Here is a 62,465-nt window from a genome sequence, read left to right on the forward strand (position 1 = left end):
GAAAAAATTCTCTAAATTTTTTTTGGGGGGTAACAATTTTTTTGGGGAGGGGGGTGGGAAATCACTTAAAACATGTGGAAATGCAAAAAAAAAAATCTCCATTTTTCATTTTCGGGGGGGGTAAAAAAAAATTTTGGGGGGGGGGGTTGGAAATCACTTAAAACATGTACAAATGCAAAAAAAAAAAAATTTTTTTTTCTCGAACAATTTTTTTTGGGGGGGGGGGACCAAGTCCAAAATTTAATGGCCATGATCCTTGGACCATACCTAACCCCCCCCCTACCAAGTTTCGTCGAAATCCGTCGAGGAGTTTTTCTGTAATACTGTTCACAAACAAACAAACAAACAAACAAACAGAAAGAAAGGGGTGAAAACAGTAACCTCCATCCATCTTCGAAGATGGCGGAGGTTAATAATCTGCAAGCAGTGATCAAATGGGAAACAAGAGAGATGAAAAGGAAATTAGCACAATCGTCATCCTTTGTGTGGTACCTGTTCATGCTGGTGCTCTATGTTCCGGAATACAGAATCGAAGCTCGTGGAAAAGAAAAGTGATGCGGCGTTAAAAAGGTAACGTAGCAACAGCGGGGCCACAGTTAGATACAACGAGCAAGGGAAATAGGCAGTAACAACAAAAACAAAAAAAACAAGGGAGTCTCGATGGCAGGAAACACAGGAGCTTGCAAGTGAGAGGGTTGGGAGAGGCTGGGTTAATGGGGGGTAGAAAACATCCAGGGTAGGGATGGGAGACTACGTGATGGCAGCGCAGCTCTGGGGGAACAACAATAAATAAATGAATAAATAAAAAGTGCGAGTTCACAGTCTCGAGAGTGTGGGGTCACAAAACAGGAGAAGAAGGGATCAAACTATTATGGCACTCTGGAGAGCGCATCCCTCCACGAGGCTGAACAGCTTACAGTTTGTATCGCAATGATAGGCCGGACAGATCGAGATCAGGACCTAACCAAAATCTAATCGGCTTCTTCTCGTCACTGAACCAACTCATCCTCCGAAGTCTTGTCATAATCCATCCACAACTTTTCGAGATATCCTGCTCACAGACAAACAGACGTACAGACAGGGAGTGAAAACAGAACCTCTGTCCGCCTTCAGTGGCCAAGGTAAAGACCAAAGACCAGAGGTGTGCGGTAAATGGTTTGTTGGAGTTTTAACAGCGGGAGAACTCATGCACCCTTGTGAAGCTGGGGATGTCGGCAGACCGAGAGAGCAGAGAAAGCTGGAGCGGACGAGAGCCAAAAACAGTGGGGCCACCGACAGAAGATGTAATGTGCTGGTGAAGAGACGTGTACAAAGGTCGAACAATTAACAGACCGCTGCAATGACCCATAATCATCTCCACAGAAGATTTTGACAGAGAGGGTTACCCCACGTCAACTTTTCGCCAACGTTTCACACCAAATTGCTTCCGCACAAAAATGTCTCCATTTCGTGGAGCTTTGTCTCGTGCTCTGTTTAAAACAAAGTTCAAACCACCACTGAAACTCTCAGTGGTGTAATGCACAGCTGCAGAAACATTCTTGTAACAGCAGAGAGGTGAAACGTCATCATTAGGTCGACATGCAAAACCCCATACGTCAACTTTTTGTGACCACCATTTGGCAACTACCTGAAATTCTCACATATTGTTTGAAAATATAATAAAGCTTATACCTTAAACACGACAAGCTTAAAAGTTGCGCATTTTTTAGAAAAGTGAGAAAATGTGCGAAAAATGATACACTTTATGTATCTCCGGTTGTGGAAGGTATTCATTGGGTAGTGGGTAGTGGGTTATCCACACATTGGGTAGTGTGTGGATTGTAGATGGGATGGCCATGCTCCAAGAAATTCCCCAAAAGGCTGTGCCTGATACTTTTGGTGAACTTTCAGAATATGTAGTGAAACAGCTTATTCACCTTGCTCATAATACCCATAGTGATACTATCCACTTTGTGGTAGACACATACCGATCAGTGAGTATCAAGGGAGCAGAAAGAGGAAGACGAGCTGCAAGTGGAAGCCAACTCACCAAGATCTATGGTCCAGAGCAAAAAGTGCCTAATCAGTGGAAAAAGTTTTTGTCGTGCAGTCAAAACAAAGAAGCTCTAATTCGGTTCTTCTTCAAGATGTGGCAAGATCACCCAACTTTGTTTCATGATGTCAAACTAATCATGGCCCATGATGAAGAATGTCATTTATTACAAAATGTAGATGGCACAGTCGAGATGAAAGCTATCAAGGAACTTGAATGCAACCATGAAGAAGCAGACACCAGGCTATTCTTGCATTGTCAATATGCTGCTGCATCTCTTCCTTCGTCTTCCAGCAGTACACCAGCAATCATCATAAAGAGCCCAGACACTGATGTTTTTGTTATTGGTGTAGCCAAGGCTCATCAAATTCAGGCCCACTTACTCTTTCACACTGGTAGAGGTAACAACAAGTGCACACTTGATATACGAACTGTAACTGCTATACGAACTCATCTCGGTGACAGTGTTGCGGATGCCCTCATTGGCCTGCATTGCTTTACAGGATGTGATTCAACAAGCTGTTTCTATGGGCAGTCTAAGAAGAAAGCCTTGAAACTCATGACCGAATCTGTTGATTTCCAAGCAGTCTTTCAACAGTTTGGTGCAACATTCACCGTAGAAGATGGTCTGGTACAGTCAGTAGAGAAATTTGTTTGCAAACTGTATGATCAGGATTGTTCAAGTGTCAATAAAGCACGGTATAACAAGTTTTTGATGGGCACTAAAGCAGAGATGAACATGCCTCCTACACATGATGCCATGGTGAAACATCTGATGAGGGCAAACTACCAAGCAGGAGTACATACCAGATGTTTTGAACAGTTTCCCAGTATCCCCAGCCCACACAGTCACGGATGGAAAGTAACAGATGACATTATAGAGGTAGTCTGGGGTGATCTTCCACCTGCGCCCAGTACTCTGCTTGAACTTACTCATTGCAGTTGCAAGAAGACTAGCTGTGAGGAACCCAGAGGTGAAGGAAAAGGTCGGTGCTCGTGTCGACAGCACAATGTAAACTGCACAGATCTATGTAGATGCCTCAATTGCCAAAATTTAGCTGAAGGCGGGAATGATGTGGAAGGTGATGATGATACTGACAATGAAGAAGACTAGAGGCTTGAGAGCTCACCGAATGAGAGCATGGACTTGGCATGTCATATTCCTCCTCCCAATTCAACTGTAATTTATTACTTGTGAGCACTTTTTGTCAATTCTCCAGTCACCTATAGGCTCTGCTTTTCAACTGCATTAGGTGAAAATGTATACAGTAATCAACATTCACTTTAAAGAGATGAACAGTTGTACATGCATGTATACAGGCGTAACAGCAATTTGTCATGTGATTCCTGGACAATGCAACCTTGTGACTTTTGAAATTAACATAGATATTATGCAAAGATATATTATATTACAGTACTGTAGTATTCTTTGTGATGAGATTTCCTTGTGTATGACATTTGTGATGACAGCTCATATTGCAATGATTCGACATGACTTATTCCACCTTTTTCTGGTGGCTCTTCAGTGTTTTCTCCACAATTTGTTTGCTTTTATCTTCTGAACGAATGATCAAAAAAGTGTTCAACATTAAGGGGTTTAAAGAAGATGAGCACGGCTGTTCCATGGCTACGGGTCTATCTTTAAATTTTGACTTTTTGTAAAATAAAATTCAGGGTGCTCTTTCAATTGGTGGCATCTGCAAGCTTCAATAAGACTTTGTGTTTGAAATATTTCTGACCCTTTTTTCTTTTAAAACATAAATATGTAAAACTTTTTTCTCGGAATAAGGGTTTTTCAAAGTACCCTTTTCCATGTAACGGCCAAGCTGAAAATACTTATGTAACATGGTGCATTATGTGTCAGTGCATAGTACATTGTGACACTTGTTATGACTTACATGTATTCATGGCCGTTAATTAGTTTTGACAAGAAGATGAGTGGGACTAAAATTATTGTGTGATTTCTTTAACTTATTCCATATGTAACTCATCACATCTGACTATCATATCAAACATTAAAACCACAGTATAGTGTTGGTAAATGGTGTAAAAAATGAAATTCTCTAATATTGTTTTTAGGTAGCCCTATTTGATCTACCAATGCGCTGAAAATTGTTCGCACTAAAACTCTTCCATTTTTTAGAAACTACTCAAGATGTAAAATGTTGAGGAACGCCAACATTTTCCATGCAGGTAATGTACATACCGCAACATGTTCTCTCAATTAAATGTCACAATGCGTCCCTGTAAACAATATTCACTGGGTCTAATGTTGTTTATGATGTCTGAGGTGACAATAGAATACTTTCTGATCGACTAAAACTCTACTTGGGCTTTAACAGATACTGATTTTTTAATGTCTTTCAAACTAGAGAAATATTCACAATAATAAATTATAAATGTACTGTACATTATTTGTTGCAGTGATAGTTCAACATCAGCTAGTGGTCATATTGACATATTTTTTTTTGTACATTATTATGTTTGGTTGTTTTTTGATAATTTAATCATTACATGTATGTTAAGCATGTTGTGTGGGTCATGTATACGAGTGAACTTGCATATATTGTTCAGCAAAAGAAGCATGGTTATATCTTGAATAATTAGTACCAATGAATGTTTTTAATATTTAGGGTCTTGATGTGACGTGTTATTGTATTAGTACGATTTCTTTGTCATTCTTTGTGGCATGGTATTATATAGTGTGCTTGTATGTTTCGATCTATACTTTATGGCTTTATCTGAATAACCATTAATGTCACTTTTATTCAATTTAACTTGATGATATGCAGCTGTCTTGCCATTGTATGTGAGTTCATTTTCTTTTTAAGCTCCGACACGATTCAATTTATGCAGTCATTAACAAGAATAACTTAAGACAAGCTGCAAATGGATTTTGAACCATTTATGAAGTCACTTGTAGATCATGTGTACAAGTTACATATAAAGATTTGTGTTCTGTCATACAAATAAAATACCATGATCACAACCTTATTTACATGTGTGGATACATATTATTTTGTCAAAATGGATGTACTGTAATCCTACTGAAGTGTGGAATGGTGTCTGTATGTGTGTTTGTATGTGTATGTGTGTGTCTGTGCGTGCGTGTGGTGTGCGTGCGTGTGTGTGTGTGCATGTGTGTCTGTGTCTGTGCCTGTGAGGTATGATGGGCACGAGAGAGGAATGTGGAGGGGCAGATGAATAAAGCTAAGATGAGGGAGATATGAAAAATCAAGTCTCTTTGGTCGTATAAATTAAAGTTTAATAATAAAAATACAGATATGATAATCTATATAATCTATATAATTTATATTATATTAATCATTAAAGTATCACAAATGCCATACATATACCCTTTCCTATCATTTAACATGCTTCAAGTTCAGGCAACATCTATTCTTCATAACGCCACACCACCCTTCCCTATGTAGTTTGCAAAAGTGTTTGTGTAAGTGGAAATATTTCAAGTAAAACAAAGAAAACGCTCTTAAAAGGTGTAAATTTAAGTTCACTGTCTTGTTATTTTCAATTAAGATTAGTTTCATCATTCTGTAAATCAAATTCCTTCCTTCATAATGAATGAGAAGTCTGAATACACATAGACTTAAGCATTGTTTCCAAGATTAGACTCAAGAGGGCGACATACAGAATTATGAAATATTAAAAGCATAATAACACATTAATGTGCAATTTTCAGGCTTGACGATTTTGGATGGTGGTTATCCATATTTTTCTCTACCTTTGTTCCAACTTTCAGGTAGTTGCCAGGTGGTGGTCACAAAAATCAAAAAATAAAGCCATTTCGGTTGTATGCATCCCTGCCTACATCGCACGGACGATCGTTATCACAATGAGCATCACCAGAAGAAAGACGTAATTCCAGCAAATGACAAGGAGAGAAAAGATGAAGTTCAAAATGATGTAAACAACGGTGTGTGTGTGTGTGTGTGTGTGTGTGTGTGTGTGTGTGTGTGTGTGTGTGTGTGTGTGTGTGTGTGTGTGTGTGTGTGTGTGTGTGTGTGTGTGTGTGTGTGTGTGTGTGTGTGTGTGTCGTACATTGTTGAGTGAACAGCTTGTGAGAACACCACCATAGTGCGACATACATTAACATGTACACCTCTCTTCATCTCCTCGACGGCATAAACGTACATTTGGTGGTATACACATAAAGAATATACCAATATGCGTACAGGTACAGGACCAGCCAGCACGCGTACAGGCACGGGTACAGGACCAGGTAGTAAGTGTACAGGTACAAGACTCACTGGCACACATACGGGTACACCACCAGCAAGCACATGTACAGATACAAGACCCGCTCGTAAGCATACGAGTACAAGAGCAGCTGAAACACCATCAGCAAACTACATTTGCTCAACAGATAAACTTGTTGGACAAAGTGCATTTCTCTCACTGTGTTTACACATAAGTGATTATAAAATATTGACAACCACCTTTAATGGATTTAAAATAAACAAACAAATAAATAAATAAATAAATAATGGTTTCCACTCACCAGACCATGTTCACCATCATGTAGTAACTCGGACTATGACGAGGTGAAATAAGCCTGCCTTTTATAACACTCGAACCCACCTTTAACACCTCAACCTGCGTGTTTTAAGGTCGCGCTGCACGTTCCCACTCAGAGTGAGTGAAAAATAAAAACAACTCTCCTCCACAATGCTTTCATCGAGAAGACCACGAGCAAACCGACGTGGACAACAAACAAACAAACAAACATCGGTGTTTCGTTCAAAAGTCTCAGCAGCGTTCGCGAGTCACAAATGTTCGATCGACGATCCACAACTGACATTCCCAAGGAAATGGAACTCAGGTCTCCGTCGCTCAGGCTCGCACGCCTCGGTTCCGGACTCTCGCGTGCAATCGTGTGCTCACCTGCGTACACTTGCCATAAACGTCGACCACGGCCCACGCGCGGGATGGAAGCCCACTCGCAGCCGACCCGAGGTCACGACCATTCAACCAAATATGCATCGCCCCTCCACTCCCCGTATCGACGGCGTCGCAGACGCAGCACTCGCCATCGTGTCCCACTTTGTTGTCGATGTTTTTCCCAACCAAATTTTCAAGATGTTCCGTATTTTGTGCGTTCGTGGTTTCCCCCGAACACGCTTGACCGGCATTAAAGGATAGCTCACGTTCGTGCCAACAGTCATCTTCGAGTCTTCCCGAACCATCTTCCGCAGCACGACTTTGTTTCGCTTCGCATGCGGCACACACCACAGCAAACCCATCACAAGTGCAGCGAGGTTCGTTCACATCGAGTGCCACGTGCACATTCTCCTGTCCCGTCGGTCTCAACTCCACCCCGATGATGTCACCAATGGAAAGGCAGTCGAGCGCTGCTGGAGGCCCTGCAACATTGTGGAAGGGAACAGGTGGGAGAAAGGACACGCACGCACGCACACCCATTACCAGGGATGCAAGTTACCACTCCCTTCTCTTCAGATGAAAAGTACAAGATCACAGACAACTCATCGACCAATCAAACAGCCTCAAGCAGCTGTTTGCGATGCAAGCAGGAAAGCCAATGGGCAATGATGCAAAATAAATATCAACAAATATAAACTGAATATGGTCGAGGAGGAAAGGATTCAATAATCTTGCACCTTGGCACACATAAAGGTGTGAGGTGGAACATATTTATATTGTTACGGTGCGGTGCGTCGGCCGCTTTGACGGAGCCGCAAGTCGAGTCGGCCCGACCGATCGCCCGTAATATAGATCGCCGCCCGGATAAGTCCGAGTCGACGGGTCCTTGTACAAGAACCGAAATACGCCAATGGGCAGACCACGTGGGGTAGGGTCGATTGCCAATCTTCAATTTACCTAAATACCCAAGTGATCCAACTACCGGGGTATTCCACCCTCGACGGAACTCGTACGGAACAAGCCGCCGAGGCGAGGCTGTCCCGTGCGCGATTCTAGCGGCTTAAGCGCCAAGAACCGTCGGTCCAAATGTCCCCCTTTTACGGCAAATCAACGGCTTTCGAACTACCAACACACGAAATGCTCAGTCAATGAAAGAATCAACATGACGAGCTGAAAACATTTAACAATTGGGGTATTTATTAATAATGATGGGGAACTAGGGAAGCACGTAAGAGCAGAACTATTCCGACTATACGAAATGCAATGTAAACATTTACAGCACACAAAGCACTTAACAATTTCCTACTTATTAGACGGGCCCACGGACACACATATACACACACACACACACACACACACACACACACACACACACACACACACACACACACACACACACACACACACACACACACACACACACACACACACACACACACACACACACACACACACACACACACACACACACACACACACACACACACACACACGAAATGGTGGCTGAGGCCTTTAATAACGAGCTCCAGCTCAGAGGACAGGTGAGCTGAAACCCAGGACCTATCTCGAACCTCTCCACCTCGTGTGGTCTTCAAGTTGTACAGACCCGGGCTCCAGCGAGAGCGATCTGGATCCAATCGCCGTGAGCTGCGATCCTTGCCGAGCTCCAGCGAATCCTCCCGTGCTTCTCAAGACGTGCTGGTGAGACGAGGCACCGATCCTTCCCGTCGATGCGCCACTTCCCCGAGGAACCACCTCCAAGATGAGGCCGATGAGTCGCACCAAGCCGGGAACAAAAACGGAGAACAAAGAGCTCCACGAAACAAGAAGAAGAACCACCACCAGCAGCTCGAGCCGAGCAACGGCTCAACTCTTCCAAACAAAGCAGCTCTCCTAAAAGTCTCTACCCGAGCCAAGCCGAAGCTCCCTGAGCCACCAACCCACTCAAACCAAGCAGGACCCGAACGCCTGCTGAACAACCACAGCAGAAAGCCTTCACAAAGCCTCCTCCCTAACCCAAGCCAAAGCAGAAGCCAAAGCAAAAAGCTTACTAAAAGCCTCAAGCCGAAGCTCACTGAACAAAGCCCGCCTGAACAAAGCAGAGCATCTCTTCTTTATTCTCCTCCGCCCCCTCCCCCGCTCCCGGCGTGACTCATGCCCTCGTGATCCATCCCCCGCTCAATCACGGGTGGGAGGGAGTTGTTGACGTCATGAATCACGGGACGGGAGGGCTCTTCTTCCTCTTCGCAGAAGAGGGGGAGGGGCATCTCCATTGTGTTATGATCGCTCCCTAACTATTAAATTGAATCGCGCAGCGCACTTAATCGATTTCTGCCCATTAAACAATGGAAGGTGAACTATCTAGGGAACAAGCACTTATCAACATAACTGACTAAAGGAACCTGAATGTTGTGTGCAATCGAATTCCCAAATTCGTAACAATATACACAATTAAAAACACCTCACCCCACTGCCTCACCCCACTGCCTCACCTTTGGCTGCAAGGCACCATCATCTCTCCCCCCCCCACCCACCTCGGCTACGGCTCCAGGACATCACCATGTCACCGGCCTCGGCACCAGGGCACTGCCACCCCTGCCCCCCACTCGGCTTCAGCACCAGGACACCACCACCCTCTCCCCCCCCTCGGCTACGGCTCCAGGGAATCACCATCTCACCGGCCTCGGGACCAGGGCACTGCCACCCCTCCCCCATTGGCTACGGCTCGAGGGCATCACTATCTCACCGGCCTCGGCACCAGGACACCGCTACCTCTCTCCCCCCTCGGCTATGGCTCCAAGGCATCACCACCCCACCAACCTCGGTACCAGGGCACTGCCACCCTCCCTCCCCCAGCCTCCTTAACAGGCCAGTGCCACCTCCCCAGCCCTTGCTCCAGGGTACAGCCGCCAGCCCTAACCCCCTCCCCCCAGCCAGCAGACGTACGGGCACGGGTACAGGACCCCTTTCCCCTCTTGGCCTTGGCTCCAGGTCATCATAGGCTCCAAAGCACTGCAAACCCCCTCCTCACACCCCCACCACCAGATTGCAAGCATGAATATGAAAGCCCAAGTCCCCCTACGCTTGTCCCTTCCCAACAATAAAGAGACAGCACCGATACCTTCATGTTTAAGGCAACTCCAAGATCATAATCATCACAGGGTAGTACGGGTTAAAGAAAGAAACCAATTTTAGTTAAAATGAGCTTCAGAATCATACCGAAAGTTTCTGTGATGACGACGCCGTTACGAAACACCGTAGAACCAGAAAGCACCCAGGATCTCTGAAGGGATGTGGCGATGGCTGGGATATCGACGAGGTCCGTGGGATTGACAGCCGTGAGTCCGATAGCCAGGGAACCAGTCCACGAACCAACCTGAAATAATTAAACAAACAACATCCGACTATATTAAATAAGGTGTGCGTGTGTGCGTGTGTGCGTGTGTGCGTGTGTGCGTGTGTGCGTGTGTGCGTGTGTGCGTGTGTGTATGCGTGTGTGCATCCGAAAAATCTGAAATAAATAAATAATTCATGAACTAATCTGACTCGTCAATTTGGCCCAAGAACACGAGTTGCCCAAACATCCCCGCAGGGTGCAAGTGTTTCCTCGTGAATCAAATCCAACAACATATTCATACAATTCACCACTCTCGATCAAATTGTGGGCACACTCGAACACCACAACCAAGTGTGTCGTCATCACGACTTGTACCCATTGGCAAAATGTGTCAGGTAAACACAATTATTAATATTAACCGATTATTGTTGACTAAGTGAACGAACTGGAAACCCTGTCGAACGCAGTCGGGCTCGAATCAGATGGTGACATTTTTCACCGACACTTCCTGCCCATGTTCACGTGTGTGTGTGTGTGTGTGTGTGTGTGTGTGTGTGTGTGTGTGTGTGTGTGTGTGTGTGTGTGTGTGTGTGTGTGTGTGTGTGTGTGTGTGTGTGTGTGTGTTCCAACCAGCCGTGACCTCACATTTTAAATAGGTCATCGCAAGGTCAACGACAACTTCGACAGCCATCCACGTCTTATGGATATCAAAATGTGTGCCATATTCACGCACGTCATAGAAATGGTGCCGAAGCTTTGCGGTTCCACCGCAATTGGTGAACACTTGTGAGCACAACAAAAACACCACCACCGGTCTGAGGGGTCGGACCAACAGACCCATCGCTTTGACCGGAGACAACGTTCTCACTCATTGGAAAACATGTCTGTGAAGAAGAGCTGCGGAAAGTCCATCGGCGGAATACATACAATCCTCATAGAGGATCCACCAGGTCATGCAAGAGGAGTGCGGCTAATTGTACACAGATGGTGCGTCCCTCAGGTGAGCCGATCACTCATAGAGGATCCACCAGGTCATCCGAGAGGTGTGCGGCCAATCGTACACAGATGGTGCGTCCCTCGGGTGAGCCGATCTCTCATAGAGGATCCACCAGGTCATCCAAAAGGTGTGCGGTTAATTGTACACCGATGGTGCGTCCCTCGGGTGAGCCGATCTCTCATAGAGGATCCACCAGGTCATCCAAAAGGTGTGCGGCCAATTGTACACCGATGGTGTGTCCCTTGGGTGACCTTGTGGAAAAAGAAGACCTCAGGTCCTCGTTGAGCGTGGCAGAGCACCCTGTGGGTGCGGCAGCGAGACCGAGCCAGAGCCAGAAGACCGTGCGTGGTATGGCACGAACACAGATGGAATAACTACTTCAAACAACACCATGTCGTCGTGGACCAAGGTCGACAGACAGAGTCTTCATACAACAAGACTTTCCTCAAAAAACAAACATGAACAAACGTCCAAACAAGCGAGTCCGAGCACTCTCGACCTTTCAGCCCTTATCAGGTCAAACCCCAAGGCACTCTGTGCACTCCGAGCCCCCAGAAACTCCGTGCACTCCGAGCCCCCAGACACGCCGTACACGCCGAGCCCCCAGACATGCCGTGCACTCCGAGCCCCCACACACTCCGAAGCCCCAGACACGCCGTGCACTCCGAGCCCACAGACACGCCGTGCACTCCGAGCCCCCAGACACGCCGTGCACTCCGAGCCCCCAGACACGCCGTGCACTCCGAGCCCCCAGACACGCCGTGCACTCCGAGCCCCCAGACACGCCGTGCACTCCGAGCCCCCAGACACGCCGTGCACTCCGAGCCCCCAGACACGCCGTGCACTCCGAGCCCCCAGACACGCCGTGCACTCCGAGCCCCCAGACACGCCGTGCACTCCGAGCCCCCAGACACGCCGTGCACTCCGAGCCCCCAGACACGCCGTGCACTCCGAGCCCCCAGACACGCCGTGCACTCCGAGCCCCCAGACACGCCGTGCACTCCGAGCCCCCAGACACGCCGTGCACTCCGAGCCCCCAGACACGCCGTGCACTCCGAGCCTCCAGACACGCCGTGCACTCCGAGCCCCAACACACACACAGTCCGAGCCCCCACACACACACAGTCCGAGCCCCCACACACACACAGTCCGAGCCCCCACACACACACTCCGAGCCCCCACACACACACACAAACACACTCCGAGCCCCCACACACACACACACACACACACACTCCGAGCCCACACACACACACACACACACACACACACACACACACACACACACACACACACACACACACACACACACACACACACACACACACACTCCGAGCCCCCACACACACACACTCCGAGCCCCCACACACACACACTCCGAGCCCCCACACACACACACTCCGAGCCCCCACACACACACACTCCGAGCCCCCACACACACACACTCCGAGCCCCCACACACACACACTCCGAGCCCCCACACACACACACTCCGAGCCCCCACACACACACTCCGAGCCCCCACACACACACTCCGAGCCCCCACACACACACTCCGATCCCCCCACACACACTCCGAGCCCCCACACACACACTCCGAGCCCCCACACACACACTCCGAGCCCCCACACACACACTCCGAGCCCCCACACACACACTCCGAGCCCCCACACACACACACTCCGAGCCCCCACACACACACACTCCGAGCCCCCACACACACACACTCCGAGCCCCCACACACACACACTCCGAGCCCCCACACACACACACTCCGAGCCCCCACACACACACTCCGAGCCCCCACACACACACTCCGAGCCCCCCACACACACTCCGAGCCCCCACACACACACTCCGAGCCCCCACACACACACTCCGAGCCCCCACACACACACTCCGAGCCCCCACACACACACTCCGAGCCCCCACACACACACTCCGAGCCCCCACACACACACTCCGAGCCCCCACACACACACTCCGAGCCCCCCCACACACACCTGAGCCCCCACACACACACTCCGAGCCCCCACACACACACTCCGAGCCCCCACACACACACACTCCGAGCCCCCACACACACACTCCGAGCCCCCACACACACACACTCCGAGCCCCCACACACACACACTCCGAGCCCCCACACACACACACTCCGAGCCCCCACACACACACTCCGAGCCCCCACACACACACACTCCGAGCCCCCACACACACACACTCCGAGCCCCCACACACACACACTCCGAGCCCCCACACACACTCCGAGCCCCCACACACACTCCGAGCCGTGCATGTGAGGACGCCCACCTGCGCTTCGATCCGCACCACGAAGGGTCGACACGGACGCACGGGTCTCTCCCCGAAGGCGACGCCCTGGTCGCACCGGCGGAGAGGAAACACCCTGCAGGCCGAGAGTCGGGACGGGTCCACGAGGAGGCACTGTCCACCCCGCACGTGGAAACCATGGCGGGACATGACGTCCAAACACCGGGACAACCCGACAACGACCACGTCGCTCCTCGTCCCCCTCAGTGTTCTTCAGGTCTCTCTTCGCACCACGGACCCGCAGCTGCCCACACCCCCGATGGCGAACGGTAAACGAGGCTCGTGTCCCTGCGGCGAATTGTGGGTCGTCCCTGAACACCCCGACACTCCGCCATCCCCGTCAGGAGGATCTCCGATCGTTAACATCCACGACCCGCGGCCTCCTCCGGACTCATGATCGCCCATACAAAGGGATCGAGGTGTCTGAGGAGAAAACAACCGGTTCACGGATCGTTTAACAACCCAAACGGACTCTGCGTGAAGAAAAGCTCGAAGATGGACGGTGAAGGGGACAAGAGAAGTTTAAAAACAATATGTGTGGAAACCCCATTGGAGCCGAGCGACCCGGAACCGGCAGGTTCACGTGGCGGGCGGACGGATCTCGGGCGGCGCGTTGGATGGAAAATATATTTAATTCTTTCAAACTTGATACTCGTTTTACTCACCTGTAATACACACCTGTACTCACCTTTCTGCGGATCAGACATTCCCTTATTAGTGGACAGGAAGGTTGTTTTGGCGGCTTGCTGCGACGCGCGCTCGAAACCTCCTCCCTGGTAAAGTGCAGGCCGACTTCCATTCTGGATAACAAGCCGCTTGCTATAGCTTGCAAAGCCAGCCGTTCCGTTACATCAGCCTCGCAAGACGCTCACCGAGACGCTCGGCAAATGGACACTCATTACGACAACCACAACCACAACCATTCCTGCGAGACCATGTTGTGTCACGTCCACCGAGACCGTCGTGAGAATGAGAGGGAAAAGGAGGTTCCTCAAAAATTCATGATATGAGAACACAGGATCAGGAAAATAGATTTTACTTCTCATTTAATATCTTCAATGTGTTCACTGTGAGACGCGGGCGGCAGTTGTACCACACAGGCATGAAATAAACCACAAAAATAAACCATAAAAATAAACCATGAAAATAAGCCATGAAATAAACCAGGAAATAAACCATGAAAATAAACCATGAAATAAACCATAAAAATAAACCATGAAAACAAACCATGAAATAAACCATGAAATAAACCATGAAATAAACCATGAAAATAAGCCATGAAATAAGCCATAAAAATAAACCACGAAATAAACCATGAAATAAACCATTAAATAAACAATGAATATAAACCATAAAAATAAACCATGAAAATAAACCATAAAAATAAGCCATGAAAATAAACCATGAAATAAACCAGGAAATAAACCATAAATAAACAATGAAAATAAGCCATGAAATGAACCATAAAAATAAACCATGAAAATAAACCATGAAAATAAGCCATGAAATAAACCAGGAAATAAACAATGAAAATAAACCATAAAAATAAACCATGAAATAAACCATGAAATAAACAATGAAATAAACCATGAAAATAAGCCATGAAATGAACCATAAAAATAAACCATGAAAATAAACCATGAAAATAAGCCATGAAATAAACCAGGAAATAAACCATGAAATAAATCATAAAATTAACCATGAAAATAAACCATAAAATAAACCATGAAAATAAGCCATAAAATAAACCAGGTAATAAAGCATTAAAATAAACCATAAAAATAAATCATGAAATAAACCAGGCAATAAATCATAAAAATATACCATGAAAATAAACCATGAAATAAACAATGAAAATAAGCCACGAAATGAACCATAAAAATAAACCATGAAAATAAACCATGAAAATAAGCCATGAAATAAACCAGGAAATAAACAATGAAAATAAACCATAAAAATAAACCATGAAATAAACCATGAAATAAACAATGAAATAAACCATGAAAATAAGCCATGAAATGAACCATAAAAATAAACCATGAAAATAAACCATGAAAATAAGCCATGAAATAAACCAGGAAATAAACCATGAAATAAATCATAAAATTAACCATGAAAATAAACCATAAAATAAACCATGAAAATAAGCCATAAAATAAACCAGGTGATAAAGCATTAAAATAAACCATAAAAATAAATCATGAAATAAACCAGGCAATAAATCATAAAAATATACCATGAAAATAAACCATGAAATAAACAATGAAAATAAGCCATGAAATAAACCAGGAAATAAACAATGAAAATAAACCATAAAAATAAACCATGAAATAAACCATGAAATAAACAATGAAATAAACCATGAAAATAAGCCATGAAATGAACCATAAAAATAAACCATGAAAATAAACCATGAAAATAAGCCATGAAATAAACCAGGAAATAAACCATGAAATAAATCATAAAATTAACCATGAAAATAAACCATAAAATAAACCATGAAAATAAGCCATAAAATAAACCAGGTAATAAAGCATTAAAATAAACCATAAAAATAAATCATGAAATAAACCAGGCAATAAATCATAAAAATATACCATGAAAATAAACCATGAAATAAACAATGAAAATAAGCCATGAAATGAACCATAAAAATAAACCATGAAAATAAACCATGAAAATAAGCCATGAAATAAACCAGGAAATAAACAATGAAAATAAACCATAAAAATAAACCATGAAATAAACCATGAAATAAACAATGAAATAAACCATGAAAATAAGCCATGAAATGAACCATAAAAATAAACCATGAAAATAAACCATGAAAATAAGCCATGAAATAAACCAGGAAATAAACCATGAAATAAATCATAAAATTAACCATGAAAATAAACCATAAAATAAACCATGAAAATAAGCCATAAAATAAACCAGGTAATAAAGCATTAAAATAAACCATAAAAATAAATCATGAAATAAACCAGGCAATAAATCATAAAAATATACCATGAAAATAAACCATGAAATAAACCATGAAAATAAACCATGAAAATAAACCATGAAATAAACCAGGAAAATAAACCATGAAATAAGCCATAAAAATAAACCATGAAATAAACCAGGAAATAGACCATGAAATAAACCATTAAATAAACAATGAATATAAACCATAAAAATAAACCATGAAAATAAACCATAAAAATAAGCCATGAAAATAAACCATGAAATAAACCAGGAAATAAACCATAAAAATAAACCATGAAAACAAACCATGAAAATAAACCATGAAATAAGCCATAAAATAAACCATGAAAACAAACCATGAAAATAAACCATGAAATAAGCCATAAAATAAACCATGAAAATAAGCCATGAAATGAACCAGGAAAATATACCATGAAATGAACCATGAAAATAAACAATGAAATAAACCATGAAAATAAACCATAAAAATTAACCATGAAAATAAACCATAAAAATAAACCATGAAATAAACCAGGAAAATATACCATGAAATGAACCATGAAAATAAACAATGAAATAAACCATGAAAATAAACCATAAAAATAAACCATGAAAATAAACCATGAAATAAACCAGGAAATAAACCATGAAAATAAACCATGAAATAAACCATGAAATAAAGCATAAAAATTAACCATGAAAATAAACCATAAAAATAAACCATGAAAATAAACCATGAAAATAATCCATGAAATAAACCATGAAAATAAACCATGAAATAAACCATGAAAATAAACCATGAAATAAATCATGAAAATAAACCATGAAATAAACCATGAAAATAAACCAGGAAATAAACCATGAAATAAGCCATAAAATAAACCTTGGAAATAAACCATGGAAATAAACCATGAAAATAAACCATGAAATAAACCATGAAAATAAACCATGAAATAAACCATGAAAATAAACCAGGAAATAAACCATGAAATAAGCCATAAAATAAACCATGGAAATAAACCGTGGAAATAAACCATGAAAATAAACCAGGAAATAAACCATAAAAATAAACCATGAAATAAACCATGAAATAAACCATGAAATAAACCATGAAAATAAGCCATGAAATGAACCATAAAAATAAACCATGAAAATAAACCATGAAAATAAGCCATGAAATAAACCAGGACATAAACCATGAAATAAATCATAAAATTAACCATGAAAATAAACCATAAAATAAACCATGAAAATAAGCCATAAAATAAACCAGGTAATAAAGCATTAAAATAAACCATAAAAATAAATCATGAAATAAACCAGGCAATAAATCATAAAAATATACCATGAAAATAAACCATGAAATAAACCATGAAAATAAACCATGAAAATAAACCATGAAATAAACCAGGAAAATAAACCATGAAATAAGCCATAAAAATAAACCATGAAATAAACCAGGAAATAGACCATGAAATAAACCATTAAATAAACAATGAATATAAACCATAAAAATAAACCATGAAAATAAACCATAAAAATAAGCCATGAAAATAAACCATGAAATAAACCAGGAAATAAACCATAAAAATAAACCATGAAAACAAACCATGAAAATAAACCATGAAATAAGCCATAAAATAAACCATGAAAATAAGCCATGAAATGAACCATAAAAATAAACCATGAAAATAAACCATGAAAATAAGCCATGAAATAAACCATGAAAATAAACCATGAAATACACCAAGAAATAATCCATGAAATAAACCATAAAAATAAACCATGAAATAAACCATGAAAATAAACCATGAAAATAAACCATGAAATAAACCAGGAAAATATACCATGAAATGAACCATGAAAATAAACAATGAAATAAACCATGAAAATAAACCATAAAAATAAACCATGAAAATAAACCATGAAATAAACCAGGAAATAAACCATGAAAATAAACCATGAAATAAACCATGAAATAAAGCATAAAAATTAACCATGAAAATAAACCATAAAAATAAACCATGAAAATAAACCATGAAAATAATCCATGAAATAAACCATGAAAATAAACCATGAAATAAACCATGAAAATAAACCATGAAATAAATCATGAAAATAAACCATGAAATAAACCATGAAAATAAACCAGGAAATAAACCATGAAATAAGCCATAAAATAAACCTTGGAAATAAACCATGGAAATAAACCATGAAAATAAACCATGAAATAAACCATGAAAATAAACCATGAAATAAACCATGAAAATAAACCAGGAAATAAACCATGAAATAAGCCATAAAATAAACCATGGAAATAAACCATGGAAATAAACCATGAAAATAAACCAGGAAATAAACCATAAAAATAAACCATGAAATAAACCATGAAATAAACCATGAAATAAATCACAAAAATAAACCATAAAATAAACCATGAAAATAAGCCATGAAATAAACCAGGAAATAAACCATGAAAATAAACCATAAAAATAAACCATGAAATAAACCATAAAAATAAACCATGAAATAAACCATGAAAATAATCCATGAAATAAACCATGAAAATAAACCAGGAAATAAACCAGGAAATAAACCATTAAATAAGCCATAAAAATAAACCATGAAATAAACCAGGAAATAAACCAAAAATAAACCATGAAAATAAACCATAAAAATAAACCCTGAAAATAAACCATGAAAATAAACCATGAAATAAACCAGGAAATAAACCATGAAAATAAACCATGAAATAAACCATGAAAATAAACCATAAAAATAAACCATGAAAATAAACAATGGAAATAAAGCATAAAAATTAACCATGAAAATAAACCATAAAAATAAACCATGAAAATAAACCGTGAAATAAACCATGAAAATAATCCATGAAATAAACCATGAAAATAAGCCATGAAAATAAACCACAAAAATAAACCATGAAATAAACCATAAAAATAAAGAATAAAAATAAACCATGAAAATAAGCCATGAAATAAACCAGGAAATAAACCATGAAAATAAACCATAAAAATAAACAATGAAATAAACCATAAAAATAAACCATGAAAATAAACCATGAAATAAACCATTAAAATAAACCATGAAAATAAACTATAAAAATAAACCATGAAATAAACCATGAAAATAATCCATGAAATAAACGATGAAAATAAACCAGGAAATAAACCAGGAAATAAACCACTAAATAAGCCATAAAAATAAACCATGAAATAAACCAGGAAATAAACCAAAAATAAACCATGAAAATAAACCATAAAAATAAACCCTGAAAATAAACCATGAAAATAAACCATGAAATAAACCAGGAAATAAACCATGAAAATAAACCATGAAATAAACCATGAAAATAAACCATAAAAATAAACCATGAAAATAAACCATGAAATAAACCATGAAAATAATCCATGAAATAAACCATGAAAATAAACCATGAAAATAAACCATGAAAAAAACCATGAAAATAAACCATGAAATAAACCATGAAAATAAACCATGAAATAAACATAAAAATAAACCATGAAATAAACCATGAAAATAAACCATAAAAATAAACCATTAAAATAAACAATGGAAATAAACCATAAAGATAAACCATAAAAATAAACAATGGAAATAAACCATAAAAATAATCAATGGAAATATATCATAAAAATAAACCACAAAAATAATTCATGAAATAAATCATAAAAAATAAACCATAAAAATAAACCATAAAAATAAACAATGGAAATAAACCATAAAAATAAACCATAAAAATCAGGTCAGGTATGGGAGCATGTGCCAGAACAGCGCGTCGCTGCGTCCACTTTCCGCCGGTACTCCAGGGGCCTCCGTCTGGCCATCCCCCAGGCAGATGCCAGGCCCATCCCCATCTCCTTGAGATGATGGTCAACCTGCTGCAACCATGAGGCACGTGGTCGGCCCACTGGCCTCCTCCACTCATGAGACTCCCTCGCTGAGAGAATCTGGTGAGCAGGATCAGCGTCAGGAAAACGAGCCACATGTCCATACAGCCGCAGCTGACGCTCACGGACTATGCAGGTAACAAATCTCATCCGAGTCTCTCTCAGCAACCGCTCGTTGGACACAAAATCCGACCAGCGATAGCCAAGGATTCTCCGAAGAGACCTGGTACCAAAGGAATTAAGTCTCCGTCTCAGATCCTTGGTCAAAGTCCAAGTCTCGCACCCATAGAGCAAGACTGGAAGTACCAAGGACCTGAAGACTCGGACTTTCGTCCTCCCGCACAGGTACCGGCAGCGCCACACCCCATGATCCAGTGAATCCATGACTCCCCAGGCCCGACCCAGACGTCTATTGACCTCCGGCTCACAACCTGCGGAGACATGAATATCACTGCCAAGGTAAGTGAATCTATCCACGACCTCAACATCCTCACCACAAACAGACACAGACAGGACAGCAGCATCCAAGATGTCACCGAAAGCCTGGATCTTTGTTTTGACCCAAGAAATCCGTAATCCCAACGGCTCCGACTCCTCATTCAGCACCTCGAGGGCCACCAAGAGGATGTCTAAAGTCTCCGCAAAGATGACTGCATCATCTGCAAAATCAAGGTCCGAGATCTTGACATTGCCAAACGATGCACCGCAACTTGATCTCTCCGACATCCTCCCAAAAATCCAGTCCATACAAGTGCTGAAAAGTGTGGGGGCAAGTACACATCCCTGACGAACTCCAGTAACAACTGGAAATAAGTCAGAGGCGGTACCACCACACTTCACAGCACTCTCAGTACCAGAGTAGAGTTCAGACATCAGATCGATCAGTTTCGGTGGCACCCCACGAAGACCAAGAATCCTCCAGAGGACATCCCGATTCACTGAATCGAACGCTTTACAGAGATCAACATAGGCTGCAAGCAGCCCCTGCCGAAACTCTCGTCTGCGTTCAGTGAGGACACGAAGAGCAAGGATACGGTCAATCGTTGACCTCTTTGGTGTAAAGCCTGACTGCTCTGGACGCTGGTGCTCAAGCAGATGGTGGCGAACCCTATCAAGAATTATCCGAGCAAAGACCTTGCCCGGCACTGAGAGCAGCGTCACCCCTCGGTAGTTGTTGCAGTCTTGGCGATCACCCTTCCCTTTCCAGAGAGGGACAACAAGGCCCCTCTTCCAGTCAGTTGGGATGATGCCTGTGTTCCAGGCAGAGCACAAAACTGCATGCAACGACACGAGTGCAGCATTTCCACCAGCCTTGAGAAGTTCAGCATGGATGCCACAGATCCCTGGAGCTTTGCCCCGTTTCAACTGGTTCACCGCAGCCCGTGTTTCCACAAGCGATGGTGGACCACAGTTGATTCGAGGGTCAGCAACAGGGATTGTAACACCCTTGACGTCCAACTCGACAGCTGGGGGATCAGCCTGGTACAACCGCTCAAAGTAACCGGCCCAGCGGGCCTTCACTTCAGACTCCTCTGTCAAGAGCCTACCACTCTCTGCTCGAACTGCAGTGCTCCGAGGGATGGGCTTGGATGAACGTAATGCGCGAATTCCCCTGTAAGCGGGACGAGAATCACCTGTCCACAGGTGATGCTCTACCCCCTCACAGATTCCTCGCACATAGGCCTCCTTGTCCACCCTCAGTGCACGTACAGTTTTACGCCTCAGCTCCCTGAACAGCTCAGCTCTGCCATTCAGCCTGGCCCTGCGACTCTGGTCAATGGTATCCAGTGTCCCTTGAGAGACAAAATTCTTCTTTGCCCTGCGGTGAACTCCAAGGCATCCACCGGCAACATCAAGGACGGTGGTCTTGAAGGTGCTCCACAACTCTTCAGGACCCCCAAAGCACCCAGACCCCCCAAGTGTCCACTCAGCCTGTTCGCAAACTCCTCAGCTACTCTCTCATCCCTGAGCTTGGCAACATCCAGCCTAGGCTGGGATGGTACCATTCTCCAGGATTTAAGGTGCAGCTTTAGAGTTGCTACAACAAGCCTGTGGTCAGTATTGAGGAACTGAGCACTCCGGTAGACCCTGCAGTTCTGGATCATCCTCCAACGACCGTCAATGAGGACATGGTCAATCTCCTTTGCCACACCGCCAGCGTTGGAATACCAAGTCCAGCGATGAGCTTGTGGGCGCTGAAACCATGAACCAGCCACCCTAAGTCCATGACTTCTTGCAAAGTCAAGGAACTTAGTGCTATTCTGGTTCATAGTTCCTGACCCATGGGGACCAACACACACCTCATAACCATCCCTATCAGTTCCAGTCGATGCATTGAAATCCCCCAAGACTAGAAGTGTATCTCGTCTGGGGCACTGATCAACCACAGACTCGAGTGTGGCGTAGAATGCATCCTTCACGGTAAGATCACTCGCCTCAGTCGGAGCATAAATAGAGACCAGGGAAATGACACCTAAGGAGTGACGAATCCTTAATCTCATAATACGCTCGTTGACCGGTGTTACCTCAATTATCATTGGGGTCAGCTTATTGGACACAGCTACAGCAACTCCTTGGGTATGGTAACCATCAGAGCGACCAGACCAATAGTAGGTGTAACCACCCACCATTATCTCGCCGCAATCCGGTCTCCGAACCTCAGAGAGAGCTGCAATCCCGATGTCCAAACGCTTGAGCTCAGATGATAACAGAGACAGGTGATCATCCTCTCTTAGGGATAGGACATTCCAGGCACCCACCCGAAGGGACCGCCTCAGGTTAACCCAAGGAGACCGCCGTCTGGTGGACGACACCTCAGCACCACTCCGACACACTCTCCCGCAATCTGACCCAGGGATGTTACCCCGTGGTTTCCCTCCTATCAAAGATTGGGGGTCCCGAAGGCTTTGCCCCAATCTCATCATCCGGTGAGCTGCCCTGCGAAGGGAAGCTGCACAGGAGGTACTCCCACGGAGTGGGTTTTCAGATTTTTTTGCGTTTTTGCGTTTTGCGGAATGAAGCGTTTTACGGTGGCTGGAGTGCAAATCCTGCCACCAAGAAAAATAAACCATAAAAATAAACAATGGAAATAAACCATAAAAATAAACCATAAAAATAAACCATGAAAATAAACCATAAAAATAAACAATGGAAATAAACCATAAAAATAAACAATGGAAATAAACCATAAAATAAATCAATGGAAATATTTCATAAAAATAAACCATAAAAATAATTCATGAAATAAACCATGAAAATAATCCATGAAATAAACCATGAAAATAAACCATGAAAATAAACCATGAAAAAAACCATGAAAATAAACCATGAAATAAACCATGAAAATAAACCATGAAATAAACATAAAAATAAACCATGAAATAAACCATGAAAATAAACCATAAAAATAAACCATTAAAATAAACAATGGAAATAAACCATAAAGATAAACCATAAAAATAAACAATGGAAATAAACCATAAAAATAATCAATGGAAATATATCATAAAAATAAACCACAAAAATAATTCATGAAATAAATCATAAAAAATAAACCATAAAAATAAACCATAAAAATAAACAATGGAAATAAACCATAAAAATAAACCATAAAAATAAACCATAAAAATAAACAATGGAAATAAACCATAAAATAAACCATAAAAATAAACCATGAAAATAAACCATAAAAATAAACAATGGAAATAAACCATAAAAATAAACAATGGAAATAAACCATAAAATAAATCAATGGAAATATTTCATAAAAATAAACCATAAAAATAATTCATGAAATAAACCATAAAAAATAAACCATAAAAACAAACCATAAAAATAATCAATGGAAATATATCATAAAAATAAACCATAAAAATAATTCATGAAATAAACCATAAAAAATAAACCATAAAAATAAACCATAAAAATAATCAATGGAAATATATCATAAAAATAAACCATAAAAATAATCAATGGAAATATATCATAAAAATAAACCATAAAAATAATTCATGAAATAAACCATAAAAAATAAACCATAAAAATAAACAATGGAAATAAAGCATAAAAATAAACCATTAAAATAAACCATTAAAATAAACAATGAAAATAAACAATGGAAATAAACCATAAAAATAAACAATGGAAATAATTAATGGAAATTAACCGTGCACCATTTAGTTATTTCGTTTTGTACGTTGATCTCGTCCGATTTACTTTAACGAATATGTGTGTGAATTTATTCTGTTGTAACTTGTATCGAGATCAACGACTCCAATGTGAACGCAATCATTGCCGAGGTGTCTTCTTCTGCAATGCATGGTGTCCGTGGTGGTGTAGTAAGCGGTAGAAACATCCGGTTATTTTTTTTTATTTTTTATTTTTAAAGCCAGACCGGATACAATCAAATGAAGTGTGGAAGTGATGTTTCGTGTTATGCGGCCACAAACCCTTTTGGTGACGCGGAAGTAAGAAAGTATAAAGTAAAGCGGAAGTGACGTCAGTGAAACGTGCTGTTTCGTCGTTTGTCGCACGTGAGATCTATTTAGTGAGCCAAACGTCCCTGGGAGGACAAATGCTGCGATTTTAAGTAGTTTTTTGATTTCCTTTCACCGAATTCAGATTAAACCGTGTTTGTGCTCTCTCTTCAGATCGAATCAGGAAAACGAGGATAAGCGACACAAGATGGTGCATTTGTGTACGTGATCACACTTATGGCTCACTTCAATGGAATCGATTTTGAAGAACGGAGGATTGAGTAAAGGGAGTAGCATTGATAAGGGGAGAGGGAATTGGGGGGAGGGGTCAAAGCTCCACCATATTTGCGTACGTCATAAATAGATGGCGTCTGATTGTGACGTCATGGCCCTCGTTTTGATCCCCAACAAGCTGCTGTGTTTGGGGGGTTTGGTTTAGAAAACCCCAAGGGGTGAATCCAAAGACGTATTTGCGTTGACGTCACAATTGGCTGTTCGCTCACGACCAGTTCATAAAGGTCACATTGGTGGAGTAACCAGTTCGTTGAACAATGAAGAACGTTCAAAACAGTCGAACAGGAGAAAGGTCGAGAAGCATTTGAACCTGAGAACGTGTTTTGATTGTGCAAAGTGTCATTTAACCTTGGGGGGAGGGGGGGGGAAAGGTGTGTAACATGGTGTGTCCGTCTCATGTGGGATCGTACACGTCACAACGACATGAGACGTGATGTGCAGAACAGTAAACCTTCGGGAGACATCAGTGGAGTTGGGAAATCGCTGAGCTCTGTGACGTCGGCAGCACATACCGGTCGTCCTGGACCAGGGGCCCCTTGGTAGGACTGGCAAGGCCCCAGGAACCATCGGAATCAACTGTAACTACGAAGATCCACGCTTGGGGGTTAAACGCGATCCGTAAACCCCTTTTACCGTGCCAGCCGTGGATCATACCCAACCCACGACGAAGTACCAGAGATGACTTTAGACCGATTGGTGAATGATGTAGATGTTGTACCGAAGCGGGTGACAGAATGAAGGAGCGCTCCTCCGCCGCAAATATAATCTGAAGATCGTAAGTTAAATGGTGTTAAAATGATTATTTATATTACGGGCATGTTTGTGTGTTTCCAGGTTCAGCTTTGTTCAGGGAAGCTGTTAAACGACGGATAATTCTGAGATTCGCTTTGGGTGGTTGCACCAACAGACCGTTTTACAAGGTGAGGGGGATTTCGATCTCCATCCATCCCGACATCTTGTCCCATGGCCATTTCCACATTCGATTGGTCGACTCAAACGCTTCGTTCATTTCTGCTTTAAAAAAAATCAAACATTTGGTTTTGAATAATGGATGGCATGGACTTTGATTTGTCTGGTAGCGACAGTGAGTGTGAGAGAAACGAAGGATTTTGGTCTGAATCACATGGAGAATTGTCGGATAACGTAGTCGCGGGAGGTGAAGTTCAGGCAGCTGGAAATGGAATACGGCCTTAGCAGTTCGAGCCCGAAGCAGGACAAGCAGAGGAAAATGGCGATGAAATTCCCGGAGTTCATGATGATCGGGAGGACATCGAAGGAAGACTTGGCAATAACAACTGGTTCGACTCAATCCTATTTGTAATTCAATAATGTAAATTCGACTTGCATACTGCTCGATGTCAGAAATATTTTAGTGAGGTGACGTGACCAGCGCAGCACAGCGCAGTGGACATGTTGCACCGCGGCGAATGAATCGCAAGCAAGGCCGGCGCATGTCATCGGCCGTATCTCTCCGCGCATAAAACGAAGCAATCTCGCTGTCCGAATGCGATGAAAACTTGTGTGCAAGAACACACCTTGTGACAATTGTCTGGAGTAGTCCGATAAATCTGACGTTCTGTTGCATTTTTATTTATTTTCTTCTTACTGTCATCATGTAGCGCCAGTAGAAAACAATGAAGAAAAGAGAATAATAAAAGAAAGCTACAGCACGTCAGATTTATCAGACGAGTCGGACGGACGACGGATTTATCGGACTAGTCTAGACTCGAGAGTTGACAAGTAACTTGTATTAGCATGCACACAATGTACAAGTCAATGCGTAAGAGTCCCGAGGCTATGAGGCCGTGTCATAGGACAGATAAATTTGTCTTTCATAGTTGTGCCAACATATTTTTCCCCGTTCATTTATTACAGCATTTTGGCCAATTGTTAATGAATAGCAAGCCAATGGAAGCAGTACCTTCACTTTAGAATAAACCCATGCATGTCGAGTGCAGCCGTACCTGGCTTGCATGTATGTGGAATCGTACCTATCCCAGCAGGCTGGTTTCAACGAACAATTCAATAAGCTGCAAAATGTGGGTGCAGGTTTTTCCACATTGTTTGATTTAAAAATTACCTCCTTGCACCTTGAAATGATGCAATATTAATATCTTTAGTATTTTACTTTTATGTCCCTGTACGTTTCTTTTTTTAATGGAAAGGTTCACCAGTCACATTTAATATTTTTGTGGACATGGTATAGTCCTTTATTGTGCATACATGTATTGGATTTGTAAACGACTACGACAAGGTAGTGAAGGGATAAATAATTGCCTCGTGATTGTTGTGCAAACACGGCTCAGAAGCAGAATTTCTTTTCCACGAAACAATCACAGGAATTAAGACGATCAGTGAGATAGCAAACAAACACATGTGCACAATGCATTTGTACGTACTTTATACGGCGCGCGACGTCTAATCAATCCACTCTGAGCGAGTCGCGTTCTGGAGATGACGTCAACGGTCACGTGACCTGCGGTTCGCTGCACTCAACTTTTTTTGAGGGACGGGGCATAGCAAGTTGTGAAAAGCACTACAAATGTTTGAAATATTGGTCTAATGATCCCATTGTTGATTTTAAAAAAGAAACATGGGTGATTTCTTCACTAGGAAGGTCAAGTAAATATATAAATAACCAGAAAGTTTTGAGTGTCATGGGACCTTTAATGGTGTATGGACCCACAGCAGGAACTGTGTGTGTGTGGTGTCGGAGAAAATATTTCAGTAAATGGATGGAAAGTGTCATTTGATGTTTGTCACGAGCATCGAGTTTTCATGTTGCTTGTTCGATGGTTCTCGTGAAGGCTCAGTGAGCATCCTCTCCCTGCATTCTCAGTTGGTGGTGGCGAACAGACGCCGAGCCCGCGACGGTCCATACATCGAGAACCTGGGATCGTACGACCCGATGCCCAATAGTGAAGGCGAGAGACTCGTCGCAGTGAATGTCAATGGAATCAAACGCTGGCTTGGGAGCGGGGCCGAAGTGACGTTGCCTGTGGCGAAGATCCTTGGTACGTACGCAAGGGTGGATCAGTCAAGAATGTGGTTTTGTGTCCTGCGGTATAGAAAAATACCTTTTGGAGTTAACAATTTAAAAGGTTAGCTTTGTGTCATTCGACATGACTGGTGCTCAAATTACAAATCCCAAAAGTATGACGAAGAGGATCAGCGTTTGTGTTGAACGAAAGGCTCACTGTGAGATTGTAACAAATTTGCATTCCTTCACACAAATCCACCTGGACCATTGTAATGACAAATTTGGGGCATCGTGGTGCTGCCCTTTAAAATCGGGAACATTCTGGGATCCATCCCCAGTCACCCTGGGGTAGCAGCTCGAAAACATTTTCCCCCCACCCGGGAAGAAAAGTGTAATGTGAAAAGTCCAGGGTTTGCAGAGGTGGCGGTGGGGTTGAATTTGAGATACTTCCGAGATTCTGCAGCATAAAAGGGCTAACTGGAAGGGCACGCGGTAGAGCGCCTACCTCCGCCACCTTATACCTGATCCACGAGAACATATCGGGCCCAATACATTTTTTGAAATATCATGCTATACGGTACTACATCGTTTTTGGCCCGATCTGTCATGGTGAAGAATCACTTTATTAATTAAATAATTCTCATATCCAAATCTAGATCTTCACCAAAATCGAATCAATTTGTCCTTGCCCCCCACAATGGTGGATTCTTTGATAGTGGTTGTGTTCTTAAGATGAAGATTCCACAGGAAATATGAAGTAGATCGCTCCAAAGCAAATACCCTGGAGCTAACATCAACAAGCCACACCATGTTACTACAGGAACTTTAATTCAAATACATGCCTTTGTGAACAAGAGATAAAACACTGGGAAAATATTCGTGTTCAAATCACAGTTATCAAAACAAATAAAATAAAAATCAAAATTTTCCAAAGATTGTGCACAGCTGGTACCCAAGCACTAAAAACCAACCTTTCCCTCCATCTTTGTTCGACAGGGCTGGGAGGCATCTTGCCCCTGCATCCGATGAGCATCACCGCAGCCGAAAGGAAACGCAGGAAAAGTGCGTAAGCATGGGGAATGACTGTACGATAATGGCCGAGGAGCAGCGCGGCGGCAATCGACGCACTTTCGCTGATGAAACCGGGCGGACCGGTCGATCGATTCCACGATGCCTTTGCACCGATCCGGCAACAACTCCCTTCAATCAGATCATCATGGATTGCCTGGGTGAAGTTTATCTTCAACTTCTCATGTGCAGCAATTCTGACCACCCCCCCCCCCCCCCAGGCAATATCATACAGTGTATTCCACAGCTTCCGGCTGCATCCGTTGTGACAACCATGGGCCTTCGACTTCAACAAGCAACAATTATGGAAGAACATGATTAAAAGGAAAGAACAGATGTCATGGACGAGCAAGGTCACGTACACATGATTCGTGTCGGTAAAGGAACCATTGAAACTCGGAACCTTCTCGGCGGACTAAGTCACTACCAGTCAACAAAGTTAAAAGTACGTAGATGGGCAGGAATCTCGACCGAGAACAAAATAAATTTGGAAATGGAACTGGTATGAGTCCGTGTGTTATTTCATTGGTTCACGTTTCTGGAGGAGACTCAGCAGAGCACAACTGCATCACAAATCCATTTCTTATTTTCTCTTTCTTGTCCATCAAAATTGATTAAAAAAAAAACAAATTCAAATCACTTGTCCAATCCCTCAAAAATAAGTATGTACATTGATGTGGAACCCCCCCCCCCCTTTCAATCAGATGTCCGGTAAAACCTCATGGGTCCCGGGGGTCTCCCCAAACAGACATTCATTTGCATTCAATCTGGTTCTTCCACGAGACTCAACATCCGAATGAAATTGTCCAACGGAGCCGAACGCGTGCACCTTGCGCTAGGTAGCAGTTGGTGCAAAACGATGGCCCAAGCGGGCGGGGATTGGGTGAACAAAACCACACGTGATGACTTGCGTAAGAGAGGTTAAAATTTGCCACAGATCGGTGAGGTGGTCCGTTATTGTTTAGTACACAAATCAAATTATTTTATGGTCTTGCACGGAACTGCAATTTCACACTTTTACGTTATGATGGAGGAAACAGAGGGCAGTTTAAGCATCTCACTCGTGCAGCCGATCGATTGAATGAAAAAGGCTGTCATCATCACCCAAAACCAAGTAGGAGGGAAGCTTTGCCGACACCCACTGCTTTCAATCCCGAACGTGCACTCGATCGGTCACAGTTCGCTCGAGGGTCGTGCCGCCCCGGAACGAGAGCAAAGTGCATACGAGAAACTTTCTGGTGTCAATCCGCACAACCTGTCTTTCTTTATTCCCTAATCACAAGGCCACTGGACTCACACTACTACACAAGACTACATTTGAGAAATCACTCATCATGGCAATAAAGTTCAATAAATGCGATTACGATACCAAAAGCACGAGATTCTTCTTCACTTTTGGAACATCTCCTTTTCATCCATTTTATTGCTGTTATAAGCAATGCGATCACAAGGGCCGGTAAACCGATCGGTCTGGGGTTGAGGGGTTTGATCCACACTGTGCTGTGCTGGTAAACTCCAGAAAGGAAGTGCAACAGGTCTCAATGAAAACGTTGCCAAACTCTCACCACCTCCCAAAGCCCTGCTCCACAATTACTTACGGCTGCGTCGCCGCATGCCCGGCCGCACTCCTGGCTTCAAGCGTGCGGCCACGGCGGCTTTGGCGCCGACGCTCTTGCTTTTGCTCTTATGAGCAACTGCCTTGGCTTTGCGCACCCTGCTGCTCCTCTTCGAGACGACGCGCTCGGTGGTCGCATCCTTGTTCTTGACCATGGCAATCTGGCGGGACGTTTTGCCCGTCGATCTGCGAGGGGATAAAGAATGAAAGTAAGAGCAATGAAGCCTACTACACTTCTCATGTGCAAGACTGCCACACTTCAAAACTAGAAGAGCACTTGGTAGAGCGCACACCTCCACCACGTAATGCCTGATCCACGAGACCATATCGGGTGCGATATCGTTTTTGGCCCTATCTCTCAATGGTGAAGATCCGGATCTTCACCTAAATCTAATCAGTTCGTCTTTGTCACTCACCCAACCTGTCCACCCCCCACCATCTCAATATTCTCGTCAGTAAAGCTTCAAATTATGGTGAGTTTCAATATTGCGGGTTTTTAACGAATCGTGTTCCGATTTCCTCATCGCGGTATTTAATTTCAACCAATCGTGGTTTTTGAATCGAGAGGAGTCATTGTTTGCACAAGTGTGTGTGATTTCCTCATCACGAGCCTTTTGCTGTTTCTCGTGCACCGTTAATTGTAGTAATCACACCAGCATACGGGAACGAAGCAAAATTTAATTCTGAATCATTGAACAGGAAATTACATTCGGAGATCTTGTAATACTAGATCTACAAAATTGAGTAGACACACAATAGTTAATAATGGCGCCCAAACGTAAAACGGACAAAAGTAAGTAATTGTGCCAAAAGGCAGAGAAAGTTTACGACGTTGTGCGAAGAAATCGAGTTATTGGATACGTCGGCAAGAAGTGAAAGTGCGGCATCTGTGGGCCACCATTACTGGATCGATGAATCAACTGTGTGTAAACGAGAGTCAAATATCCGTGCAGGTGTGCCTGCCAGCAAAGCGCAAAAGGCTCGTTCCAATCCCGTGAACCTCATATTGAAAGAATGGAAAAAGCACTTGATACTTGAATCGAGGACTAAACAACAACAACAAAAACAAACGTACAACAAAAACGTACGTACAACAAAAAAGAAGCCTTTGAGTGGACCTTTACCAACGTTTCCATGAGGAACCCGGGCCGAAGGCTCCAGTTCAATCATGGCTCGTGGAACAAATCGAGGCGAAGGGATTTATGCTGAAGCAGGTTTTTAACGCCAGAGACGGGATTATTTTGCAAGAGGATGCCATCTTGTACCTTCCTGTCCAAGCAGGGAAGATGTGCTCTGGTTCAAGGTGGCGGAGGATCGTTTTACCCTTCTTTGATGTGACACTGCAACAGGCGCCTTCGTCGTATTTCTGATGATCCAACAGCCATCGCAAGTTGCACGTCTACATATTTCTAACCTCCACCCTCCCCCCCATTAGCAGCAGCAGCAGCAGCAGCAGCATCTCCGAGCTAAAGGCCCGGTCACACCTTGACGTTTTAGCCAACGTATGCCGATTTTTGAATTTTTTTTCTAAAACGCTGGCACACGTTGAATACGTTATGGGTAAGTTTTGATACCATTGAGAACACGCTGAAAAACACTGCCATACGTCGTTGTACGCTGGCTTTAAACGTTGTACTTTTTGGTTGTTCTCAAATTTTTTCATGCTTGAAATTTCACGACGTATGCCGGCGTATGACTCACACGTTCCGCTACGCTGGCCACAAGTTGTATGCACGGTCTGCGATCGTTGACAGACGTCAACACATGCTACTTGTAAGTTAATCATAAGTTGAGACACGCCGAGGTAATGTTTAGCGTACCCGAAACTTATTTCTAACCTATGATTAACGTGTTGTTGGCACGTTACGCGATCGTTGCCACACGTCGACAGACGTTACTTTTACGTTACTCATAGGCTGAAAGACGTCGGTATAATGGATCGTCCTTGCGTCAGCGTCCACGGCCACGGCCAGGACACTTATTTGCAGCATTCTTCAAACTTTTCTTCGGCATGACGAGGATGTTCACACTTCGATGTCTAGCTTGGCTATGATTCCAATTGTCCATCGGCAGCGTCTATTTAAAATAGTCGAGTTTGAGCGTTTTAACACGTTCAGAAGAAACGCTTCAAATTTCAAAACCCCAGCGTCAAAAAACAAAGGCGAGTGACAGCAATTTAAATCGTTCATTGTAAACAATGAAAATAGCTGAGTGGTACTGTTTAAAAGTCGTTGAGTGTAAAAAAAATCCAATTGTTGAGCGCAAGCGTCTACTTTCAATAGTGGAGATGCAGCCATTTAAATCGTTGAGTGGCAGCCTATGAATAGCAAACCCTACGTCACCGGCAAAGATAAACTGCCACACGATACGGATAATTTAGGCTATCGTTGGGCATAGTTTGTGAACGCCGGCTTCACGATAATTATTCGTTGGTATATCGTATCTATAAGTAATCAAAGCGCTCTATGCACATTATTAGTTCATTGTGCATTTGTCCAATCCATTATGAATCGACCTAAATAGTAAAAACAAGCTATAGCTCAAAAAGCCCCATAAAAAATTAGCCGCGAAGAACTTCGAACAATGGTGAAAAGATGTCTCCTACCCGTGGACACGCGGACGCAAGGACGATCCATCATAACCCACACCCTCCCCCTCACACTCACCTACTACTGCCAACATGAACAAACTACTACTAATACTAATACTGATACTGCTGACATGGACATCGACAACACTGTTGGGTTCCCCTTTTATATACCAATTCCCAAAACCGCTGGGAACACGTCTTTATATGGCAGTTGTTAGCTAGAAACACGTTCATTTTTTTTTTTTTTGTCGACCGGAAGACATCATTGGAATACGGCTACATACGTCGATGTGTGTTGGGACTACGTAAAGAATTGGTTCAAAGCACGTCAAACACAAGTTAGAAATAAGTTTCGCGTAAAAAAGACATTACCGCGACGTGTTTCGACTTATGAGTAGCTTATAAGTAGCGTTTGTGGACGTGTGTAAAACTTATCCCCATCGCATGCGGAACGTGTATCATACGCCGAGTACATCCAAAAATTGTGAACATGTTTAAAATTTCGTGACGTACTCTACTTACTACGACGTATGATAGCGTACTTTAGCGTTCTACTCACGTATACCAAACTTACTCATACCGTATTTGACGTGCCCCAACGTTTTAGACACATTTTTCTTAGGTCGGCATACGCTGGCAAGATCGCCAAGGTGTGACCGCGATGTTGTCCCTTCCATTTCTACGGCAGTTATGATTCGAATCGTTGTGCGTCAGCCTTTTAATAGGCTACGTCACGACATCGTCGGCGATGCATGCAACGCGCTATGCCTAAGTTAGACTATCGTTGGGCATCGGTTGTGTAGGCCAACAACAGGTTCAGCATTCGTTGGTATAAGTCATCTATAACAACACGAAACGTTCTGTGTCCGTTACCAATGCGTTATACATAAGACCAAGTCGCTATGAATACGTCCGAATCTTTTAAAAAAAAAACATCAAAAGTTCAACGTAAGTCAGCGTTTTACATACATTTTAATACGTTGCCATCGCTGGCTAAAACGTCAAGATGTGACCGGGCCTTAAGTCTTGTGTTTTCTATTTACAGCAGAGTACAGTTAGAATGGCAACGTAATGCATTTACCCTCACCCAGCTCGATTCTTGTAATAAATTGAAAAGCTAAAACTCTCGTGTTTTTGTTGAATTTACACCATTTACAGATTTATTTCAATGTTAAGAGGATATATATATATATATATATATATATATATATATATATATATATATATATATATATATATATATATATATATATATATATATATTGTTTATTTCAATTGTAATGTGTATTTCTGGCTGCTCTCGATCTTCCTCGATATTTTCTCGAATCCAGGAACTGAACCTCCCCCTCTTCCCATTGGCCCTTGGTTTCCACGATCGTGGTTTTAACTATCACGGCATTTTCCAGGAACCTAACCCCTGCGATATCAGAAGATTTCCTTTATTTGCTATATTCAAGAAGTGCCGTGTGTGTGTGTGTGTGTGTGTGTGTGTGTGTGTGTGTGTGTGTGTGTGTGTGTGTGTGTCCTCAATAACTCAAAAACCATGACACCTAGCAACCCAAAACCTTGCAAGCATACTCAGGGAACTGCAACGGAGTGCATGAATGCAAACTGGATATCTGGGTAAATGTAAACACCCCCCATTTTGAAGATAAATGAACAGGGTGCTCATCATGAAAAAACAAAAACTTGCACACCCTTGGTCAGCCTTACTTTCCCCTCCCAGGGGTCTCAAGCCACCATTTTGTTTAGGCCTGCTCAAAAAATGCCTTGCCGAGGAACCATGTACTCTCATGCACTAATTAAAAGTATATAATCAAAATCTGTGTTCAGATTTAAGGATCGCAACTCTAAGACTAAATAAGTGTTGAAATCTGAAAAATTAATTTAATTAGCGATTCTTAAGCAAGGCTGTGATTTACAAGGCCTCCTTCTCCGTATTTACATGATAAAATACAAACACATAATTAATTAGTCGGGAGGCCGGGGATATTCGAGAGATTGTTTTTGATATTTTTAACTTCTTTTAAAAGTTTTTATGTACACGTACACGTCCACTCAATATCACCTCTGAGTTTAGGTACATTTTAAAAATGAAAACTGTGTTGAAAACTGAACAAGGTACAAGAACAAGGCAATACATTGAAAATAGTCACGATTCTGTATGTATTGTTTTGTATGCTGTCAAGATGTCCAGGAGTGTGTACAGTTACCAAATAGTGCTTGCCAAGCCAGCCGTTCCTCATCAATGGTTTTGAGTGGAGTGCCCTAAATCACTTGATGAGCGCTCCACAAGAAACTTGGTAACTGTACACACCCCAGATTCATTACATGGCGATGAGGATGAACATCGATACCATGACTTATTTTGGCCATGTCGATGAATTCTTCCCTCAGAAGGCAGATCGACACAAGTGGCAAGTTAGAGGTGAGGGAGGGGAAAGGGAAGGGTGGGATGAGGGAGGGGAGGGAGTGGTAGAAGAGTGGGAGGAAGGACCCGGTGTTGCCCGGGTACCTTTGCTCATGCTAACTATTCTTCCCTTTCCCACATTTCAGTGAGGGTAATACAAGGCCTGGTCTTCACTTACTACCCAAACTTTACAGTGAAGAAACATGAAGTCAGTCTCAAATTATTGACACATCTGTTCAGCTTGGTGGTGGGGTGTGCAAAGCCCTGTTGCATTGCATCGGTGTGGGTTTGATTCCACGGCCAGCCAGCGAGAGTATCGAGTCGAAATTTGCTAATGCGTTACAAAAGCGTGACAGCCGGTCAGAAAAATCATATTCAAATAATTTCGCTCAATTCGTCACTTCTGGAATCATTTGATACCACATTTTTGGGTTTCACTCATTATAAACGCTTCCAGTCAATGGAAAAGGAAGAAAATATAGAATGTTTGCCAAAAAAGTGGGGTTAACGTGCGTCAGGTTTGACCGAAATATGAGGGGATAAAATGCCGTTTTTCACATAATAGCAGAGATATCACGGCCATTACGGGCTTCTTCATCGGAAAACAATGACGTGTTGTTTGTGCAGAGCCACTAGGCACACGTCTATAGCGTCATCACTTCTGTTGTACCACGTTCACGTGACCTGCAGACCACTTTCACGTGCGTAAGAAATTGACAGACCTGCATCATCAGTTTCGTCGGGTGTTTTTTTGCACGATCGGCCATCAATTGAGGCGATTCATGCAGATCGGTATACTACAATTACGAAGTAATACATATAATTGATATCTTTATTGCAATGCAGCTAAATAGTAAAGTTTATCATAATTTACGCTCCCCCGTGAAACTTTGACGGACACATATTACGCACGTGAACCGAGGAAACCGCTCCGTACGAGCAATTCGTCGATCTTTCCGGCGAAACGCGTTGCAGAACAAAGGATTCTGAACATATTCTCTGGGGGAAAGGCGATTAATATTCCAATAGACGTATGCGAGTACGGCTACTAGGGGTATGCAAATGCGTTCTATCAGGACGTCACAAAACCAGTGCATCGGAATCAACGTTTTTCGGAACAAGACATGTAAAATCGGACAAACGATGAATTTCGATGCCACGCACTTTATTACGGACGTGTCCTACGATATGTAACTACGTAGTGGGAATAGAATATTTGACACTGGGCAAAGGTATCCAAAAAAAAAAAAAAAAAAAAAAAAGAGGCAAAATTATAACGTACCGAATTCCATGAAGGCAATGTAACGCATTAGCAAATTTTGACTCATCTCCAGGAGCACCGCATCAGCAGTAACTGTGGTGCACCACAGAAATGACGTGAATCATCACCCAGGAGTTGTGTACAAATAAGCGAATGCAAGTTTCAAACATCATCGTGTCCCTGTATTCAGGCGGTTCCTTATGGCTACAACGATACGCTATTTAATGATGGTCTTTAGTGCAAGTGCAGATGTCATCCTGCGTTTTCACTTGCCGGTCGTACAGACATCGTGAGGGCTCGAGGCATTTATACGAACCCAAACATCACAACACAAACAGAAACATTGTACGATCAGCAACAGACATATGTTGAGGCAGGCTTACTGGTACTTCTCTCGAGTTTGCTGTTCGCTTTGGCCATCGGAATCAACAACTTGCTCCCGGCCATCCTCCATCGACAGCACATCTGGGCTGTGTGCGTAAAGGACAAGTCGACGATGTGACCACATGCATTGCAGCACCGCTTGACAATGGCATCGCACGCGATTTAAAGAACTCGACACGTACCTCGGGTAGTAAGGGTACGCCAATTGGAACGATCCACTGAAACCCTTTCCGGAGATCCGAGTCACCCATCCCTGTCCCATCAACTTCTTCAGGCTTCGCTTGAGCATGTAACCTGCAAGCAAAAGGGACAGTTCCACGCAGGCCCACGCGTAAACCTTTCGCCACCACACGAGATATGCATGAACTCGGCAACATGTCCGTGCATATACTTCCTCTGCAAAAAGCAAAGAGCCCATAATACAGCGGCTAGTATGATCAGGGTTCTGCAGTACTCAAACATTCACATCCAGTGAACTGATTGAAGGGTTAATGTCTTGGGGATTAGTTCTTCATGTCCGTGATCAGACACTCCGCATGTTTTACATATTTATTGCGACTCGCCGTGCTGACCAATCGCTTCACCGATTTGTTTAAATCAGAAGACAGCATTGCGTACTTCACAAACATGTTGCATATCCATCTGTGAGGCCCAATGAGGATGTAAAAAGTGAAACTCAAAAAAAAACAAAAAAAACATTTCGCATCAATCGGAGAAGCGGTTGCAGTGAAAAACAAAAATTCACACGGACGGACGTACGTACGGACAACTCCAAAACATGATGCTACCGGCGACTGCCAATGGAGACCGAAAAAAAACTCGACGTGCTCGAGGAAAAAAAAACCAAAAACATATTTGGAATCAGCGTGCGAAACTCATCAAGAAAAGTGATGACATCTTTGATGAGAGGAAAAAAAAACTCCCAAAAAGTTAGATTTTGTTGACCAGTGTTATTACCTTTCAAACCTTACCATTTTTTATTATTCTACGACGGCGGGAACCCTTTAGAATAAAGCGTTACAGGCAGGTGCACACGCACACACCTCTCTTTTTGGTAATAGAAGATTTGGCAGCGTTCTATCATTAATGGAGATGTATGAGAATGTTCAAACAATTGATTGAATCAACAAAAGGTTGATTTCGTCCATCTGCTCTACTCGTCAAGGCTAGACAGCACCGGGCACAGTCCTATTCCTAATTTTCATCAATGATCTCTCTGACTCTTGAAAATCCTCTTGATTTCTTGGCTGATGATTCCATCCTCTGCCGTGACCAAGAATCCTCCAGAGGACATCCCGATTCACTGAATCAAACGCTTTACAGAGATCAACATCGGCTGCAAGCAGCCCCTGCCGAAACTCTCGTCTGCATTCGGTGAGGACTCGAAGACCAAGGATAGGGTCGATCGTTGACCTCTTTGGTGTAAAGCCTGACTGCTCTGGACGCTGGTGATCAAGCAGATGGTGGCAAACCCTCTCAAGAACTACCGAAGCAAGGACTTTGCCCAGTACTGAGAGCAGCATCACCCCCTCCTCAGTAGTTGTTGCAGTCCTGGCAATCACCCTTCCCTTTCCAGAGAGGGACAACAAGGCCCCTCTTCCAGGCAGTTGGGATGATGCCTGTGTTCCAGGCAGCAAAGAACTGCATGCAACGACATGAGTGCAGCATTTCCACCAGCCTTGAGAAGTTCAGCATGAATGCCACAGATCCCTGGAGCTTTACCCCATTTCAACCGGTTCACCGCAGCCCGTGTTTCCACAAACGAAGGTCGATCACAGTTGATTGGAGGGTCAGCAAAAGGGATTGTAACACCTCTGACATCCAACTCGACAGTTGGTGGATTAGCCTGGTACAGCAGCTCTAAGTAACCGGCCCAGCGGACCATCACTTCGGACTCCTCTGTCATGAGCCCACCACCCTCTGATCCAACTGCAGTACACCGAGAGATGGGCTTGGAGGAACGCAAAGCGCGAATTCTCCTGTAAGCAGGATGAGAATCACTTGATCACAGGTGATGCTCTACTACCTCACACATCGGCCTCCTTGTCCACCCTCAGTGCACGTACAGTTTTACGCCTCAGCTCCCTGAACAGTTCAGCCTGGCCCTGCGACTCTGGTCAATGGTATCCAGTGTCCCTTGAGAGACAAAAATTCTTCTTCGCTATCCGGTGAGTTCCAACACACGTCTCATAACCATCCCTATCAGTTCCAGTTGATGCATTGAAACCCCCAAGACGAGAAGAGTATCTCTACTGGGGCACTGATCAACCACAGACTCGAGCGTGGCATAGAATGCATCCTTCACGGTGAGATCACTCACCTCAGTCGGAGCATAAACAGAGACCAGGGAAATGACACCCAAGGAGTGACGAATCCTTAATCTCATAATACGCTCGTTGACCGGTGTTACCTCAATTACCATTGGAATCAGCTTATTGGACACAGGTTCAGCAACTCCTTGGGCATGGTAACCATCAGAGCGAACAGACCAATAGTAGGTGGAACCACCCGCCATGATCTCGCCGCAATGCGGTCTCCGAACCTCAAAGAGTTCTGCAACGTTCAAACGCTTGAGCGCAGATGATAAGAGACAGGTGATCATCCTCTCTTTGAGATGGGACATTCCAGGCACCCATCTGAAGGGACCACCTCAGATTAAGCCAAGGAGACAGCAGTCTGGCGGAGGATACCTCAGCACCACCCAGACACACACCAACAACCACAATCCAACCCGGGAAGGTTACCCCGTGTTTTTCCTCCTACCAAAGAGTGGGGGTCCTGAAGGCTTTGCCTGTCCCCAATCCCGTCATCTGGTAAGCTGCCCTGTGAAGGGGAGCTGCACAGGAGGTAGTCCCACGGAGTGGGTTTTCAGTTTTCTTTGCATTTTTAGGATGTTTTGCGGAGTGAAAGGTTTTACGGTGGCCGGAGTGCAAATCCTGCCACCAACCTCCCAATGAAAAAGAAAAGAAAAAAAAAGTAACCCAACTGCAGGACGACGTCCACACAGTTGGGCACTATAAATGGATGGCAACGCACCAACTCAGAAATCCATTTGGAATTAAAAAAAAACCAAGGTGTGGAAACCAAGCAAAGGATCTCAGATGAGTACATAGTGTCCATAAAAGCAAACTTTACTTCAACGATTTACACACACACACACACACACACACACACACACACACACACACACACACACACACACACACACACACACACACACACACACACACACACACACACACACACACACACACAAATTGTTTGTGACAGCTCGCACGGCATGGCAGCGGACACGGTTGCTCATACCACGAAAAGCTGGCTCGTTTTGCAACAGTTTCTTGAGTGCGGTCATCGACGCCGACTTGGGCTCATTCATGGCTATGATGGCGGTCGAGATAGCGGCCTCCAGAGGGGGTAGCTGGCTGGATGGCAAGGCCAACAACTAACAAAATAAATAAACAAACAAGTAAGAAATGGGATGGGTAAGAGAAGGGAAGACAGCAGGAGAGAAGGGAAGGAAGAGGAAATAAGTTTTGGAAGAGATGGGAATACAGGGAGGGGAATGAACACGCGTCTAAGATGCACAAGCAATGACCGGTTCCTCGTTGAGACTCACTTGAAATGTTCCGGAAGCTCCTCGACCGGTGATCTGCTCCAAGGAACCCTTGTCTACACAGCGCTGTAAAGCTTGCTTCAGGATTGCCGGCCTACGATGAACCGGGTTTGATCAGGTACAGACGCGAAGGAACATTTGAAACGCTCTCCTGAAGGTATAACGGCATCACCTGATGTCGTTTTAATTAGCAATCGCAAATGTAATTTTATTTATTCATTTTATTTTTTAACAATGGAAATCAAAGCATCAGGCAATTATAAATAAACACTCGTCAATGTGTTTGCATCCGTTTTATATGAAATAAAACCTCTCTTGGTCTGCTTTTTTTACATCCTTGACAAAAATTCCATTTCAAAAGGAAAACTTAAAGAGCAGTTTGCGGGTCACCAAACATGTTCTGAAAATTTATCAATGTGATTATATGTGCATTAAATAGTTCGATGCAAACTATTGTGGTTGCCCAACTATTGGGGAAATTAATGAAATTTAACTCCGAAGTTGTTATTTCTCGAGGCTGTTGAAAAAAAAAAAAGAGCCGCGTGCCCATATATGGATGGTGACGTCACGTTCTCCAAAACAAAGCGGAAGCTCACTCTTTCATTGAAGAATTGTCCAGTTGAGCGGGCCGTTCTTTCGCTTTTTTTGAGCTTGCAACTGTCTATATTATCCTTTTTTATTTTGAATTATTGTAGAACAAAGTTATTTGGATATTTGTACATCATGCCTCATACGTGTGTGGTCATGTTTTGCGAAAATGGCTGGAAAACGGGTAATCGCTCCCACCGATTCCCGAAGGAATCAAACATTCCCTGGCAGTGGATAAGATTTGTACAAACAAAACGGGCGAATTTTCCCTGCCTTTTAAACAATATCTTTGTGGAAAAAAAGTGCTGCGGCCTAACATCTCGTCAAGGCACCCCTAGGCCCTGCGCGCCATCGAACATAAACCTTATAAAATATCGGAATTTTACAAACTTCACAACTACCGAGTGTTAAGCATCCGAAGCGACTAAAAAAACCGAAAACAGAATTTGAATTGACTTTAAAACGAACCCGCAACGTCGATCGAAGCAAAAATCTCAATTCACCACAGGAATTCACGGCATTATTTAAAATTATTTTCTCAAAGTCACAAAACTGTAATATTCAGCCATCCACAAACAATCTTTACATAATCCGACAGCTTAACAAGTCAGGCATGTGATGGTAACCTTTATTGGGATGAAAAATGATTTTTGAACCTCATCTTTGTGGAAAAAGTGCCGCGGCCTAGATCTAGGCAAGGCGCCCGCGGCCATACGCACCAGGCGCCCTCAACTTGAAACATTCATAACTCGACAAATAAAAGCTCAAATTGCACCAAACTTACCTTATTCTTGCGAGCTCACGTTCCCTGTTAGTGGGTGAACAATCCAACGCTTGGCGAATTCTGCTTCGCAATGATAGGAAGAGCCGACATCGAAGGATCAAAAAGCGACGTCGCTATTGACGCTTGGCCGCCACAAGCCAGTTATGCCTGTGGTAACTTTTCTGACACCTCTTGCTTAAAACCCAAAAAGTCAAAAGGATGGCGAGGCCACGCTTTCACTGTTTGTATTCGTACTGAAAATCAAGATCAAACGAGTTTTCGCCCGTCTGCTCCACGGGAGGTTTCCATTCTCACCGAGCTGGCAGTCAGTCCTGCCACTTGTACACGGAATAGGCCGTTTTCTTGCACTTGCAAGTGGCTCAAATTTATATGGCTCAGGGCCAGAAACTCCATAGTATAAATTCCCATCATCCTCCGACTCGTCCTCGGCAATATCGGAATGAAAACACTCAATTTCATCGCCGCTGAAATCGCTCTCCGATTCGCATCTCGCCATTTTTCACACGCCGTTTCCGAATGTTCACACGCCGTTTCCGAATGTTCACGAAGTTTTCGGAGAATGTGACGTCATAGCATCTTCGGTAACTTCCGGACTGTTTTTCGATCACTGACAAAAGTTTTGACTTTAAAGTTAATTTTAGCATATTTGGAGTTTCAAATGTAAGAAAATAATTGCCCAACGATTAATTATTCACGTGCTTACAACCTTCGAATCACGCGGTCATCAGCGACCCAAAACCTGCTCTTTAAAATATTTCATTTATATTTCATGTTCACTTCACACGCGTTACAACGCGACGGTGTACACCGATATGCGTTTTATCGTGCATGTGTAGTGTAGTGTGCATGAATTTGTTGTTAATCACAATTTTTCGTGACCGACATCATTCACTGCAACGATGAAATTAAATAAAGGAAACCTTTAAGAGCAGCTCACACTTGTACAAACCAGTGTGCGTGTGTCTGTCCGACGCTGTCACTCAGTATTTTAACCACATTCTGAAGGGAGTAGCGAGTGAGAAGAATTTTGATTTATTTATTTAACAGACCAAAACGATTACTTATGTGTCTTCTGGGTGCTGAAAATTGGTTATAATAGTTTTGTTTGTTGTAATTTTATAACGAGCAAATTGCATCACCGACGGGAATATTATAATGGGGGAGAAAGAAGGAGGGGAGGGAGACGGGACAGATAGAGGGGAGAGAGAGAGAGGAGGATTGGAAGGAAGGGAGGGAGAGAGACAAGGGTGGGGAGAGAGCAAGGGAGGAGGGGTGGGGGAGCAAGGGGAGGGATGGAAAAGATCAGGAGGGGGAGAGATCGGGGGTGAGGGGGGTGGAGAGATCGGGAGGGAGGAGAGATCGGGGGAGGGGAGAAGAGGGGGGATTCCGGCAGATGTGACGCCCAGTTTAATGTCAATCCGAGAGATGGAACGCACACTGATGAATCACCCTGCCTGTGAAACACCGTGATAAGAGTTTATAGTTGGGTCAGGATTCAAACCCAGGCGAGACGGCTTAGAGCAAGCGTGCGTACCTCTCAGCTATCCTGCAAGGGCGTTGAAAGAGCTCCCGTAATGGGAGTAAGCTCCCGTAAACGAGTTAACGTGCGGCTGTGATCTTGCGTTGTTTAACGGCCCACAGATCACGGTGAATGAAACTTCGTTTTCGTCGGCATGCCCACTTGAAACCGACGCACTACGTCAAAGTACAGTCACAGCAAGAGGGCAAACTACCACCTGCGTAGATACCTGTTCTCCAGAGCCATTGAAGGGAAGTGCTGAAGGAGGTATTTTCGAATGAGAGAATAGGAGGCTTCCTTTGGTGAACAGGCAAGAGTGAAGACTTTTGGTAAACGCGTCGTCAGGCGGTCTCCCTGCAAATCACACAGGAAACAAAACAGTAATACGTTGATTCAAGGAGATTTAAAGGCAAAATGTACTTTTGAGATTCATCTCGAGCAGCACAACCTGGTGACGTCAACATTTACCTTTAGCCTTTCTTGTATTTATTCCCGTTGGCACCTGTAACCAGGTTCTTTCGAAAACAAAGTGGCCATTTACATAATTGGGAAAATGGCCAACAATGAGCTCCTGGTTCCAACCATAACACGTCTGCATTGCGAAGATAGCTTCGACACCAAGACAATTATGCGCAGTTCACTGTACTGGACTACTGCTCTCCATTGTTGCCTCAATACCCTCCTGTATTGCACCTTTCAGGTCATGGATGTTGAAAGGAGACCACAAACCTTCAGCTTCTACTTCACCCAACAGGAGGCCAAGGCACAGAGTTGGATATTTCACAACAGGTACCAGGTCCTTGTGATCGTACCCAAACAGGTGCCACCCCTGCCCTCATATTACTTTCCTTCCTTCCCCTCATCTCGTTTATTTAATAAATAACAATTAAAAACAAAATAAAAAAAACTTTTCTCTTCTCTCCCCACTTCTCCAAATTTTCATCGATTGCAACTACGCCACCACCTGCATATACATTAAATCGATGGTATCACATCACACAAGCTGCCAGAATAAGACCAAGAAACCATCAGATCCATTTTGCTCCAATTACCATACCCCTGCCCATTGTCTAACGAAGACCCACCGATTCACCCACTTGGGTTTGAACTTTCATTACACAACTGAAAACGTTCGGAAAATTTGCAATTCTGTGCCTTGTGTAAACAATCCCTCAAAATCTGACAAATGCCACTCTTTCAAGGGAGCGAGTCGTGTTGTGCGACGCAGACCCGAATACCTAACGGTTATATTTTTTTTAACCCTCATTCTTCTCCATCTCCTCAATCTTCATCCGTCCCACATGAATACATCATCATTATCATCATATTCATGAAATCAATCGTCATGCTGTCCCGTTGTTCCATGAAAACGAGCACAATGGAACTCGGCCAACCTTGTCCTTGTTTCTGGATGAAGACGATACGGCCGAATCGATCACCTGGTAGCTTCCCGAAGCTCCTTTTCCAGTCACCTGGAACACCAGCAATGTTACGTAAAATCTGGTAAAACGTCACACGTTTTAAAAGGGTATTTTGACATGCAAGTTAATGACAATTAGGACCTCTTTTTTTTATTTTACAGTATCTGAACTGCCACATACACTTCTCACACTTGGAACATACCGACAAATACAAGAGACAACACAGGACTGTGAGACGAGACAAACAGTCATCAAGCTCGGGGGAAATGACGTCACTTCCCGGGGCACTCTGGGTAACGGGAATGCCACAACAATGGCGCCGCCTTTTTCCTCCTCCCCATGGATGTCAACCAATGGGGATCGTCTGTGCTCTATCCCTTTAAATGCTGAAGGCCAAGCAAGGAAGGAGCACGTACCATTTTAAAGTCTTTTGCACGACTCGGCTGGGGTTTGAACCACTGCCACCCGGACTCGGAGGGGACACTCAAGCCATTAACACCACAGAGCCTGGTCTTTATTAATTGTGTGCCTTTTGGTATCAATCATTGCAGGAAGAAAACAAAAAACAAAAACGTTTTCATCACACCAGAAAACCACATCATAACCCTTTGGCACGTGACCAGCATGCGTTTCCCAAGCATGTGAAGAACAAGGGCTTTCCAAAGGATAAAAACAACGCAGCATTCATCCTTTGTGAAATTCTATATACGCCAGGAATTTACGGCGCAACCCTTTCAGATATGCAGGTATTTGTTGAGGATACCTGCCGGATGAGGCCCCGTTGTAGGCCACGGCGGAGGGCCTGACGCAGCAGGTAGCTACGCTTCTCGATCTGCAGACTTGGGTACTGGGTGGTCACGTAACGTCGCACTGCGACGGACGAAGCACCGCCAGAAACCTGAAATTGCACACGCACGTACGTCTCAGTGGAACAATGGCAACAGAAAAGGTCTTGCATCTCCATTAAAAATACAAAATGTGCTGGGCACCTGCTCGGTCATGTGCTTGAAGTTAAACAGACACGGTCGTGGGGAATAAACAAATGCAAAAGACAACTAGATATCTGCGATCACAAAGTCATCGCCAAGGGGAAGCCCCCCGCGACCAGGGGAGGATACCCCCTTTGCAATCACCCGAGACTTACCGTTGGCCTGTGATCCGAGGATGGCCATTTTAAAATTTATTTTATTCGGACCGTCATACGACCTTGACGTTCAACATTTAGGGATAGAGTGTAAATCAAGACCAGAGTTGGTGTCAAAGCCACCCAATGCTCGCCTGTTTATACATTTATCGTTTTTAAGACGAGTCCAATAATTAATATTTTTATAATTCTCTAGCAATTTTTTTTGGGGGGGGGGGGGGGATTGGAAATCACTTAAAACATGTAGAAATGCAAAAAAAAAAAAATTCTCTAAATTTTTTTTTAGGGGGGGGGGGACCAAGTCCAAAATCTAATGGCATGATCCTTGGACCATACCTAACCCCCCACCAAGTTTCGTCGAAATCCATCGAGAAGTTTTTCCATAATACAAAAAAAATTTAACATTTTCACGCTCACGCTCACGCCGGGGGTATCGCTATAGCTCTCTGTTCTTCGAACAGGCGAGCTAAAAATGTGTCCCCATTGACAATCTATCCATAAGACTCATGAAAATCGGAAAGAAGATGATTCAAGTTATGATCAAACAGGTGTTTTTTGGAGGTCAAGTCACAATCCGAAGCCGGTCAAGGACACAAAACAAACATCAGGTGCACAACTTCAGCACAGGTACACCATGATGATGCAAGAACATCTCAGAAGGACGAGTGCTCTCCGAGAATCCGCTCTGGCAAAATTGAGAGATGACCAAATAAGGTTTGTTTGTTTGTTTTTCCTTCAAACCGCTATCCGACCTTGACCTTTAAACCCAGAGGGGTACGATGTAAATGCGTCTTGCTCTCGGCAATTTCGTTCTGATCAGACAGCCCTTTGTCGAGTTTTGGTGAAAAACGTAAAAATGTCTATAATTGGGTCATGTCATTAAAATTAGGTCAAGGTCAAAGTCAACCTCGCACACTTTGCATTCCCATTGTTGATGAAAATTTCATTCCGAAAGTCCCAGCAAGAGTCCTGGAGCAGAGTGACAACGATGGAGGAGTGGCGACATAATTTACAATCACTGGAAGGAAAATAAACAACAACAACAACAACAATTTCCCATTTAGTCCATCTCCAACGAAGTCCAGGCCCAACGAAGCGACGATGATGTGCAAAAATCACGTTACTACGTACACTCGGGCTCGACGCGATTATTTGGTCAAAATTGATCTCAACGGAGCCTCCGCGTACTTCAGCACAGTCGTTTCGGAGGGTCGAGACCGTTTTCAGCTTTCACAGCAGCAGAGGCTGCTCTGGCAACACAGTTTCACATCATGGACACAAAATTATAATGTGCAGTTGTTGGTGGGTGAGGAGGCGGAGTGCGATGTGAAGATGGAGCCTCATTTGGATTGCAATAGTTGGTTTCTTGCATCACAAGGTCCACTTGCATTCAGAGTTGTAACCTCAATTGGTAAGTTGATTGGATTGCCATCAGAAAATAGGAACACGTTAACAACAACAACGACGTCCTCAAAGCTCGCACAACTGTAGCGGGGGTGTCGGTTGCCATTGGTCGCGGCACGTTTGCTACCAGAAACAGCTTGCTGCCAAAACGCCGGCACGCACACCTGGGTTAAGGGCCTAAGGCACAACATTTCTGCCACCAGGCTTCATCGGGCATCCACCACCAAAAGAGGAGGTTGATATAAAGAAATAAATGAAAACTTTGAAGCTGCCAGTGCCTGCCGAAAGACATATTATTTAATTTTCATTTAAAAAGTTGGATTACATAGGATGTGCCAATTTGACGGTTTTAAAAGCAACATATCCAACGTCAAGGCCAAAATGTCAATGGATATTTTCATAATGTGGAAAAGACAAGATCAAGTTCAAATACCTTGATGGCCTCGATTACGATGTCGTCGATCTTGGGCCGCGGGGCCTGTGAAGCCGGTGCCAAACGGGCCTGCTGGTGGGAGCTGAGGGTTGCCCAGGGAGGAGGAACCACACGACGGGGTCCTTTCTGAGCACGGGCCTTTTCTGGCTTGTCCCTGAAGTAAAAGTCGAAGCGGTAAGACATCGAGGAAGTCGTCCCTTTTTAAATACCATTAGTTGCCGAGTCAAAGAAGTAAAAAGCAACAACGTGAGCGTGATATTCGCGAACAAGGACCACTCACTCGGGTTGTTCACTCGCTTGCACGTTGTCCTCGGTCGTCACGTCCTCGGCGGTCACCTTCTCGGCTTCACCACCAACAGCATCATCATCTGCCTTTTCATCCTCCTTTGCGGCTTTCGAATCCGAGGGCTCGTCTTTCCCCTCGTTGTCCTCGGCGCCCACTTCGGCCGCACTCAAACCATCTTCGACCTCGGCTGTTTCTTCAACTTTATCCTGCGGTGTTTCTGCACGAATAGCGGATGACGAACCACACGGTTTTGATGAAACTCGGCCACAAGCTTCATATCTGATGCCGAACGAAGGTGTATTGACCGCATCAAAATCTGCGCTCATTAAGGGGGTCCATCGGGGTTTTTTGACCCACCCCCCCCAAAATAGGTATTTGCTCATTCCTCAAAAACTACACACACAATTTCGATACAACTTGACCACAGCCTTCACCACCTGTGATGTGCACCAAAGCTTATCAACCACATCAAAATCTGTGCTCATTAAGGGGGTCTATGAGGGTGGTGGGGAGTTTGACCCCCAAAGTTTGTATTTGCTCTCGTCTCCGAAACTACGCACGGCCTTGATGAAACTTGACCACAACATTCTTCACCCGTGATGCACCAAAGTTTGTTCATGTCATTAAAAAAAAAAAAAAAAAATTCAGCGTCCGAGGGGGTCTGCGGAGGGGTGTGACTGACTGTTGCTCCCGATGCAGGTGAGCTTCAGGACAGGCGGTCCTATTTTTACCTCTGTAATCCATCATTTGTGTCTTTTTCACGTTCGCTACGTCACCAGGTGCAAGTACAGGCAGCAAAGCTAAAAAACACAAAAGCATCGCGATCATCCCGGTTTGCCTCCGAGCTGCAGGGGGAAACGTTACGGCAGTGTCGCTCCACACATTAGGATGATCGGCACCCAGTAGTGTCTGAGTGGGGAGGGGCGTGGGCATCATGGCAAGGGGTGGGGGCCTGAAGTGATAAAAGCCATGCAGTAGGGGGGGGGGGGACTAAAAGACACCCAGTAAGTACCTCGCAGACGCTACGCTTGGAATCTGTGCAGCTGCCACGCCAAGCCATGCCCCCACCCAGGCAGCCATGCCTCCCATCATCATCATCATCATCATCATCATCATAAGCCTCGTGCGGCATGCTGACATTTCAGCGTTACATTTTAAATGAGCACCTGCAGTGGGGATGCACCTGGGCTAACTTTTCTACATTGGTTGGGCGGTTGGGTTTGGCACAGCTGGGGTATTTTTTTTTCCATCTCTCTGTGTTGTACAATCTTTCGTGGAATGACTGAGGCCTCGAGTTAGTTAATTAAGGAATCCCAATTGTCCTGTGGTTTTGTGAGCGCATATGATCGGTTGTGGTTTACAGGGTTCTTTTTTTAACCGTTTATTATAAACTGCTTCTTGTATCTTCCTTCGTCCATGCCACCACTATCGCTTCTCGAAATATACCTGGTCTTGGGGTGAGTTCTACCTATGATGGCTGCTTCATTTGGTGCTTTCAGAGGACCCATCAAGTGAATAATTGGTCACGTCTCCATACAGCATGGAAGACCACGTCAGGTGACTTCGGTTGCTCGGCCTAATTAAATGGAGTCATGAGACGCTGGAAAGTTTTGGGGCTCCCAAACTGAACGGCAACACGACAGAAGGAGATTCGACAGGGGATTTCCGAAACCCGCTGCAATCGCTTTGACGAGACCTGCTGGATTTGAACCAGGCAACTGGAACGAGTCTGACTGCTGCAGCAATATCATTTTATGTCATATTACACAAGTGTACAACATACCATTATTTATGATAATACTTCTACACAACATATCGACTATCGGGGGATCGGGAGGAGAGGTCGACGAAAATTCTCGATGCAAGCGTGTATCGTGTAGCACTACCCGGTGGTGGTGTCAGAGGGTGTCACAAGTCAGGTGTGGAGATAACTTGCACTTTTGTACTGTACACATCCCCAGAGTGGGAAACCCCAAAACCAACCTCCACTCATCAGGGGAGGCAGGGGAATGGGGGAAGGTGGGGGGGGGGGGAGGATAGGTTGAGAGATGGGAGGACGTTGGATGGAGGAGTTTAAAGCAAGTCACCCCTGTTCGTAATAAATTAAATATCTGATATTTCCTTGTCATGATAAAGCCTGCACGTTCATCGCGTAATCCACGAAACCTCAAGGTGGCGGCGTACGTCTCTGCCGTTAACCACGAGACATTTTGCTCCAAACTCAATCATCCCCACCTTGACACCCTCCCCGCTCACCTTCACCGTACAAACACAGACAATGCATTCACCTTTAGCTGGCGCTTTTGTCTTTTTCTTCCGGCTGGGCATCTTCAGCTGTTCAAGAATGAATAAAGGAGGTCGTTAAAAGTAGGGTTGGGTAAATACGATTGAAATTTTGTGCATACCATTTTCTAGGCCCGTTTTCCATGCCGAATTATTACCTCCGACGACCTTTGACCCCCCGGAAACCTTAAATTTTTTTTCAAAATAGCGGCCAAAAATTGACCTTTTTTCATGTTTTCCCTCTCCAATGTGACCGATAAGGCTTGTGATACATCATTTCATACGTTTTTCAGTTCAAAAGGAACACGCCGATCACATTTTCAAATCGATTGGATGTTGCATAGGACGGAAATCAAGTAATTTAGGAAAAAAGGAAGACTTGAAGAAAAAGATAAATACTATACAAACTTGCAAAAAAAAAATAAAAATAAAAAATAAAAAGGACTTTTGAGCCCAGACAGTCTCGATTTACCGAGTACACTATCGGAAGAGACATATTTCCGCATAACTGTAGCTCCGGACATTCGCCGACAACGACGTGTGAAGGATGGAGCAGGGAAATTCCGCGCTCAAAAAAATAAAATTCAGTTTGACCGAGCGACACGACTCGATAAAGAATGCTATCAAACCCGATGAATCCGTGCAGGATAACGTTAATGAACTTTTGTTGGTGGCACCGGCGTGATCTCGGTCTTATGTCGATCTGAGAATGAGAAAAACAGTTCAATTTCAGTAAAATGATTGTGCGGTTTTCAAAAAAAAAAAAAAATCATCAAAATCGTTGCATAAGTGTCATGTTCGTATTTCCTGATCGGAAAAAAAAAAAACCCCTATAAATTGATATATTACAAGCCTTATTTTCTCTCAGTTGGTCAGAAATTCATAAAAATATCTTTTTTTTTTGTCGCCATTTTGAGTAAATTAAAGTTCCGGGGGTCAAAAAAGTCATCGGAGGTAAAAAATAAATAATAACAATAAAATAAAAAGATTCCAACGTTTTCAGATTCAGCATCGAAAATGCTCCGCGAAGACACTTAACCGAAAAAAAAAACCACCATTTACCCAACCCTACTAAAAGCAAATACAGATAGAATTCAACGATCAAAACATAATAATTATAAAAATACACAGGAAATACGAGATCACACTCGGAACGATCCGCATCACGATCACACTCGGCGGATTGGGGTGGTGAATGAAAGCTCGTTTCATTTCCCTGTAATATGTCTGGAAACACTAATGTGGACATTTTGCCTTTGTGCACCTTTCATGATCCAGGGAGGGTCTGCCGGTGTCGTGGCGAGGTAGCACACTTACCTTTGAGCTATGTAACCATCATGATCCAGGGAGGGTCTGCCAGTGTGGTGGCGAGGGAGCACACTTACCTTTGAGCTACGTAACCATCATGATCCAGGGAGGGTCTGCCGGTGTCGTGGCGAGGTAGCATACTTACCTTTGAGCTATGTAACCATCATGATCCAGGGAGGGTCTGCCGGTGTCGTGGCGAGGTAGCACACTTACCTTTGAGCTACGTAACCATCATGATCCAGGGAGGGTCTGCCAGTGTGGTGGCAAGGTAGCACACTTACCTTTGAGCTATGTAACCACCATGATCCAGGGAGGGTCTGCCAGTGTGGTGGCAAGGTATCATACTTACCTTTGAGCTATGTAACCATCATGATCCAGGGAGGGTCTGCCAGTGTGGTGGCGAGGGAGCACACTTACCTTTGAGCTACGTAACCATCATGATCCAGGGAGGGTCTGCCGGTGTCGTGGCGAGGTAGCATACTTACCTTTGAGCTATGTAACCATCATGATCCAGGGAGGGTCTGCCGGTGTCGTGGCGAGGTAGCACACTTACCTTTGAGCTATGTAACCATCATGATCCAGGGAGGGTCTGCTAGTGTCGTGGCGAGGTAGCACACTTACCTTTGAGCTATGTAACCATCATGATCCAGGGAGGGTCTGCTAGTGTCGTGGCGAGGTAGCACACTTACCTTTGAGCTATGTAACCATCATGATCCAGGGAGGGTCTGCTAGTGTCGTGGTGAGGTAGCACACTTACCTTTGAGCTATGTAACCATCATGATCCAGGGAGGGTCTGCCGGTGTCGTGGCGAGGTAGCACACTTACCTTTGAGCTACGTAACCATCATGATCCAGGGAGGGTCTGCCGGTGTCGTGGTGAGGTAGCACACTTACCTTTGAGCTATGTAACCATCATGATCCAGGGAGGGTCTGCTAGTGTCGTGGCGAGGTAGCACACTTACCTTTGAGCTATGTAACCATCATGATCCAGGGAGGGTCTGCTAGTGTCGTGGTGAGGTAGCACACTTACCTTTGAGCTATGTAACCATCATGATCCAGGGAGGGTCTGCCGGTGTCGTGGCGAGGTAGCACACTTACCTTTGAGCTACGTAACCATCATGATCCAGGGAGGGTCTGCCGGTGTCGTGGTGAGGTAGCACACTTACCTTTGAGCTATGTAACCATCATGATCCAGGGAGGGTCTGCTAGTGTCGTGGCGAGGTAGCACACTTACCTTTGAGCTATGTAACCATCATGATCCAGGGAGGGTCTGCTAGTGTCGTGGTGAGGTAGCACACTTACCTTTGAGCTATGTAACCATCATGATCCAGGGAGGGTCTGCCGGTGTCGTGGCGAGGTAGCACACTTACCTTTGAGCTACGTAACCATCATGATCCAGGGAGGGTCTGCCGGTGTCGTGGTGAGGTAGCACACTTACCTTTGAGCTATGTAACCATCATGATCCAGGGAGGGTCTGCCGGTGTCGTGGCGAGGTAGCATACTTACCTTTGAGCTATGTAACCATCATGATCCAGGGAGGGTCTGCCAGTGTGGTGGCGAGGGAGCACACTTACCTTTGAGCTACGTAACCATCATGATCCAGGGAGGGTCTGCCGGTGTCGTGGCGAGGTAGCATACTTACCTTTGAGCTATGTAACCATCATGATCCAGGGAGGGTCTGCCGGTGTCGTGGCGAGGTAGCACACTTACCTTTGAGCTATGTAACCATCATGATCCAGGGAGGGTCTGCTAGTGTCGTGGCGAGGTAGCACACTTACCTTTGAGCTATGTAACCATCATGATCCAGGGAGGGTCTGCTAGTGTCGTGGCGAGGTATCATACTTACCTTTGAGCTATGTAACCATCATGATCCAGGGAGGGTCTGCCAGTGTGGTGGCGAGGGAGCACACTTACCTTTGAGCTACGTAACCATCATGATCCAGGGAGGGTCTGCCGGTGTCGTGGCGAGGTAGCATACTTACCTTTGAGCTATGTAACCATCATGATCCAGGGAGGGTCTGCCGGTGTCGTGGCGAGGTAGCACACTTACCTTTGAGCTATGTAACCATCATGATCCAGGGAGGGTCTGCTAGTGTCGTGGCGAGGTAGCACACTTACCTTTGAGCTATGTAACCATCATGATCCAGGGAGGGTCTGCTAGTGTCGTGGTGAGGTAGCACACTTACCTTTGAGCTATGTAACCATCATGATCCAGGGAGGGTCTGCCGGTGTCGTGGCGAGGTAGCACACTTACCTTTGAGCTACGTAACCATCATGATCCAGGGAGGGTCTGCCGGTGTCGTGGCGAGGTAGCACACTTACCTTTGAGCTATGTAACCATCATGATCCAGGGAGGGTCTGCCGGTGTCGTGGCGAGGTAGCATACTTACCTTTGAGCTATGTAACCATCATGATCCAGGGAGGGTCTGCCGGTGTCGTGGCGAGGTAGCACACTTACCTTTGAGCTATGTAACCATCATGATCCAGGGAGGGTCTGCCGGTGTCGTGGCGAGGTAGCACACTTACCTTTGAGCTACGTAACCATCATGATCCAGGGAGGGTCTGCCAGTGTCGTGGTGAGGTAGCACACTTACCTTTGAGCTACGTAACCATCATGATCCAGGGAGGGTCTGCCGGTGTCGTGGTGAGGTAGCACACTTACCTTTGAGCTATGTAACCATCATGATCCAGGGAGGGTCTGCCGGTGTCGTGGCGAGGTAGCACACTTACCTTTGAGCTACGTAACCATCATGATCCAGGGAGGGTCTGCCAGTGTCGTGGTGAGGTAGCACACTTACCTTTGAGCTATGTAACCATCATGATCCAGGGAGGGTCTGCCGGTGTCGTGGCGAGGTAGCACACTTACCTTTGAGCTACGTAACCATCATGATCCAGGGAGGGTCTGCCAGTGTCGTGGCGAGGTAGCATACTTACCTTTGAGCTATGTAACCATCATGATCCAGGGAGGGTCTGCTAGTGTCGTGGTGAGGTAGCACACTTACCTTTGAGCTATGTAACCATCATGATCCAGGGAGGGTCTGCCGGTGTCGTGGCGAGGTAGCACACTTACCTTTGAGCTACGTAACCATCATGATCCAGGGAGGGTCTGCCGGTGTCGTGGCGAGGTAGCACACTTACCTTTGAGCTATGTAACCATCATGATCCAGGGAGGGTCTGCCGGTGTCGTGGCGAGGTAGCATACTTACCTTTGAGCTATGTAACCATCATGATCCAGGGAGGGTCTGCCGGTGTCGTGGCGAGGTAGCACACTTACCTTTGAGCTATGTAACCATCATGATCCAGGGAGGGTCTGCCGGTGTCGTGGCGAGGTAGCACACTTACCTTTGAGCTACGTAACCATCATGATCCAGGGAGGGTCTGCCAGTGTCGTGGTGAGGTAGCACACTTACCTTTGAGCTACGTAACCATCATGATCCAGGGAGGGTCTGCCGGTGTCGTGGTGAGGTAGCACACTTACCTTTGAGCTATGTAACCATCATGATCCAGGGAGGGTCTGCCGGTGTCGTGGCGAGGTAGCACACTTACCTTTGAGCTACGTAACCATCATGATCCAGGGAGGGTCTGCCAGTGTCGTGGTGAGGTAGCACACTTACCTTTGAGCTATGTAACCATCATGATCCAGGGAGGGTCTGCCGGTGTCGTGGCGAGGTAGCACACTTACCTTTGAGCTACGTAACCATCATGATCCAGGGAGGGTCTGCCAGTGTCGTGGCGAGGTAGCATACTTACCTTTGAGCTACGTAACCATCATGATCCAGGGAGGGTCTGCCGGTGTCGTGGTGAGGTAGCACACTTACCTTTGAGCTACGTAACCATCATGATCCAGGGAGGGTCTGCTGGTGTCGTGGCGAGGTAGCATACTTACCTTTGAGCTACGTAACCATCATGATCCAGGGAGGGTCTGCCGGTGTCGTGGCGAGGTAGCACACTTACCTTTGAGCTATGTAACCTGGGTTCGAATCTAAACCGTCGTCCCAGTGTTTCACAGGTGGGGCGATTCATCAACGCGTGTGCCGTCCTTCAGATGAACATCAAGCCGGGTGTCCCACCTACTGGCATCAGTTGCGGGACGTTTGAGATCCCGCGGTCTCTTTCTCGAAGAGTAGGCGAGTTATCTCCGGCACCCTGAATAAATGACAAATCCCTGACTTGCTGGTAAAGGCTATGGCAAACCACATAATGCACTCCCGTTGCCGTGAGGCATCCTTGGCAGCACTGAACCTTCCCGAGGGGAAGAGCACCAGGGGAACAGAGAGAGGCGTGACGTCACATCGTCGAAACGACGTCACACCGTAGAAACGACGAAACAACGAGGAACTTCGAAGCATCGGTTTTCCACGAGCAAATCCCGAACCCGAACCCACATTTTGTATTCACACCAACGAGCTCCCGACACAAGAGCTTCAATTACAATTATTTATTTCAAATACGAAATAGAACTTCGCCATTTTGCAAACCGTAATAAGCGCAAGCAGTTTGGTACCACATCAAGGTAGGCTCTCAGGCACCGATACTCACAGCGTCCGACCGTGTCGTGGCGAAACCGAGCTGCGTTCACTTGAAATCCCCGTAAGTTTTGGAACACGATCAATTCGAAGGTTCAAACAAAAAAAAAACCCAACGGAAAACGTTGTCGGTTCGGAAGATCCACGTCTCAAGATCCCTCGCTGTGATTGGTCCGGTTGAAGCGCGGCTGACCAATAGGATTTCGCGTCGTTTATTTAAAATTAAAGTTCGACGACGGGACGTTTCACGCGATTTGATGTTTGCAGATATTTTTTTTTCTTTTCTTTAATTTAGAATATATATATATATAGATGAATCTGTGAGAAGGATTTTTTTTTAATTTAACGTTAGTTTCATTGGGTGTTTACCTCACCAAGAGAGGCTCGGTGGATTATGAGCAAAAGAAAAGCGAGGGGGGGGGGGTGTGCTACTCATTACACCTCCATGGCTACAATGACGCGTACGGCCAAACATTCGCTGTTAAAAGGGCAAAAAGGTGAAATTAATAAAATTATAGTCTTTGTTTGTGAGCCATGGATCACCAGATGCAAGAATGTGGAAGAGCAGCGTCATGTGACCTCGCCCGTCTGGGTCCTCGGGGCGGGTCAAAAGGTCAAATACCAGATTTGTCATTACTCGTAGGTGGCCGTACGTGCAAAAAAAAAGAAAAAATAAGAACAATTGTGACGTCAATCGTGAGGTCATAGCACCGTGTCCTGCCATTGGCTGGTAAATAAATGGCCGCAGCAACGTGTCTTGTCATTGGTTGGTAAATAAATGGCCATAACTTGGGAACCACTTGTCCGATTAATATCAAACCTTGAAAAGGCACATACTCAGGTCCCCAGCAATATAGCTGGCAAGTTTCAATTAGATCGGACCAGTGGTTGTCGACAAACAGCGGTCACAGACAGACAGACACACGACTTCCTTCCTTGCTACTAACAATACCTGGCAGCTATTCCGCTTCAAGGCCGTGGTTCAGTACATCAATGGGATCGTATGCAGCGAAGTCACGCAATGCAGCCGTGCGATCGTGATCGTGTTTCTGACTCCGACGCTTGTTATCAACAGTTTCATCGATGTCAGGATGAAGAAGAGAAAGAGTGGTTTCAAGATGTCGCTTCGTAAGCAATTCGGCAGGAGGCATTCCGGTTACGGTGTGTGGTCTGCATCCGTAACCCAGTTTACAGGCGATGGGCTTTGCTTCCGAGTCTGGATGAATCTTAACTTTCATCCCAATGAAGCATCCAATTCCTGGCTCAAACACAGATGGAAAACTCATCCAGCGCTTGAGCAGAACTGGAAGCCTCCAATGACAACAGCTTAATGCTCTCAAGCCAGTTCCGACCGAGTAATGTCGGGCCATTGCCTGACCTGGGACAACCCACATAGGCAGTTCATAAGTCACACCGTCATTACACACCGACTGTGCTGCCAATCTGCGGAACAATTTCCTTGGTGTAGGTACGAGGTTTGGTCTTCACTGGACTCAATCTGGGCCCCACAACTTGTCAAATGGCTCCTGGCTCATAATTGACTGACTCACCCCTGTGCCCACTTCCATTGACACCTGCTTGCCATTCAGCTGAAGATCAACAGTTATCGGTGTGTAGCGGTGCTGCCATGGATTGTCTACATCTCACACTTCTCACCAAGCAGTGATGACTCATCAGTTCCAGCAACATGCTCACCAACATCCACATGATGGGTGGTGCCAGTGCTATTGTTGTGGGCCAGGGTTCGGCGGCGATAAACCACCACCAGGAGGAGCAGTAGAGCCGTCTCACCACCGAACACCCGGAATTTAGGTCGTGACTCCCAGACAACTCCGAAAGGTCACGGGTCACTTAAAGGACCGTGGTCGCCAATATTTTGACGGCGTGAGGTGGGGTCCACTTGTCGATTCCAATTTACCTAAGTACCCACGCCGTCTAGCTACCGGGGAAACCACACCCTCGGCCGACTTTGTCCGAACAGAACCGAGTCGCTGTTACCGACTCGGATCCGGCGGAACCGAGCGGAAGTTACCAAAGCCCCGCTGCTCCAAATGAACAATTTACGGCACAAACGGCCTCCCTAATTCTCAATAAGCACCGTGCTGGGCCAATGAAAGAAAGCACAGACGAGCTGGTACATTTAACAATTGGGGTTTATTTCTAATAGTTGGGAGGGAGACACAGAGCAGAGTTAAACCGACTATCAGAAATGCAACTTACAATGTCCAAGGCACTTAATCAATTGCTCAACCCTCATTGGCCGGGGTGTCGTGGGAAAGTCGCCCTCTGTGCGTGATTGGACAAGTGGTGGAGTTGGAGTTGAGGCGATGAAAATCTCCGCCCACGTACGCGGTCGAACGCACGTGGGCAATGGCGTCGGTGTGCGAAGTGAAGTGAAGGAGATTTGTTGTAAAAAAAAAAAACCAACGATATAAAGAAACTTCGCAGCACACACATGTAATTCCCGTTAGACACAGGTCGGGGACCCTAACCATTAACACGTACTTATCGACATAACTATCTTTGGGACCTGAATGTTGAGTGCGCATGGTTTCCAGATTCGTAACACTATCCCCACTGCTGGATTGGGAACACCTCTTTTGACGATGCCCGATCTGACCGCATCCGTTACGTGTGTACCGCTTGAAACGGCACAGGTTAGCCGTATGATTTGCACCGCAATGCCAACACAAGTTCTTGGGGCCTCTTGCTACCAACGAAGCAGGATTCAAACACACAACTGGTTTCGGTGTCGTATTATTGGCAGTATCTGCGCTTGAAGAGTTCTGGCTCTTCGACGACATCTACTTACAGGTTTTTACCTGTTGTCATGCACACCTGTGCAATCTTCACTGCTTGTCTCATCATGAGGTCACAGAGTTCTTCATACGACTTGTCCGTCGGTCGCCATGGTGACAGCAGGTTTTTTGATGAGTCCGTGCACCTCCCGTGCGTCGCGCATGCGCATAACGCACTCACGTCGAACCGTTAAAACCTCCTTCAGTGGTTGCTAGGAGACTAGAAAGGTGGGTGAATTGCCCCTGAGCTGCAGGAGAGCGGTTTTTCTGTCTCCTCCCAAAGAAAGGGGATTTGCAGCAGATTACGAACTAGCGGCCTGTGTCATTGCTAAACACCGGTTACAAGATTGTGTCAAAAGTGCTTGCAATGCGTCTTAAAAATGTCATCTCTCTCCTGATTGGAAATGACGTGTGTGTGTGTGTGTGTGTGTGTGTGTGTGTGTGTGTGTGTGTGTGTGTGTGTGTGTGTGTGTGTGTGTGTGCGTGTGTGTGTCCGTGGGCCACGTCTGTAAGTAGAAATTGTTAAGTGCTTTTGTTCATTGTACATTGCTTTTATTCGGTTAACTCTGCTCTTTGTATGCTCCCTCCCTGATTATTGTTCATAAATAAGCCCCCCCCCCCAATTGTTCAATGTACCAGTTCGTTGTTTGTCACTTTCTTTCATTGGTTTAGCATGGTGCGTATTGGGAATTAGGGAGGCCGTTCGTGCTGTAAATTGTTCATTTGGACCGACGGATCTTGGTAATCCCCGCTTGGTTTACACCCGGATCGGGCTCGGTAAATGGTCCATTCCGCCCGAGTTCAGTCGAGGGTGTAGTTTTCCCCGGTAGTTAGACGACGTGAGTCCTTAGGTATATTGAAATTTGGCAATTAACCCTACCCCACGCCGTCGAAATATTGGCGACCACGGTCCGCTAAGGGACCCATGACCTTTCGGACTTATCCGAGAGTCACGACCTAAATTCCGGGGTGTTCGGTGGAGACGACCCTACTGCTCCCCCGAGTGGTCATTTATCGCCACCGAACCCCAGCCCACAACAATACTTCCAACCATATGGCATAAGGTCAACGCACTCCAGCCTCCTCAAGCTGTGATCACAAGTATTCGGAAGAGTCTGATTAATTTCTGGGGAGGCCACCACTGGCTCAAGCCAGATGTATTGTGCAGGCCACGAAAGTCTGGTGGCCAAAACTTGGTGCACATCCCGAGTCGAATAATGGCTTTTGGACTCATGGCAATGAAACGTCTACTAGATGGTGAAGTAGTGTCCTGGCATCCTCCCACCAATACCTTGCTTTGGGAAAACAGGTGGTTTGGACTATGACCGGGAACTCTTCCACATAGACCTGAAGCAGGTTGATAGAGCTCGGCTCCCTGTGTTTCATCAATCTCTTCTGAATGCTTGGCAAGCTCTTGGAGTACAGCGGCGAGAGATCTCCTGTGATGCCAGGAAATTTGTGCATGAGCCACTATTCCAAAACTTATTATTTGTTGGAATATCTACCAGCCGGTCTTTCATAAAGTACTTTACAAATAGTGGAATCAATCAAGTGCGAGATCTTATGGAGCCTTCCTTGAAACGATGGTTGCCTGCTGGCTCGGTTTCTAAAAAAAAAACATTGGATTGCATTCAATGAGAGTAGTGGGTGATGTCATCATGGGGACAGTAACCCAGACTTTCCTACATTTAAATATCGGGTGGAATGGGGTAAGTGAAGAAGTAGATTTTCGCCAAAATTTTCCTGAACTTTCAATCACTGCCCTAAAACACCATGACGTGCTCTCTTAAAACAGTGACGAGTCTGGTGTGTTCCACGTCATGGAAAAAAGAAACATTATATGGGATTTGTCGAGAAGTGCGTTTACCGGGATGTAAAGCACCGTAAAGAAACCACTGGAAAGAGACTTTACACCTGCAGGAGCTTTCCTTACTCCCAATTGGAAGGTGATGTATAGATCTCCGCCCGTTGGTCGCACAAGGAGACAAATTGGAGAGTGGTCCATCAGGCCCTGACCACATAGGTTCTCCTGCAGAAGTTTAACCCCTCTGTGTCTAATTCATGCCCCTTTTGTATTAGTATCGAAAATCTGAATCATGCGTTTAATGAGTGCAAGAGGTTGACGTTGTCATCTCTGTTTCTGTAACTGAGTCGCATTTTTTGTAAGTTTAAAATTGTTTTTTCCTTTTCCAATCTGAATCTATGGGCTTGCTTTCAACACTGGAAATAAATGTGGTTTTGCTTTTGAATTTTTTTTTTACTTGGAATTGCTAAGCTTGCAATTTTCAGACCAGAAAAACCAGATCGGTGAATAAGAAAAATGAAAATGCACTTCTTTTGTTTCAAAGGCATGGTGTCTGGTCTTAAAAAAAACTAGAACATGCATATCATGTAAACATGGGTAGTCTTCCTGTGTTTGAAGACTTATGGTCCAATGGTGGTGTCTGGTGTAAATGTGTTGAGAATGAAGTTCACATTTTTAGATCCTCTTGGAGGATCTCTAAGTCTTACTCACGTTGTTGTTCTTGTGGACTTTTTTGTTTCACAGCCTACAGTTTTCATCGAAACTTCCTGAAACTTGGCATATACATGTAAAAATACCCTGCGCAGACAGTAACCATCTCCGATTTGAAAATTCCTCCGAGAAAAAAAAGTTATGACGTCAAAATATCTCCGCGAATGGAAATCGCCTAAAAAATTGTCTCCAACAAGGCAAGCTTTTTGAATTCTGTTTGCGGGAATCGAACAGTGCATTCGCAGAGATGAATTACCGCACATATGATACATCAC

At 44.5% G+C, this 62,465-nt stretch overlaps 3 protein-coding genes across 11 annotated transcripts in view; 1 reads left to right on the forward strand and 2 right to left on the reverse strand.

Moving 5' to 3' along the window:
- The window catches only part of NEURL4 (neuralized E3 ubiquitin protein ligase 4), a 67,872-nt gene extending 53,462 nt beyond the window's left edge, over window positions 1-14,410 (reverse strand). For 4 of the 6 annotated variants that reach the window (XR_015052975.1, XM_085862679.1, XM_085862677.1 and 1 more), the window contains exons 1-3: window positions 13,579-14,195; window positions 10,151-10,307; window positions 6,935-7,413 (exon numbers count right to left, since the gene is read on the reverse strand). Coding sequence is in view for 5 of the 6 variants with exons in the window: in XM_085862679.1 (XP_085718805.1) it covers window positions 6,935-7,413; window positions 10,151-10,307; window positions 13,579-13,746 (804 nt within the window). In the remaining variant the exon portion in view is untranslated. Of the gene's footprint in view, window positions 1-6,934; window positions 7,414-10,150; window positions 10,308-13,578; window positions 14,196-14,284 lie in introns of those variants that run through there. The other 2 variants (XM_085862678.1, XM_085862680.1) reach the window with 2 other exon arrangements.
- Window positions 14,411-24,925: 10,515 nt separating this feature from the next.
- On the forward strand, window positions 24,926-29,808 carry MRPS16 (mitochondrial ribosomal protein S16). 3 transcript variants are annotated; one of them, XM_085862871.1, is made up of 5 exons: window positions 24,926-25,024; window positions 25,142-25,188; window positions 26,096-26,181; window positions 28,101-28,275; window positions 29,238-29,808. In XM_085862871.1, exons 2-5 carry the CDS (start codon window positions 25,176-25,178, stop codon window positions 29,309-29,311), a joined length of 348 nt encoding a protein of 115 aa, XP_085718997.1. In that variant the 5' UTR covers window positions 24,926-25,024; window positions 25,142-25,175; the 3' UTR covers window positions 29,312-29,808. The 3 variants fall into 3 exon arrangements, with proteins under 3 accessions (XP_085718997.1, XP_085718995.1, XP_085718996.1); XM_085862869.1 differs by having other exon boundaries at window positions 24,934-25,038; XM_085862870.1 differs by having other exon boundaries at window positions 25,020-25,188.
- Window positions 29,053-57,106, reverse strand: HP1BP3 (heterochromatin protein 1 binding protein 3). Of its 2 annotated transcripts, XM_085862824.1 has the most exons (13): window positions 56,891-57,106; window positions 51,674-51,747; window positions 51,050-51,095; window positions 48,756-48,978; window positions 48,476-48,629; window positions 46,258-46,392; window positions 45,468-45,545; window positions 44,303-44,427; window positions 41,186-41,276; window positions 40,876-41,011; window positions 37,752-37,863; window positions 37,569-37,655; window positions 29,053-31,110 (listed from the first exon to the last, which is right to left on the reverse strand). In XM_085862824.1, exons 3-13 carry the CDS (start codon window positions 51,087-51,089, stop codon window positions 30,900-30,902), a joined length of 1,392 nt encoding a protein of 463 aa, XP_085718950.1. In that variant the 5' UTR covers window positions 51,090-51,095; window positions 51,674-51,747; window positions 56,891-57,106; the 3' UTR covers window positions 29,053-30,899. The 2 variants fall into 2 exon arrangements, with proteins under 2 accessions (XP_085718950.1, XP_085718949.1); XM_085862823.1 differs by lacking the exon at window positions 51,674-51,747 and having other exon boundaries at window positions 56,891-57,077.
- Window positions 57,107-62,465: the final 5,359 nt, after the last annotated feature.

The sequence above is a fragment of the Eptatretus burgeri genome, chromosome 17, assembly GCF_056783735.1.
Source record: "Eptatretus burgeri isolate ZD-2024b chromosome 17, Ebu_testis_v1, whole genome shotgun sequence".
Classification (NCBI taxonomy): Eukaryota; Metazoa; Chordata; class Myxini; order Myxiniformes; family Myxinidae; genus Eptatretus; species Eptatretus burgeri.

Excerpts from the sequence above, each read along its gene's own strand:
- MRPS16 (XM_085862871.1), top strand. Across the intron at positions 26,182-28,100 it reads CCAACAGACCGTTTTACAAG|TTGGTGGTGGCGAACAGACG; the intron begins GTGAGGGGGATT and ends CTGCATTCTCAG. Across the intron at positions 28,276-29,237 it reads GCCTGTGGCGAAGATCCTTG|GGCTGGGAGGCATCTTGCCC; the intron begins GTACGTACGCAA and ends TTTGTTCGACAG.
- HP1BP3 (XM_085862824.1), bottom strand. The coding sequence starts at position 51,089 with ATGCCCAGCCGGAAGAAAAAGACAAAAGCGCCAGCTAAAG. Across the intron at positions 48,630-48,755 it reads CAAGCGAGTGAACAACCCGA|GGACAAGCCAGAAAAGGCCC; the intron begins GTGAGTGGTCCT and ends CTTTTACTTCAG. Across the intron at positions 41,277-44,302 it reads TCAATGGCTCTGGAGAACAG|GCCGGCAATCCTGAAGCAAG; the intron begins GTATCTACGCAG and ends GGTTCATCGTAG.